We start from the raw sequence: 72,089 nt of genomic DNA, 5'->3' as shown, positions 1-72,089 counted from the left end.
TGTTCGTGGCATAGGGGGCAATATTGCCACCCAAGTCGTGGGTCAGGTATCGACCAATTTAAGACAAGCCCCTCCTTTTGCCCAACTCAAAATCCCTTTCCGCGTAGTTACCAAGACTGTCCCAGATGCACCATCATCCTATTTTCCTGTCAAGGATTGGTCGCATCTAATAGACAAACCCTTAGCCGACCCAACCTTTAATGAACCAAGGCCAGTGGATGTGGTCTTCTCAGCCTCAGTCTTTGATGCCATCGATCTCAGTAAGATAATTCGTTCCCAAAATGGTTCCCCTAATGCAAGATTGACCACTCTTGGTTGGATCATGTCTGGTCCCTTGAGAAGCTTACCCACGAGAAGGGTTCGGTTTGACCACTCCGTCAAGGACAGCAGGTCCAACTCTAAATTATATCGGACCTATTATAAAATCTTATTCAAACATAAGTATGGTCATTTAATCCCCCCTAAAGTACCTAATAATGAGTCTAATCCTGAAGACAAGACTCCAACTAGCACCCCTCCTGGTGAGTATGAGTCTGAGCCAGTTGCTCATTGTAACAACCCTGAACTTAGCATGGAACCAGAACAGCCAGTTACTCCTAGCCGGTCTTCGTCCTCTGCTCAAATTTTGTCAACCCTCGAAGAGGAAGTCACTCCTCAGCCTTTTGCTCGCCCAACCTTAGACATTCCGCTCCCTCCTCCAAAACCACAACGTTTAAATAGAACGCGGCGTCCGCTACAAATTCTTACCAGCCCGGATTCTGAGTCTTTTCCTCCTACAATAATTTCTGCGGAAGCCCCTTCTTCTGAAAATTCTACCTTGCCTGTTAAGTCCTCCTTATGCAATCCTGTGTCGGTTGTCTATCCAACCTACAGTACTCCGCCTTAGCTCAGAAAAATCCTCCCAACCAATTCAGCATCCCCCCGATCAGGTCCTGTCCCGCCTCATGGAAAAAATGTTCTCCCTAGAGGAAGTGTCTGAGGTTTCACCCCTTACTCCGGATGAATTGAAAGCCGAAGAATGCTTCGCCAAGTCACATTTCCGACTTCCTGATGGTCGTTTTTCAGTAGCATTGCCACTTAAGACTAGTCCTTGTTGCCTAGGCGAATCTAGAAAAATTGCCCTAAAACGCCTACTCCAAACTGAGTCTCGTCATGCAAAAACCCCACAGCTCCGCACTCCCTATGTCGAGTTCATGAAGGGTTACTTAGAGTCTAACCACATGGAGTTAGCTCCTCCACTTAAGTTGGGTCAAATTTCTTACTACATACCCCATCACGCTGTTCATCGCCAAGATGACCCCCCGGAGAAGATTAGAGTTGTATTCAATGCCTCCCAGAAGTCCTCATCAGGCGTTTCCCTCAATGAGCTTTTATTTCCTGGTCCAAAGTTACAACTCGACATTTGGAAGGTCATTACCCGATTCAGGACTGACAGGTGGGTGTTCACTGCTGACATTCGTCAGATGTTTCGGCAGATACAACATCCACCAGAAGATAGAGACCTATTGCGTATCCTAGCCTACCGATTCAGGAGTACCGATTGTGCACTGTTACTTATGGAACCACGTCAGCCCCCTACCTAGCATGTCGAGTACTTCAGGAATTAGCTCTCACCTCTCAGGCCTCCCATCCCTTGGCATCAGAAATACTACGCGACCGCACCTATGTCGACGACATCTCAGGGGGAGGCCCGACCCTAGGAATAGCATTGCAATCCAGAGATCAATTAATCAAGTTATTGAGTCAAGCTCAAATTGAACTTAGAAAGTGGGCATCAAATCACCCGCAATTATTAGATAACATACCTTCTGAATATCTGCTTCCGGCCATGTCCTCAGTCAGTTTAGAAAACGATGAGGAGTCACAATTGAAAATTCTCGGACTTTGTTGGAACCCTTCTCAAGATTACTTCCACTTTCTAATCCGTTCCGTTCCTAATGTTCAAACTAAAAGACAATTAGCCAGTCAGATTGCAAAAGTTTTTGACCCCTTGGGATGACTGATTCCCATAACAGTTTTTGCTCGTGCAATATTTAGAATAGTCTGTCAAGCCTCCTTTGATTGGGATGATCCCCTGCCCTCATCAATTGTCCAGGAATGGGCTCAGTTCGCTGTCTCCTTGCGTGACCTGTCCAAAATTCACATACCCAGATTTTTGTCTCTACCCACTTCTAAAATTTATTTGGTGGGATTCGCTGACGCGTCCGAGCGAGCCTATGCGGCTGTGGTATATCTCGTGACTCAGTCTGAGGACACTGTTATTAGCCTAGTCATGTCTAAGGCCAGAATGGTCCCCATGAAACCGGGTACGCTCCCCCGTCTGGAGCTTTGTGCTGCCCACCTACTTGCTCTTACTATTAATAAGGTCAGACCACTCTTCCCTCACATAACCACTCAAAACATCCTAGCCTTTTCTGATTCTACCATTGCCCTGGCTTGGATCACAGCAACACCACCTCCGCATTGGAAGGTGTTCGTGGGTAATAGAGTAGCTGCTATTTTAGAAAAGGTGCCCGCCTCGCAATGGTTCCACATCTCCTCCTCACAAAACCCCGCTGACTGTGCCTCACGTGGATTACGACCCCAAGAATTAATAAACCACCATTTATGGTGGGAAGGCCCTCCTTGGCTAAAACTAAATCCTGAGTCATGGCCCCTAGGACAAGTAAATGCAGATTTGTCAGACCCGATAATAGGAGCAGAAATTCGCTCCCAGGCTCTTAGTATGTCGATCGCAGCCTCCTGCCCCGAGGAATCGGAGTCCAAGTTTTCCAGTTTGTATACACTGATAAATGTAGTAGCCTGGTGCCTCAGATTCGCCCATAATGCCAGAAATTCAGACCATTACATGTCAGGTCTATTAAAGGTCAAAGAACGTAATGAAGCCTTGCGTGCCCTGATTATCCGAGCACAGCAACACTCGTTCCCAGAAGAAATCCAAGATACCCAGTCCCCTCGACCTAAATTACGACTAGTTAAAATTTTAGGCCTGTTTTTACATACTGATGGAGTGTTGCGAGTTGGAGGAAGACTAGCCAATCTTCCTGAAATTAGCAAACACCCTGCCTTGTTGCCTCCGCAACACCCCTTGACAGCCCTAATTATCCAGGATGCCCATATCTCCAACCTCCATGTAGGTCCCACTGCCACTCACGCATTTCTGCGAAGTCGATATTGGATTGTGAATGGTAAAAATGTTGTCCGCCGACAATTGGCAGCCTGCAACAAGTGTTTCAGCATCAAGCCAGCACCCTTCAATCCTCTCACGGGTCAACTACCAGAAGAAAGAGCCAGCGCTTCATCACCCTTCACCACCACTGGCATAGACAATGCAGGCCCCTTCAACGTGAAACTTGCTTCCCTGCGTTCAGCCAAAGTCCTCCAGTCTTACCTCGCCATTTTTGTCTGTTTCTCCACCAAGGCCATACACCTGGAGCTAGTCACAGACCTCACCACACAAGCATTTTTAGCCACCCTAAACCGCTTCGTTGCCAGGAGAGGTGTGCCAAATCACATTTGGTCGGATAATGGCACTAACTTTGTCGGAGCCAAAAGAAGACTCAAGGAGGTATCCACACTACTAAATGACGCCAAGTCTCAGGAGGCCATTCTGAGAGAGGCTAGCAGAAGAGGTATTGAGTGGCACTTCATTCCGCCTAGAGCGCCACATTTTTGAGGCTTATGGGAAGCTGCTGTTAAATCAGCCAAAAGACTACTGAAGGTCTCGTAAGGCACACAGGAGCCTACTATGGAGTGCTTCCTTACCATCCTGTGTCAAATTGAAGCCATCTTGAACTCTCGACCACTTACGGCTGTGTCATCCTCGCCAGATGATCTCCAGGTTCTGACGCCAGGTCATTTTATAATAATGCGGCCGCTGACAGCCCTACCCTCTAGTGAGTCCTTGACATCGCGCACCGCCCTCAGATCTAAATGGGCAATGGGACAGTTTACCGTCGGCCAGTTCTGGAAGCGATGGCATCGAGAGTACCTACTGGATCAGCAAGCCATGCTGAAATGGCATTCCCCCTCTCTCCCGGCGACAGAAGGCCAGATAGTCACCATCATAGATGACAACCTTCCCCCCTTGCAGTGGACCATTGGTCGGATTGACAAACTACACTACGGACGAGATGAAGAGGCAAGAGTGGCCGACGTGAGGACCCCGACAGGAATCATCAGTCGTCCCATCCGGAAGCTGTGCCCCCTGCCATCCCAGTGAGTGGAACTCTGGCGAGTCCACTGCGGGGGAGGTTGTTTGGTTCCCGCACTGGTCGCGGCCCCCCTGGGTCAGAATTTTCTATCACCATCGGCCCTTGGTTGGCAGTATTGGTGTGCAGAGATTGGAGGTTGGTGCAATACAGACGGTGTGCCCCCCTTTTTGTGACGACACATTGAGTGTGTGCGTATGTTAACAAGTCAAGCAACAAGTGTTCAGCCATCTTGTGGCGTCGTTTTCTCTCTAACAAGTTTTTAGTAAAAACCTTGTGCAAGTTTTCCCTAAATTGTCTGTGTCGGATAAGCTATCAGTACCGACTAGCATTGAGTGTTGTATTGTCAGGAAAATTACTGTAAGTTTTGTACAATTTTGTAAAGAACGAACTCAATTGACATCCCCTGTCTGGGGTGCTCAAAGTTATTTCTATTGTATTTGCCTCGATACCCTGCGTGGTATTTCCTATTCGCTTATAGAAACCCCTGTGCACAGCCCTGTACATATACTATTGTAAACCTGTCTTTTTCCCCAATACCGTGTCTGGTATTATTTTTCAAAGCTCCAATCAGCCTGTTAATTGCCTTTCAAGTAACTATTCCCCCAATACTGTGCCTTGGTATTGAAGATAAGATTTATTATAAAGTTTTTCTTACTAGTTAATTCTGTTAAGCATTGTTACTAAATTTATATTGTGAATAAACTATTTCCGTTATAAAGGTATTTCAAGTGTGGTGGTGTCCCCCACCCTTACTCCTCCCCTCAATAAATTTAAATTTGAATCTTAACTGCTTCATTTTTTATACTGCCCTCTCCTTGTCATTTATAGCAGAATTTCTGACAAGGGCAGTTTAAGAAAATGTGCTTTAATGTTTCTTTTTCCTTGTAACACAGGACACACACTTCTTCCTCTCCTATGACCTGTTTATTCTTATTTACGTAAAATGTTGGCAAAAAGGAGAAACTAACTCTCAGCTGGCTAATTAATCTGCGTTTATTGAAGGGCAGGCACATTTAATGAGAGATATGAGGGCGGAGAAGTATAGAAGTCGCCTATTAATTTTTTATATATTGTCGAGTAACTGGAATTTTGCATCCTTTCATAATCGACCGAAATAGCGACAATTTGTATTTTTCTATTATTTGACCCATGGTCTTCTTTAAAATAATAGGATCCTGTTCCAACCATGTAGAATAAAAGCCTAAATTATGTAAAATTGTTTTTAGTTGTGTCGCCTAGTTTAATTTGGCAATATTAGACTGCTGAGAGTCCAACTGCAAGAGTTTATTAAAACAAATCTTAGGATATCTGTTTTCTGGCATGTTCATCAGTTTTAGCCACCATTTTGCCGCCATTTTGAAAACGTGTAATTTTAGATTCCTTTGCCCAGTTTCCAGCCTAACCAAATAACCGGGTGTACATTATGGATTTAAAAAATTTTGTTTATACTATTTCTATATCATCCAAATATCTCAGTGTCCAGATTTCGCTGGCATATAGCAAGACCGAACGGACCATGCTCTCAAACAAGCGGATCTTAGCGGCCCACGAATCGGAATAACCTTTCGCTAAAATTCCTCGCACAGCGCTGGATGCAGTGATTGCTTTAGAAATCCTATCTTTAGTGGCGAGACTGTACAAACCAGAATTGGAGACAATTATTCCCAAGTATCTGATAGAGCTAACTGTTTCTAAAGGCTCATTCTTATAATACAAAACCTCCTTAGCGGACCAGCCGTGACTTTTCTTAAGTATAATTACTTTTTTTTTTTAATATTAACTATAAATTGATTCAAATAGCAGTAATCTTCTAAGACTCTTAATTTTTTTTTAGCTTCTCCGGAGTTATTTTTAAGCAGAACAGCATCATCGGCATATAATACTGAGGCGATACCCACTTTATGAACTATAGCTACAGTATTACAATTGTTATGTATAAAGTGATTCTCAAGATCATCAAGAAATATTGCAAAAAGGAGCGGCGAAATTGAGTCACCTGGAGAACTCCCCTAGATACGTGAAATTCCTCTGTATAGAGAACGGAAATACAGATTTTCGTAGTAGCTTTATTGTACATGTCTTCGATTACTTTAATAAATTTTCTGCTAATACCTATGAATACAATTTATGCCCAAGTAATGAATGAACTACTGAATCAAAGGCCTTTCGTAAGTCTACGAATGTTGCATAGATTTTCCTTTTGTCTTTTACAATGTGGCTACTAAAGATAGAAGAGAGAATAAACAAAATATCTATACATCCACGCGCCCCGCGAAATCAGCTTTGATTTTCATTTAGGGGGATTCCGTATTCTGTCCAGTTTGCTAGACGGGTACTAAGAAGTTGGGTAAACAGCTTCATTATACAGTTCATAAGTGATAATCCTCTGTAATTTTCTTTTTGACTGGGATCCCCTTTTTTAAATACCATGAACTTCTCTGATTTAACCCAAGAAGGGGGAATTGATTCATTAACAAGAATTTTATTGAATATATCGCGTAAAATGCTTAAGCCATTATCAGATAAATGTTTATAGAATTCGTTAGGTATCGAATCGGGGCCAGGTGCTTTAGCTAATTTTAACATATTAACTGCCGATCTAATTTCATTGTTAGAAAAAGAAACATCAAATTGAGTAAGAAAAGTATCAAATAGAGTGATAGAAGAGGGCATAGCAATAGGGTAGGATTTCCTGAGGTATTCGTTCCATACGTGAACACCAATTATGCCAGCATCAGTACGACTACACTTTTTATATTTCTTTACAACTTCCCAAAACTCCTTAGGATTACAAACATTGTTCAATTTAGTATTTAAATCGGTATAGTAATTCAGCTTTTCCCTCCTAACTCTAACCTTGAATTCCATTTTTAAATTCATAAAGTTTTGGAAGTAATCAAAGTTATCATTTTTATACATTTTGTAGGCTTGTTGCATTTCTTTTTTAGCACTTTGACAAATCTTATTGAACCATGGTTGGTTGACTTTTTTAAAATTGTTTTCATTTAAGGCAACAAAAGACAACATATTTAATTGCTTAGCTACGTTATTTAAATATCTATCTATCTATATCTATCTATCTATATCTAACTATCTATATCTATCTATCTATATCTATCTATTTATATCTATCTATCTATATCTATCTATCTATATCTATCTATCTATATATCTATATATCCATCTATCTATATATCTATATATCTATCTATCTATATATCTATCTATCTATCTATCTATCTATATATCTATCTATCTATCTATCTATCTATCTATCTATATATTTAATATATTACGAGAAAAAAGTTGCTGAAAATGAGGAAAAACGGCATTTTCAAAGATTGGTCTTGTTGTTGTTGTTGTTCTTGTTATTACCTTTTTGTAAACAACGTAGCGCCTAAACGCGTAGGCCGATTTTCATGAATGAGGTGTCATTCGATATAGATATATAGATATATAGATATCTATATATCTATATATCTATATATCTATCTATCTATCTATCTATCTATCTATCTATCTATCTATCTATCTATCTATCTATCTATCTATCTATCTATCTATCTATCTATCTATCTATCTATATATCTATATATCTATATATCTATATATCTATATATCTATATATCTATATATCTATATATCTATATATCTATATATCTATATATCTATATATCTATATATCTATATATCTATATATCTATATATCTATATATCTATATATCTATATATCTATATATCTATATATCTATATATCTATATATCTATATATCTATATATCTATATCGAATGACACCTCATTAATGAAAATCGGCCTACGCGTTTAGGCGCTACGTTGTTTACAAAAAGGTAATAACAAGAACAACAACAAGACCAATCTTTGAAAATGCCGTTTTTCCTCATTTTCAGCAACTTTTTTCTCGTAATATATTAAATCTGGGGTTTGCCAAAAAAAATACAGTTATAAAGGAGGACTTGCCCTATATATTAAAGAAAATTTGAGAATTTTATCTTTTATAGAAAAAGAGAAAAAAATTGTCAAAGTTGGGTGTTTTTCAACGTTATGCTTTTTCGTGCACTTTTTGATGATCAACCCTTATACAACTGTCCTACCGGACAGTTTTAATAATCGTGTTAATTTTAGTAAAAATCTATCAAGCAGAAAACGAGATATTTAGTTTTAAAGTTTGTTTCCGTTCTATAAAGTCATAAATTTAACTTCAAATATCTCGAAAACTACTCGATAGATTTCGTTTATATTCTACTTTTTTATGGAGACTACTATTGTCTATAATCGTGTTAAATTTAGTAAAAATCTATCTAGCAGAAAACGTGACATTTAGTGTTAAAGTTTGTTTCCGTTCTATAAAGTGAAAATTTTTAACATCAAATATCTCGAAAACTACTCGATAGATTTTGTTTATATTATACTTGTATATGGAGACTACTACTGTCTATAATCGTGTTAGTTTTAGTAAGAATCTATCGAGCAGAAAACGAGATATTTAGTTTTAAAATTTGTTGCCGTTCTATAAAGTGATAAATTTAACTTCAAATATCTCGAAAACTACTCGATAGATTTTGTTTATATTTTACCTGTATATGGAGACTACTATTGTCTATAATGGTGCAAATTGTAGTGAAAATCTATCGAGCAGAAAACGTGATATTTAGTGTTAAAATTTGGTTCCGTTCTATAAACTGAAAGTTTTATTATCAAATAACTCGAAAACTACTCGATAGATTTTGTTTATATTTTACATGTATATGGAGACTACTGTTGTCCCTAATCGTGTAAATTTTAGTAAAAATCTATCGAGCAGAAAACGAGATATTTAATGTTAAAGTTTGTTTCCGTTCTATAAACTGAAAACATAAACATCTAATATCTCAATAACTACTGGATAGATTTTCGTTATATATTACTTGTATATGGAGACTACTATTGTCTAGAATCGTGTAAATTGTAGTAAAAATCTATCGAGCCGAAAACGAGATATTTAGTGGTAAAGGTTGTTTCCGTTCAATAAACTGAATACTTTAACATCAAATAACTCGAAAACTACTCGATAGATTTTGTTTATATGCCATTATCTGTTTGAATATTTTCGAATGCGTCCACTACCGCTAAGAATGTGTATCAAAGCTTTTACAATATCTTTCCTTCCTTTTGACTTAACCGGCTCTACCCAGGCAAACTTGGTAAAACAATCAATCCCTGTAAATATATACTTGAAACCCTTATTTTCACGCGCGTAAGGCAGGAATTCGATGAGATCCATTTGCCATAGATCATTATATCCTTTTAAAATAGTTTGTCGTCTAGGATAATGCACCCGTGATGGTTTGTGAAGTTCATCAACTATTTCCTCTTTGATGCTTGCCATCACATTTCTAGAACTTTTTTCAACAGAAAGGCTGTAACAGGTGTATGCGGCGGCAATAGTCTTATTCTATTATTCATAACTTCAAATATACGATTTACAAAGGTGGTTGTCAACTGTAGTCGAGATTGATCGTAAACATTCAACAGGTATGATTTTGTGACCAGATCTTCTCTATCATTCACTAATTTTGTAACATATACTCTCATATATTCCTCTAAATCAGCCAGTTTTACATAATAGTTTTGAAGATGCCTTTTATTAACTGCGTCATAAATGTCCACCGGATCGTCTATTCCAGTGAGTCGTTTAAGTTTAAAGTCAACGTACTCCTCCTCCTACTTCCGATCAACGTGTAATGGACTCTGCGACCACCGTCTGCCAAATTTATCTATTGTAGACATGTGACCTGTGCAGGCAAAACTAATGACATTTCCATAGTTTTAGTAGATTATATTAGCTTCTCTCAACTCCTCTATAATAGATTCTATTTCATTTTCATGTCCGCTATGACCTGCCAGTTTAGAGGCAAACAGAATCTGTAATCTTGCGATTAAGTCTTTGGATCGTCCCAATATTAGTAGATACTTTGACCTTCCCACATTCCCATACCTGTCTTTTTCTTCACCGATCTAAATTGATATGGCTTGGATGGCGGCGGCGGTGAAGTCTATGGTAACAACCTATGCTAAGCTTCTCCTTCTCCTGGGTGGAAAAGAGGTCTAACTATATTTTTATCTCCTTAACAAAAACTTACAGATTAAAATGTTAAGTATAAGGGTTGATTAAACGCCAAAAGGTACACAAATCAGCAGTACCCAACATTTCATTAATACTTCATTGATATTATTTAAGCAATTCTACTGCATTAATTTTAATTAATTTTTTTTAGAATTTATTAGATGTCACAGACCCATATGCTGGCCATTTTCATCTACAAAATATTTGTTCAAGTAGCACTGAAGATTGACTGTAATATCTTTTTATCAATAATAATCAAATTATTAATTGCAGGTTAAAAAGAAAACGTTATAAAAAATAAAAAATGTTATGAGACTAAAAAATTCAAAAACTTTTTTTAAAAAATGCTTACACCAACATACTTCAATGATTTTGTTTATTTATTTATTTAAGTTTATTCTTCGATTAAAGTAAAAGTTACTTTATGTAGTAGTCAAACGTTTATAATAATAGATAATAAATTAATCTGGCTTTATCATAAATAATATAGTTTTCTTCAATTACATTCTCAATCTAAGTTTTCTTCCCACAATGTAGTATATGTGTAATATAAAGAAAATAAGATATGCTTTTTTTAGGACAGCTAATTATTCCAGTATTTTACTATAAGTAAAATTAGGGGGACTAAATTAAATTACAATTGAGAAATGAATAATTATTGTTAAATAATCTACTTGTTATTAACTGTGTGTTATTTGTGCTCACGTATATTTCGGTAAGACGAATTCAAGACTGAAAAATTGTTTTAAATCCAAAAATATTGATTCAAATTTAAACAGTAGCCGACTCTAACTATCTTTTTCTACTTTAACATGCATGTATATGTGACTACTCAAAATAAAGGGCATTTTAAAGATAAATCAGAAGAATAATTTGGAATAGAGTTAAAATAAAGTACCTATTTAATAACGAAGATATACATTTTATCAAAATTATAACAAAAAAATATAATGAATGAACTGGCCAGCATAAGGGTCTGTGACATCTAATAAATTTTAAAAAATATGAATGAAAATTAATGCAGTAAAATTACTTAAATAATATCAATGAAGTATGCTCTTACACTTTTTAGAAGGAAGTATAGCAATCGTTTCAATTTATCGACACGTGAACCGATTTTCATGAATGAAGTGTCATTCGAATCAAAATTTTCTCGATAGATTTTTACTACAATTTACACGATTCTAGACAATAGTAGTCTCCATATACAAGTAATATATAACGAAAATCTATCCAGTAGTTTTTGAGATATTAGATGTTAATGTTTTCAGTTTATAGAACGGAAACAAACTTTAACACTAAATATCTCGTTTTCTGCTCGATAGATTTTTACTAAAATTTACACGATTAGAGACAATAGTAGTCTCCATATTCAGGTAAAATATAAACAAAATCTATCGAGTAGTTTTCGAGTTATTTGATGTTAAAATTTTCAGTTTATAGAACAGAACCAAATTTTAACACTAAATATCACGTTTTCTGCTCGATAGATTTTCACTACAATTTACACCACTATAGACAATAGTAGTCTCCATATACAGGTAAAATATAAACAAAATCTAGAGTCTAGTTTGAGCTGTGATACAGTGTACATCGTGTCTTATAAAAAACTTGTTAAAAAGTGGTTTGTAACTCACCTTTCGTGTTGAAAATTTGCATAAATATTTCTCGAGCATTAATGACTGTGTATGTGAAGTTTAAGAAAAATCTATCGACTAGAATTAATACAATTAGTTAAGAAATAAAATTCAATTAAATGAGAGTAAGAGTTGATTAAACACTAGTGTAGTGCAGAACATTCTAAAGGTCGTGCTATAGTGCTTCTGTGTTTACTACATCATACTCGTAGAATATTTCTTACAATCATTTATTATAATAAAATTACTTTTAGTTAAAGATAAAAATATGGGTTCTGAAGTGATTGACCATTTAAACAAATTATATTGTGAAATAAAAAACGATATTGAAGATAGTCGCTCTAAAACTGTCAGTGAAATAAAAGAATATATCGACTGTATAGATAACAAAGTGAAAACAATTGAAACAAAAATCAGTCATCTGGACCGTGAGGTGAGAAAAAGAAATGTAGTAATTTTTGGGATCTCGGAAGAATTTTCAGACTACTGGGAGCTGGAAAAATTTGTCTGTAACTTCCTATTAGAAAAATTGACTGTAAATATTGATGTGAAAGATATAGATTTTGTTAGGCGTATAGGTAAAAACATAGAGAACAGAAGTCGCCCTATTCTCGTCGGATTCATTAGTTTTCGTTCGAAACTGATGGTAATACAGAATGCGAGCAAATTAAAGGGTAGTCAAATCTTCATCGCACAAGATTTCTCAAAAGATGTGATAGCAATTCGGAAGAATTTGCAACCACAACTCACTCGAGCCAGGCAAGAGGGTAAATTTGCTACTCTCAAATATGATAAACTTATTGTAAGAGATGACGTTCAACCTTACAATAAAAAACGCCAGTTATCAAACTCGCCACCGGTGCAATGTGATGCATCTCGGGTGGATGAGTCCATGATAAAGAAAAATAAAATTAGTGAAAATCTATCATTAAAACCAATAGTGGGGCAAGACACAATTCAGCCTCTTATTACATCCGCTGGTTCTCGAGACCTCGAGCGCGTGTCTACAAAAGGGGCAACAGCCCTTGGTAGCAATCAAGCCCAATTTATGATTCCCTGGACATCTTGGCATACAATATAGTTGGTCTTAAAGGAAAACAACTCGATTCGGAATTTATTAAATACTAAATCAATTCGATATTATCATTTTATTGGAGACGTTTATTGAGGAACATGAAATGGGTTTACCTTTAACTTTATTCAAGGACTTCAGCTTAGTGTGTATCCCGGCTACAAGGAAGAAAACGAAGGGGAGAGCATCAGGAGGAAGTATATTCGGTGTCAGACATGGTAAAAATGATTTAATTGAATTTTGTAACATTTTTCACAGGTATGTGTTTAAGATAAAATTTAAATTTGAAGATCCTATATATGTTGTACCGGTTTATATTAATTGTAACTTTTGGGATAAAGATTTTAACGATCTGTGCAATTTTGTAATGGAGCATCATAATCTTAAATTCATCATAGTTGGTGACTTTAACTGTAGAATCAGTAATTTGCAGAATATCTTAACAAAAAATTACCCAGTCTGTCAGTCAATTCAAAATTTTAACAGAAACTCTAAAGACATGTATTTAAATGTAGAAGGTAAACAATTTTTAGAATTTTTAAACGATTTTGATCTGATGGTTCTAAACGGTTGTACTAAAGGTGATATTATGGGGGAATTAACATATTTAAGAACTAACGCCAGCTCTATTATTGATTATAGTTGTGTCAGCCGGGATGCGGTTAACTTCATTAAAGACTTTAAAGTCGATCCAAAGAGTTTTTCTGATCATTTGCCAATCGTAACTAGTGTGTATATTAAAAAAATAAAAAATATAGATTTATTGCCTTTGTACCCAAAATTGAATTGGAGTATTATAAAAGATAAAAAATGTTATCAGGAAAAGTTAAATATTTTAATTAACAACATAAAATCTGAAAATCCTGATGTAGATTTAATTTGTGGGGTTATTAAAACTGCCGCTGGCTATAATCCTAATCCAAAAAATAATTCAAAGTACAAACAAAAGTGGTTTGATCGGGAATGCTATGAGGCGCGTGCAGAAAGGTTTTTATATTTTAATTGGTTCAAGAAATGGAATAAAGAAGAAGATAAATTAATATATTTAAAATGTAATAAGAACTTTAAAGATTTGTGTGAAAAGAAAAAAACAGAATATAATAACTACATAATAAATCAAATTAATAATACAAAAAATAGTAAAGAATTTTGGGATGCGGTAAATTCGTTTAAAAGAAAAAGTTTTCTGTGTTCATCAGAAATAGAACCTGATGAATGGAGAGAGTACTTTAAGAGCATTTTTAACTCCCCATTAACAGCTGGTAGGATGCACTATGCTGAACCATACATAGAAAACGACATTTTGGATAAACCCTTTCAGATGGATGAGCTATTATTAGTGTTGGCCAAAGCAAAAAATGGTAAGGCTCCTGGAAATGAAAGGATTACGTCCGAATTTTTCAAAAATGCGTCGCAATCTTTTTTTGATTTACTTCTAAATATTTTTAATAATGTTTTTAATACGGCACAAATACCTCAATCGTTTAAGGAATCCATAATCTTTCCCCTCCATAAAAAAGGCAATAAAAATATAATTAGCAATTACAGACCAATTTCGTTTAATAACTCTATAGGAAAAATATATTGTGGTTTGTTGTTGGAACGGTTGACTGAATGGTCGGAGAGTGTTCTAAAGGAATATCAAAGTGGTTTCAGAAAGCATTTCTCTACAATGGATAATATATTTAATTTAGTGAATATAGTTAAAATCAAACTGAGTTTTAAAAGAAGCAAGGTGTACGCCTTTTTTGTTGATTTCTCATCAGCGTTCGATACCATAGATAGGTATTCTTTAATTTATAAACTAACGCAGCTTGGAATCTCCACAAAAATGTTAAATTCAATAAAAGGCCTTTTTAGTGGAACTAGTGGGGCAGTTTGGTGCAAAGAAGGTTTAACGGGTTATTTCAGCACGGGAATGGGCATTAAGCAGGGCTGCTTACTGAGTCCGCTATTGTTCTCATTATTTATGAATGATATTGATGATTATATGGATGGTGGGGGTGTACATATTTGTAATAGGAGAGTGAAAATATTAACATATGCGGATGACATTGTGTTATTGGCCTCAGAACCGTATACTTTGCAACGTATGATTGATTCTTTGCGGAAATATGTTGATACCTGGAACCTGACAATTACCCTACAGAAATCAAAAATTGTTATATTCACTAATGGAGGAAAGAGATCAAAGAAAGAAAAATGGTTTTATAAAAATGAGCAAATAGAAATTGTTAATAAATATAAGTATTTGGGTATACTTTTAACTCCGAAACTATCCTTTGCAGAAAATCATAAAGAAAAACTTAAAAAATCAAAATGTGGTCTAAACTCAGTATGGTGTCGACTACTGGAAAGTAACACGGTGTCATTTGGTGCGAAGTTGAAAGTGTTCAATAGTGTAAGTCGTTCAATTTTGTGCTATGGAGCGCAGGTTTGGGGAGGCGGATGGTATGAGGATGTGGAAAAGTTGTTTAGATATTTTGTTAAAAGACTATTTAGGCTGCCCAATTATGCTCGAACTTCATTCATTCATATTGAGACCGGTATCGGGCCGACACAACTATATGCAATGAAACTGCACCATGAGTATATTATCAAAGTGTTAAATATGCCCGACTCAAGGTTGCCAAAAGTATTAGCATTAGAAATAATTAAAAGAAACATGTCCTGGTTTCGTGAAATTAATGATTACATTTTGAAATTTAGTTTGGAACCCCCAATAAATATTCATAATATTCACCTGTGGGACAAAACGTTATTGTCAATTAGAGAAAAACTTAGTGAACATTATAATAATACATTTATGGATGAAATTAAGAATTCAAATAATTATATGTTGGGTAGGGAATTATGTTATAATTTGGCACAAAATAATTATTTACATAATGCTCTGCCTCTCTCTAGTAAAAGATTAATATTTAAGCTTAGGAGTGAACTTTTACATTTAAGTTATAAACCTTTTATTTACAATGAATCTGAAGAAGTCATTTTTGTCTGTCCTGTTTGTAATTTGAAAGAAAGAGAAGATCTTTATCATTTCCTCCTTGTGTGCCCTAGATATTATGATATAAGGATCAAAATATCTGAAACGTCTAGAATAAGTAAAGAAAATATGTTGGCATTTTTAAATGGAAAAAACTGGTCTTTATTAGTAAACTATTGTAAAATAGCTTACGACCTTAGAAATAATTTATTAAATATATAACAGTAATATTACTTATCAATTATTTACTTATACTCTATCATTAATTTATCAAATATTACTTTTCAATTATATTACTTATTAATTATCTACATCAAAGAGGTATAAAATATTGTAGTTATGTTTTAAGATATGTTTTGGTTTGTTAAGGTAAATTGATAAGACTCCTCAGACGGCCTAGGCCATTGAGTCCGTCTTATGCATTTGTTTATGTAGTTTTATAATATTGTGGAAATTATTAATAAAGACTTATCTATCTATAAACAAAATCTATCGAGTAGTTTTCGAGATATTTGAAGTTAAATTTATCACTTTATAGAACGGAAACAAATTTTAAAACTGAATATCTCGTTTTCTGCTCGATAGATTCTTACTAAAATTAACACGATTATAGACAGTAGTAGTCTCCATATACAAGTATAATATAAACAAAATCTATCGAGTAGTTTTCGAGATATTTGATGTTAAAGTTTTCACTTTATAGAACGGAAACCAACTTTAACACTAAATATCACGTTTTCTGCTAGATAGATTTTTACTAAATTTAACACGATTATAGACAATAGTAGTCTCCATAAACATGTAAAATATAAACAAAGTCTATCGAGTAGTTTTCGAGATATTTGAAGTCAAAGTTTACACTTTGTTGAACGGAAACAAATTTTAACACTAAATATCTCGTTTTCTGCTCGATAGATTTTTACTATAATTTAAACGATTATAGACAATAGTAGTCTCCATAAAAAAGTAGAATATAAACAAAATCTATCGAGTAGTTTTCGAGATATTTGAAGTTAAAGTTATCACTTTATAGAACGGAAACAAACTTTAAAACTAAATATCTCGTTTTCTGCTTGATAGATTTTTACTAAAATTAACACGATTATTAAAACTGTCCGGTAGGACAGTTGTATAAGGGTTGATCATCAAAAAGTGCACGGAAAAGCGTAACGTTGAAAAACACCCAACTTTGACAATTTTTTTCTCTTTTTCTATAAAAGATAAAATTCTCAAATTTTCTTTAATATATAGGGCAAGTCCTCCTTTATTCATGAAAATCGTATATATTACGAGAAAAAAGTTGCTGAAAATGAGGAAAAACGGCATTTTCAAAAATTGGTCTTGTTGTTGTTGTTGTTATTACCTTTTTGTAAACAACGTAGCGCCTAAACGCGTAGGCCGATTTTCATGAATGAGGTGTCATTCGATTCGGAATTTTGTACAGATGTGCCTTTTGTGGGTCTCGACGCTGTACATCGAATAGGAGAGGAGGTAGCCCCATTAAAGTTAGGTCCCCTCCAAAATTATGGATAAAATTTGGCAGGATGAAAGGGTTAGGGCTCCCCTACATAACATTCTGCGTTCTCCTCTTACACCTATTAAGGGGAAGTTGGTAATCGTTTCAAATTATCGATGCGTGAACCGATTTTCATGAATGTAGTATCATTTAATTTGAAATTTTATGTAGACATATGTTGTCGGTCTCGACGCTGAACACAATTAAAAACGGAAAAGACAAGTATGTATGCCCCAAAAACTATTAATACTACTTGCTGAGTAAATCTTTGCCCGATTTTGATAAAGTTTTCCAGGAAGAAGTGGTTAGAGCTTTTCAACGTGACTTTAATGTTCCATACTGCTCTTACGTTCCTAAGGGAAGTACTTTATTTGTTCAAATTATCGACGCTCCAATCGATATTAATGTATGTGTTGTTATTATATTCGCCTTTTTCCCTTTTTTTAGATTTGCCTTTTAGTTTTACAATTTAACCTTTCAACAGACAAATCTGTTTGAGGTCTCCCGAGCCCGCAAAAGTTGTAACTGATATAAAGCTTTAATTAATTTCTCTCTTTGCAAGGATTCCTTCGAAAACTACTATTACGATTGTTTTTAGGTTATTGAACTAATTTTGCATAGCTTTTATTCGAATATTTTTCCAGGAAAATTGTTAAGGGTATTCTGAAAAAAAAAATGGGTATATTTTTTTTGTCATTGAATAAAAAGGAGGCTAAAATAGTGTAGGTTGAACAATTAAAAACACAAAATTAAGTTTAAAATTAAAACAAACCAACAACAATTTTATTATTAACGGTTATCTGAAAATCTTTTTAATTATTCTAAACATTAATTTTAAATGGACGTGTTTGAAAAGCACGCACATCCAACGTATTATAATTTTTTTGTAACGTAACCTTTTGTGTCACTAAACCGTACAGTACCTCCAACAACTAGCGCACCCAACGTAACGACGTACTTCCACAATTTTTTTTTTACCAATATTTACAACTAATCCCTAACTAAATTATTAATAACATATATTCTACTACTTTAATTTTTTACTTGAATATGAAAGCAATAAAAATGGTTTATAATAAAAAGAAAGATATTAGTAGTGTGATTTCCCTCTCTTTTATTGTGTGGACACACTGTATAGAATTGAAGTAAAGATATAACCTAACCTAGTTCAAACGTCTTTTAACAATTGTTGAAATAAATGCTAGCAATTTTTGTAATTTTATTACTTATTAGAAAACTTTGTTGAAGATATAGTTTACACAGATATTCACACATCCTTGCTAATTTTGTAAGTATATGTTTTGAAATTATTTAGTTAAATATTAATAATTTTAAAATTAGCCAACTTAAGAGGTTTTTATTAAGAATGATTATTCCTTATTTGTTGATGCCTCGTCAAAAAGTGAGCATAGTTCTGATTGATTGTTAAGATTGAAACAACTTCTTGTTTCCATAAGTTATTATATTGCTTAGATCAAGTAATACTTCTTAGATTGCTTTCGTAGCTAGATCAAAAGAAAGTAATTATCTGCTTGTTGATGATTTGTGATGCACTTCTTCTAATTAACTTTTTTTTTATTTATCTTTTCGGATTTTTTTTTTTTTTTGACCAACTTGCAACATTATGTTTGCCTGCCAGTGGTGAGGAAAGTTTCCGATCGTTTTAAATTTTTGACACAAAATCGTATTAGTTGATAAACAACTTGCATCCAACTTGCAATGAAGTTTATAACGTAAATTAGCATTGAAATCTTTTTTTGTTTGTATTTATTGTGAATATTATTTATTTATCTATTTATCTTCTCCAAAAGTACCAACTTAATTAAATGTTGTTAATTTTTAGGCACTTTCTAGAAAACGGCTTTATCGATTTTCTTCGTGCCCTGTTACGTACATTAAATATACAGCTTTTATTGGAAATAGTCTTTAAAAAAATTGAGCCTCCTGGCTAGGTAGGCTTGCCTCAATTTTACTTTTTTTACTTCACGAAAATCGCAAGAAGCATGTACATTACATTTCTATTAGGTAACCCCAACTGTTGCTTAGCAAATGAAATCTCTCAAATGGAAGGTTCCTGGTACACTACTTACCTGAAAGGATTTCCCTCTTTTTCTGTTTTGTTTTCTCGCTTCTTTAGAAAAATTCATGTACTCATGTAGATTAACAATGTTTATTTGAACATTTACCAACATGTACGCAATATCGAGAAAGATCTGACACGCGGCATACTTCAAAAGTATTATTTGGTTGCAGTGAACATACTTAACTCTGAATAAACTCTTTTTTTCCACAATTTCTCAACATTTGCGTTAAAAAAAGAAGTCGGGGTTCATATTATTTATTTTAAACAGCTAACATTCCTAACTTTTTAGCTAGCCTTTGAATTGCCGCTTATATCAATATTGGGTTACATTCTATGTAGATCTTATTTTGCTAATTGGAAATAGCTTCTTTTATTAACTTCATTACTGACAAGCTCAATAAACTTGGTCTTTTCTCAATTATCTGTCATTGTACCTCATTCTCGTTTTATGAATTGCAGATTTTTCATTCACATTGTAATTTTCCTCTAGGGTTTTTAATGATTTTTGTAAGTCACAAATCTGATTTACCCCATAACTCTTATTAAGTTTGTAATACTAAAAATTGCTATTCCCCAACACTGTTTTTGTGTAGACAATGTTCTAAAAGTTACTTTTTTGTTCATACATGAAATTATAATATTCCCAATATTATTTCTATATAGAGGTTTTATAATTTTTATTGTATTTTCTTTGCGAACCTAAAAATTAATTTTGTGTTCGTTTTTGTTTTCAGAGTATAAGAAAAAAAATACGTCAAGTATTTATATTTTATACTAATTATTAATCATTTATTATTATAATTATTTACAATAATGCCTTCTAAATACCGAAATAGAAAGCAAATAATTAAAAATTTAGTAACGGGTATTAGGCAGACAATTGACAGCACTGCTGAGCTCGAAAACACTACTCTGACGCTCGCTACAACTACGCAACAGCGGTACTACGTTAAAAATCGCGAGGGAATAGTTCGAAATCAGAGGCAATATAATTTAAGACAAAAAGTAGAAATAAAAGAAAAACAGAAACTGTATGATTTTGCTCATAAAGATGATAAAAAAAAGAAACAGAAAGAGTATAATTTAGCTCATAAGGAAGAAATACAGAAGAAACAGAATGAGTATAATTTAGCTCATAAAGAAGAAATAAAGAAACAACAAAGAGTATATAATGTTGCCCATAAAGTTGGTATAGCTAGGAAACAAAAAATAAAAGGCAGAACAAACAGCAAAAAAAAATTGAAATACAAAGAGAATACAGTGAAATGAAAAGAAAAAAAGTTAACAGACAAAAACGGTATGATAAAAAGAATCGGGCTGTTATTAATTTGAAAAAAAATATACGGTACTTTTTGACTCGTCAAAACGTAAATAAACCCTCAGCGTCATTCTCAACTTTATTAAAAAAACGGATGCAGACGCGAAAGCAAATAAATACATTTCAAGCCGAATGCGCGCTAATAAACAAATAGTTTGTATCATTAAAACGGAATCGTAAGTTTAATAAACACCGCAGTGAAAGAAATAAAACCAAACGCACAGAGTTTTATTACCTGATAAAACATTGTAATCATTTAGTCGGAATCGCTCGCTCTTTCTTCAGGTACCTAAATAAAAAATTAATAGCCGTTGTTGACGAGGCCGCTAATAAGTTCAATAAATAAAATTAAAACTCTAACCCCTAAAAATATCGTAAAATTTTTCGGCGGTAAACAAAAACACACTATACATTCTGAACAGTATTTCTACGAAACTTCTTACAGCATAATTCCTCCCGGACATTTATTACTCGCTGATAATCTGCACGTTTTCGAGAACGGACAATTTTAAAAAGTACATTACTAAAGGTGATAATATTGTAGAATGGCCTTGCGGTAACACATGTAAATTTTCAAAACAAATTATGAGCACTATTTTAAATAAATTAGTAGAATTTGTAAAAAGCAATATGAATGCAATGTCAATCAGAAAGCTTGCGAACACATGTAGGTACAGACATCTCAATAAAAAAGGACACACCATACACTGCGCTTCATACAACAGCGTATTCAAATGCAGTACACTTTTACAGCTTCTATCGGAATTATCGGTACATTACACCGCGTTTAGGAACATTAAAAGACAGATTTACACCATGCGTAATCTTTGTTTTAAAATTAATCGTGTAACAACGTGTATAAATAAAGCGAATAATGTCGAATCTATTTTACGGTCGGTTATTGATTTAAAAAAGTTCCTCGGGAATCTAAAAATCGACACCAACAAATTTAAAAAATTTGTACCTTCCACTAGTTGCGTTACTAACGAAATAAACATTTTGAATAAATATAAGAAAAACTTGTCTTCGTTAAAAAGTAAAGTAACTTCTTTTCCAGAAAAATTCTGCGCTTGCTGCGATATGTTAATTTACGATGAGGAGCTAAAAGATTTCATTAATTTTCAAAATAATAACAAATCATGGCGGGCTATAATTGATTGTGTTTGTTAAGCCGCGTACCATCCTTTCTCGGCGGTACCGTTTGACAGTTCTCCATCTCGCCTTTTTCTATTGCTCTCTCTCTCTCCTTATTCCAATTCTCGTCGTACGCGTTATTTTTTCGTTAATCTTTCCTTTGTTGTCGCCGCCAAATCTTATTTTTCTGCTATTTTGTGGTTTTGTTTATTTCTCAGTTCCTATGGTTTCAACCTTCCCCTTCTCTAATCTCTCTTAACCGTGGGGTTTTTCCGTCTGCTGTAGTTCAGTACGCCTTTGACACTGATCAAGATAGTTTGTATGTGCCTCTGTACCTGCTTTACAACGCATCTAGTGCGCTTCCGCCGTTCTGCATATTGCCCCGCTCAACAGCACTGTTCTGCCAGCCAGCTCCAGCTGTTCGCTTCAAGTACTGGTACCGCACTTCCGCTTCAACACATCATCACCGGCCGCTTCTCGCACTTCTGGGCTCTATACCGGCTCCGCCTTCCCTTGTACCGCTAGCCATCTTCGCTTCCTAGAAACCTTCTACGGATTACTTCTGGTCTGTTTCCGCCTATTTGACCCTTACTTCCCCCTCCGCATCTCTGTGCTGAAACCTCACGCACACACACTCAATACACATTCAAACAAGCACACCCCTTTCCTCCGTTTTCTTCCTTTGCCATCCCTTCAACTGCATCATCTTCATCATCAAGCTGAGACTGAATTACCTTCATCTACATTACCTCAAAGGTAAGTGCATCCTTACCCTTCTCTTTTCTATATTTCTTCTAAGTATTTCATCTATCTTATTTGCGTTACTTTGTCGCGGTGTCAACTCGGGCACTCATCGATTCTTAACCTGCGTTTACGCTCGCTTTCCTCTCTGCATCTGGGTGTAAGCCTCACGCGCTTACAGTGTTAATAAAAAGTATGATAATATTCACCGTGACGGTCTTAAAATTTGTACATACTGTGCACGAAAATTGAATCAAAATTGTATTCCCGGACGCGCCGCTTATAACTGTTTAGAAGTCGATCCCGTGCCTGAGGAAGTTGGTAAGCTGAATATTTTCGAAATGATGTTGACCAATTAGTTAAATCATTTCAATGTGTTATTCGTCTCCAGCCGAAAAAAGGGAAAATTGCGGTCAGCGAAAAACTTAAAGGGTTAAAGGGTCGCGTCACTTATTTACCCCTCACTTTGCAGAAAAACGTGGACTTACTTCCGAACGAACTGCCCCAAAATCATGAAGTGGTTGTACTGGTTAATGGCGTACCAACCGAGTCATATGGCAAGATTTAGTGAGCGCGAATAAAATTTACAAAGCGATTGCTGCTTTAAAAGAAATTAACCCGTTATACGCGAACGTAAATTTAAATGTAAAATTGTTACCGAATATTAACGGAAATATAGGTAATAAATGTACTTTTAAGGATGTATCCGGGGCTTCCATAAAGAAAGTAGATAGTACAACTTTTTACAAAACCGGATTTTATACTTTTCTCTCCCTTCATCCGATAAATATGAGTGCAATTGAATCTAGCGAAATCGAATCTTATCAAATGCAACAAATGAAGGGAGATTACGTGTTGGTTTTTGATAGTAATTTAGATTATTTGACCTTCCCGCATTTATTTCCTAAAGGCAGGTTCGGAAAATTTGACGTAAATAGAGAAATTCCTCTTTCGGACCTGAATATCGTAAAACACGAATATTGAATAAAGATGGGCGGTTTCGGCGGGATCCTTGTTATTTATTTCACTTGTTAAACGATAGTGAATTTAAATACCTAGGCGGAGCCATTGCGCATTTGTTAAACGTTCGCGCGTACAAACCGTACACGGTAAATGATATTTTAACCAAAGTTACCGTAAACGATGAACAGTTGGAACAGCAATTAATCAATCTATTTAGTTCGTTGCGGGGTACTAAAGAGTATTGGCAACGTCAACGCCAAGAACTCAATGCCATGACACGCGATTTTGGGGCGCCGACTTTTTTTGTAACTTTGTCCTGTGCAGAATATGATCATTCCGAGTTATTGCAATACATTATCAAAATTAATAAAGATGTTCCTAACGTGGAAAAAATGTCCGCCGGGGAGTTATGTGCGTTAGATCCGACTAGCGTATGCAGATATTATCACGGTCTCATCCGAAATATGTTCAAGTTTCTAATAAATGATAAAATAAACCCGGTATTAGGTTTCGTGGAACACTATTTTTGGCGCGTAGAATATGAAGAAAGGGGGCGCCGCATTACCACATGTTATTGTGGATTCGGGATAGTCCGGAAATTAATAACGTTTCCTTAAAAAAGGTTGCCGATTTTATTAACACATACATTTGTGCTCGGTTACCGGATCCTTTAGAATCACCTGTCTTACACTCGTATGTTCGGAAATATCAAATGCATAAGTGTAACTCATATTGCCAACGAAAATATCGCGTTAAACAAAACATTTATACTAAATGTCGCTTTGGATTTCCGCGTAAAGTTACCGACGAATTAATAATTAATGACATTATTTCCACAATCGCGTCTAGAGTTAAAGGTTTCGGTCCGAAACGTGTTTACGATTTGCCTAGGCAGCGTAATGAGGTATCTATTAACGATTACAACCCTGTCCTTCTATTAGCTTCCGGCGGTTTTAACGTTGACGTACAATTTGTTAAAGACGGAGATTTGAGATTAGTAATTTACGTAACTAGTTATATATCTAAAAATGAAAAAACGGAATTAGAAGATCTACAGGCTGATATATGTAAAGAATCTAATAAAAAAGCGTTGTGGAGTTTAGGCTTAAAAAAATTAACTCATCGGCAGATCGGGTTATACGAAACAGTGGATCGGTTACTCGGGCATCATTTGTACGGTAAATCGGAAGATATGAGATATATCAGCACTACGTTTCGCGAGAATAGAAAACGATGTTTAAAACCGTATTACCAATTACAAAATATGCCGGCTAATTCCACGGATATATATTTGAAGTCATGGCTAGACGATTACTATCCGAATCGACCCGACGATCTTGAAAATTTAAACTTGTACGATTTCTCTCGTTATTACGATCTTTCCCGCGATCAATTAGAAGCCGAAAACCGTATAAAATTAAAAAATAATGTTATTTTAAGAAAGCGTGGCAAACCGTACGTAATACAACATCCGATTTAAAAAACTTTAAATACCGAGCAAGATCGCAAAAAGTATTATCATTCCCTTTTGCTTCTTTTTAAACCGTTGCGAAATGACTCGGATATTCTAAAAGATTTTCGGACGTACCAGGAAGCGTTTGAGCATTATTCCGCGGACTTAAAAGAGGCCATGACTTACCACGATAAATTAATTATGATTGAAGAAGGAATCAATGAGCTTCAAAGTAAAATTACAGAATTTAAAGAAGAGAATTTCATTAATTTAGAAGAGGATAACATTATCCGAGAAGTGCAGGATGCAGACGTGGCGATGTTGGATGTATGCGCGGCTATGTACACCAGTATTGACGATCGCGATAATAAATTTAATCTAAACGAAGATCAAAGCCGGATTTTTGAGAAGATAACAAAATCACTTATCGACTAAAGTCAAAATAAATGCAACATTCAAATTAAATTATTCGTCTCTGTGTAGGCGGTACGGGTAAATCGTATCTCTTAAAAGCGTTAAAAGTTTGGATTAATACTAAATTTCCGCCTAAGAAAGACACCATTTCAGTGGCTATAACGGCTCCGACCGGCCTGGCTTCATATAATGTAAATGGCGTCACCATTTACCGGCTTTTGTCGCTCCCGGTAGAGCACCAACAAACCGCGGAATATAATAAATTAAACGTTAAAAGTTGTCGGGCGATTAGACACGTACTTAAAGATATAAAATTATTGGTAATAGATGAAATTAGTTTAGTTTCGAGTCTCGTTTTCGCTTATATTCATCTTAGGTTGACGGAAATTGCCAAAAATAACGAACCTTTCGGTAATTTTAATATTTTACTTTTCGGTGATTTGTTACAATTGCAGCCAGTTAAAGGTAATCAAGTTTTTAAAAAATTAACCCGCTTCGAATGCAAATCTAAACTCGGATCCATCGGTTCTGCTGATCTTTGGTCGATGTTCGAATACGATGAATTAAAAATTAACGTAAGACAGAAAAATGATCAAAGCGGTTTCATAAACACTTTGCTCAATATTCGGACGGGTAATGTCTGCGCAGAAGATATCGCACCATTAAACTCACGCGTTTTGCCAAATAACGATTTAAATAATGTAGCTGAAAATTATAAAGAATTACTCGATTCCGGTAAAAATCCGTTATGCCTCTTCGTATAACTTTTAACAAACTTTATTCAGATAACTTCGCGAAAGAATAACAATAGATAGCATCGATGAAATTGATTATAATTTTAAACTCTCGAATAAAAAAATAAAAGATTTGAACTTTTTAATTAATAAAATTTCGGAAGACGTCTCCCGTACGGCTAATTTATCTAAAACAATAAATTTATTTGTTGGTGCGAAAATAATGGTTAAAAGAAATATCGATATTGCTAACGGAATTGTAAACGGAACAATAGGTACAGTAGAACGGTTTGTTTATAAAGGAAACTTGGTAGATTCTATAATCATTATCGTGAATAACAAACTCTTTTCTTTAGAAAGGGTAAAAGCGCGATTTCTGTTGTTAAAAAATATTTACGTGCATAGGAAACAATTTCCGGTGACTCTTTCGTACGCGGTAACCATCCACAAATCTCAAGGCTTAACCTTGGATTGTTTATTCACGAGTTTAGGTAAAGAAGTGTTTGCACCGGGAATGCACTATGTAGCTCTCTCGCGGGTCACTAATTTAAACGGTTTGTATTTAATTAATTTCGATACCTCAAAAATAAAAGAAGATACGGACGCGATAAATGAATACCGTCGTTTAAATAAAATGGTCGAATCATCACGTTTGCAAACTGCGAATGATAATATTTGCGTTTCCCCCACCATCAATTGAACAAGAGAAGAATCCCTTCTTCAATCAAACGTTAATCGCGAACTTTGTTCTAAAACGGAAATATTTGGCTTACCAAATTCTGATGGCGTTTCATGTTACGCGAATGTTGTTGCACAGTGTGTGATTAATACAGATTCCGTTAAATTTAATCTAACAAATAACCTCGTCAATAATATAAACATAACTTTCCCGGATCCAAAAACTCGCGATAACTACCAAACAGTGAGTGTAACTTTCGAATTATTTAATATTTTAACATCTTTTAATATCTATATCTAAATCTCTCTATATATATCTATATATTTCTTACCTTACATATACTTATGCATAATTTTTGATATGTTTTTGTATGATCTTCTCACTTAATGTATTTTAGTGGTACTTTTCTAATCCCAATTGGTATGGATATGGAATGGACCACTCTTCGTCCTATTTTCCAGGATTTATTGTTTATCCATATTGATAGTTTGTTTCGTTTTCTTTTCGTTATTTCTGGTGATTTATTGTAAGTATCATTTTTTTTTCTCAATAGTTGCCAATGCGGAAAAGACTTTATTCCTAGATTGTAATACAGGAACATTTTTTCGGTCTATTAGAATATATTATTTTTTAATTTTTTTAAAAATTGAAATTTATTAGCATCTGCTACTTTTCAAATTTTTGAATGAATGATAGTGTAGTTTGAATAGACTACGCTAGAATAGTGGGCCACAGCGTATTTTAAAAGTTAAAGTATAATTAGGGGGCCACTGAATTTGCCGTAGGGGACCACAAAAATTTTCTATAACAGTATTTTGAATTAAACAAAATAAAATAAAAAGCAAACGTAGCAATTTAAATAGAATAAAAAGTGAATATTTTCACGTCAATTTGTATATTGGGATATATTAAGGTGCGCCATTAGTCACACACAAAACAAAATTATAGCTAATAGTGCTAGAGTGCAAGTGTGCGCACATTTGCGTTGATCTGCTCGCATTTTATATGTACATTTATTTTTACAGAAATTGTATCTGACATTGTTATGAAAACGCGTCAAGAATACATTCCTAAATTGTAATCTTAAAATTATGTGTTTGAATTTGAGTTAAAATTTTGTTTCGTGTAATTTTGGTTAAAAAAGGAAGATATTTTTTCTATGATGATGTTATATAATCTTAATGAATAAATTTTACTGAAATTTTTGTTAAATATGTGCATAGACATTGTTTCTAGGTTATGTAAAACGTAAACCTCAGATAAATTTATTAAACCATTAGCAATCTTTTTTGACTTTTTTGTACTAAATATAAAAACATTAATTTTACTTATAACAAAAAAAAAAAAAAAAATGAAAAAGCATTATAAAATTTTGATTTATCAAATTATGTGCTCCAAGATTAAGCTCTGAGATGATACTTATTAGAAAATTTTATTGTAATTACACATTATGTCTATTTTGTCTAGAAACATGTAAACATATACAATGCAAAGATTTTATTTTAAAGTTGATTTAGCAATATTTTATTAGATTACATTTATAATACTGTAAAATTTCACATAAAGCAAAATTTTTATTCAAGTGTTCGTTTATATGAGACTTCTTCTTCTTAACTGGCGCTACAACTCATGCAGAGTCTTGGCTTACCCAAGACGTGCCCGCAAGGCGTCTCTTTCCTGCGCAGCCGCCCTCCAGTTTCGGAAACCTAACATAGATGCAGCATCCTTTGCCACATATCCTCTCAGCGCACCTTTGGTCCGCCTACCCTCCTGGATCCTTGAATGTTTCCTTCCAGCACTTTCTTAGGAATCTCATCTTCACTTATCCTAGCTATGTGTCCTGTCCATCGCAGCATAGCAAGCTTTATTACTTTTACTATTTCAGGATCCGTGAAGAAAGTGTTTATATGAGACGAATATAATAAGTAGTTCTAAATTTTTTCCAATAATCTATTTGTTTTTATTAGAATACATATAACTTTTTTTTTTTAATAGGTAACATACGTACGCACCTAAAAAAAAAATGATCAAATTTTACTTCTACAAATAACAAACTTTACAATGATATTTATATTATATATAAATATTTCAAAATAAAAAATCTTTCAAATTGGTAAATCTTTCAAATTGGTAAATCTTTTAAATTTATAATTTATACAAAGTAATTAGTTTATAAAAAATTTAAATATTGTCCTGATCACACGGGTCTTGTTACGCTCTCTCTTTGTTGAGAACATATAGTAATAATGCTATCAGTGGAAAAGGGATTGGGTTAAGAAAGAAAAGACAAAATAATCCCCAAAAAAGGTTTTTACCCACAATTTAGAGTATACGACGAAACCCCACCCCCAAAAAAAATACAAATTGAAAAAACCTAAAGGAAATGAAAATAAATAAGAGCATAAGAAAATAGCTAACGGAAATTTTCAAAAAACAAAAAATAAAAAGTGGCCAGACCAACATGACATGCGAATATCTCAGCTAATGATACGGCACAAACGATGACAATTGATGAATCACCGGCACAACCGTGGCCAAAGAGAATGGCGAAAAGAAATTTTTAAAAATCTTAAAGACAAGCGAATTCGCATGTCCAACTTCCGTCAAGTTGGTTCAGCCACTTTAAATATTTAATAACTTCAAGTATTCAATTTTTGAGCTAAATGGCTGAAATTTGGTGAATGGACAGCACAAACGAATGGCAAAATGAAATTTTCAAAAAACAAAAAATAAAAAGTTATATAAATTTTTGACATATTAACTTGACACGCTAATATCTCGCATGGTATGGCGGCATAAACGAAAAAATTATTGATATTATTTTGATATTATTTGATATCATTAAAATAGTTATTTGTAAAGTTGTAGGTAAAAGAAAACTATTATTATTTGCTGTAATAGATAAGTATTGATGGGTAAATATAAATCATACAGCCGATGGTTTATGATGGCGGTTAGTTACTTCAGTAGACGTAGAGATGCGCTGCTGGCGTTAGTATTTCAGTAACAGTTTTTCTTTAATAACTTCTTTTTTTTGTGCGGCACAAACGAAGAAACTTGTTGAATCGCGGGCAAAAACGAGGCATAAGAAAATAGCAAACAGAAATTTTGAAAATCTCACAAAATTAAAAGTGGCCATACCAAATTTTCATGCAAATATCGCGCTTCATATTGCGGCACAAACGATAAAATTTGGCGAATCACCGGAACAAACGAGGCCAAAGAGATTGGCAAAAAGAAATTTTGAAAAAGTTCTAAAAAAAAAAGATAAATGATGTGAAAATGGTGAAATGGTGAATGACCGGCACAAACCCCGCACAAACAAATGGCAAAATAAATTTTCAAAAAACTCAAAAAATAAAAAGTGGCCAGACCAACTTTTCATGCAAATGTCGCGCTTCATATTGCGGCACAAACGATAAAATTTGGCGAATCACCGGAACAAACGAGGCCAAAGAGATTGGCAAAAAGAAATTTTAAAAAAGTTCTAAAAAAAAAATCCTTAATAACGTTTTCAATTTTTGAGGTAAAAGGCTGAAATTTAGTGAATGGCCGGCAAAAAGAAATTTTCAAAAAAATCAAAAAGTAAAAAGTAGCCAGACCAACTTGACATGCGAGTATCTTGGCTAATAATGCAGCACAAACGATGACAATTCACGAATCGCCGGCAAAAACGAGGCCAATGCGAATGGCGAAAAGAAAGTTAGAAAATCTTAAAGACAAGCGAAATCGCATGTCCAACTTCCATCTAGTTGGTTCAGCCACTTTAAATCCATAATAACTTTTTCAATTTTTGAGCTAAATAGCTAAAATGGTGAATGACCGGCACAAACCCCGCACAAACAAATGGCTAAATAAATTTTCAAAAAATAAAAAGTGGCCAGACCAACTTGACATGCGAATATCGCGCTTCATAATGCGGCACAAACGATGAAATTTCGCGAACCACAAGAACAAACGAGGTCAAAGAGATTGGTAAAACGAAATTTTGAAAAAACTCAAATATACAAAGTGGGCATACCAACATGGCATGCGAATATCTTGCGGATCACCGGCACAAACGTGGCCAAAAAGAATGGCAAAAAGAAATACGAATAATCTTAAAGACAAGCGAAATCGCATGTCCAAATTCAGTAAAGTTGGTGTAGCCACATTAAATCCTTAATATCTATCACAATTTTTGAACTAAATGGCTGAAATTTTGTAAATGGCCGGCACGGACGCGACACAAACGAATGCAACAAGAAATTTTCAAAAAACTAAAAAAAAAAGTGGCCAGACCAAATTTACATGCGAATATCTCACTTAATAAGGCGGCACAAACGATGGAACTCGGTGAATCGCCGGCAAACCGAAGGCCAAAGAGAATAGCAAATAGAAATTTTGAAAAATATTAAAGACAAGCGAAATCGCGTGTCCAACTACCGTCAAGTTGGTACAGCCACTTTAAATCCATAATAACTTCTTCAATTTTTCAAATTTTGAGCTAAATGGCTAAAATTTGGTGATTGGCCGGCACAAACCCGGTACAAACGATTGGCAAGAAGAAATATTCAAAAAACTCAAAAAATAAAAAGTGGCCTGACCAACTTGACATGCAAATATTTCGGCTAATAACGCGGCACAAACGATGAAACTTGGTGAATCGCCGGCACAAACGAGGCCAAAGATTATAGAAAAAAGAAATTTAGAAAAATCCTAAAGACAAGCGAAATCGCATGTCCAATTTCGGTCAAGTTGGTACGGCCACATTAAATCCTTAATAACTTTTTCAATATTTGAGCTAAGTGGCTTAAGGTTGGTGAATCGCGGGCACAAACAAAGCCCAAACGAATGGCAAAATGAAATTTTGAAAAAGCTTGGCGAATCACCGCACAAGCAAGGCCAAAAGATTGGCAAAAAAAATTTTGAAAAAATTCAAAAAATGAATTGTTCTAACAATTTTTGTCATATTAAGTTGACACGCTAATTTGGTGAATGTCCGGCACAAACAAACGGCCAAAAAAATTTTCAAAAAACTCAAAAAATAAAATGGGGCCAGACCAATTTGACAAGCGTATATCTCGGCTAATAATGCAGCATAAACGATGAAACATGGTGAACACAAACGAGGGCAAAGAGTATAGAAAAAAGAAATTTTGAAAAATCGTAAAGACAAGCGAAATTGCATGTCCAACTTCCGTCAAGTTGGTACGGCCATATTAAAACCTTAATAACTTTTTAAATATTTGAGCTAAATGGCTGAAACTTGGTGAATAGCCAGCACAAACGAATGGTAAAAAGAAATTTTCAAAAACCTCAAAAAAAAAAAAAAAATGGCCAGACCAACTTGACATGCGAAAATCGCACGTAATAATGCGGCACAAACGATGAAGCTTGGCGAATCACCGGCACAAGCGAGGCCAAAAAGATAGGCAAAAAAAATTTGTAACAAATTGAAAAAATGAAAGTTAAATCAATTTTTGTCATATTAGGTTGACACGCTAATTTGGTGAATGTCTGGCACAAACGAACAACAAAAACAAATTTTCAAAAAAGTCAAAAAATAAATAGTGGCCAGACTAACTTAACATGCGAATATCGCGCTTCATAATGCGGCACAAACGATGAAATTTCGCGAATCACCGGAACAAACGAGGCCAAACAGAATGGCAAAAAGAAATTTTGAAAAAGTTCTAAAAAAAAAGTTATATCAATTTTTCTCATATAAATTGACACGCGATTATCTCGTTTAATAATGCGGCAAAAACGATGAAATTTGGTGAATCGCCGGCACAAACGAAGCCCAAACGAACGGTAAAAAGAAATTTTCAAAAAGTCAAAAAATAAAAAGTAGCCTGACCAAATTGACATGCGAATATCGCGCTTCATAATACTGCACAAACGAGGCTAAAGATTGGAAAAAGAAACTTCGATAAAATGAAATGTATCAATTTTTGACATATTAACTTGACACGCTAATATCTCGCTTGGTATGGCGGCACAAACGAAAAAACTTTCGATATTATTCAAATAGTGATTTGTAAAGTTGTAGGTAAAAGAAAACTATTATTATTTGCTGAATTAGATAAGTATTGATGGGTAAATATAAACCATACAGCCGCTGGTTTATGATGGCGGTTAGATACTTTAGTTACGTAGAGATGCGCTGCTGCCGTCAGTATGTCAATAACAGTTATTCTATAATAACTTCTTTTTTATTACGGTACCAACGACGAAACATCGTGAATCGCCTGCACAAACGAAGAAAAAGAAAATGGCAAAAAGGAATTTTGAAAAAACTCAAAAAATAAAAAGTGGCCAGACGAAATTGACCTGCGAATATCTCGGCTAATAATGCGGCACAAACGATGAAACAAGCTGAAGCGCCGGCAAAAACACGTCACAAACGAATGACAAAAAGGAATTTTCAAAAAACTCAAAAAATAAAAAGTGGTCATACCAACTTTACATGCAAATATTTCGGATAATAATGCTAAAGAGAATGAAAATGGAAATTTCGAAAAATCTTAAAGAGAAGCGTAATTGCATGTCCAACTTCCGTCTAGTTGATATGGCCTCATTAACTACTTAATAACTTTTTTATTTTTGAGCTAAATGGCTGACATTTGGTGAATGGCCGGCACAAACGCGGCACCAACGAATGGTAAAAATTTTTTTCAAACAACTCAAAAAATAAAAAGTTGGCAGACCTACCTGACATGCGATAGTCCCAGTTAACAAGGCGGCACAAACGATGGAACTCGGTGAATCGCCGGCAAACCGAAGGCCAAAGAGAATAGCAAATAGAAATTTTGAAAAATATTAAAGACAAGCGAAATCGCGTGTCCAACTACCGTCAAGTTGGTACAGCCACTTTAAATCCATAATAACTTCTTCAATTTTTCAAATTTTGAGCTAAATGGCTAAAATTTGGTGATTGGCCGGCACAAACAAAAAAAAAAGTTCTAATAAAAAAAGTTATATCAGTAGATATGATTTGGCGGTTCTGGCACACCTAAAATACAAAATGGCGGCCATCCCCTTCCCTCCCACCCCTTTCCCCTAACCCTACCCCCACCCCTCCTTATTGACTAATCATCGATTTCGTCGAGGGTTTAAGCCACGCCCCCCACCCCACCTTATTGACCAATCATCGAACTCGACAAGGGCTTTAGGCCACGCCCCTTCCCCCACTCCACCCTTTTAATCGACCAATCAGCGAATTCGATGACACCACCTTTACCCCCACTCCTACCCCCACCCTTCTTAATTGACCAATCCTCGTATTCGACGACATCCCTTTACCCCCACCCTAGTCCTACTCCTATCACATGACACCTACCTTTACCCCCTCCACTCCCACCACCCCTAGGTCATCGTATACGTTGGCCTCCTAAGCTCCTCCTACAAGATGGCGTCTCTTCGAACAGCTGTAGTACACAAGATGGCGGACCTCGTACCAGCTGTTGACCACAAGATGGCAGACCTCATACCAGCTGTAGATCACAAGATGGCGGACCTCGTACCAGCCAATGTAACATACCTCCTCCCCCTCGCCAATTGATAGACAGGAGGGTGAATTTTTTTTATTTTAATTATTTTTACTTACCTGGGATTCGATCCTACAACCTTCGTGCTGGTAGACACGTCATCTGCACCAGTCGGCCACTGTGGTAGTCTCGCTTACTCTAGTTTTGAATGTTCTCTTATGTTTTAACTTGGAATTATTTTTTAAAAATCTAACCCCCCTTACCAAGAATTTTTTTTAAATTTAAATTACCCCCACTATCACAAAAATATTGAACTTAAATAAAAATGGATAACCTCACTTTAGGTAATAGAAAAAAACTATTTACTTACCTCCTCCACCTGGACTGCTTCCGCTGCTGATGACGCGACCTACACTCACTGAAAACTAAACCCGAACTGGCATTTGGACTGCGATACTAGCATTAACCCCCCACCACAATTACGTCACACTCTAACTAGCCAATAGAATTGCATCTTTTTTTCCAACTGATTGCCTCTCTGGACAGGTCTCTGTAGCAAGCCCCCCCCTTCCCTTCCTATAGTCTCAATAGGATGACACGTATGATTACCTGAACATGCTCCAACAAGTCTGGACATGTAGCCAGCTGCCTCTTTCGCTTTAACCGTTTTTTTGTTATTATGAAGTTAAAAGTAAATTGAACTTTGAACTTTCATATATCTTATTATTTCAGTTTACCAATTATACAAACCTGTATGAACATATCGGTGTAGTCTCAATATGTGTGATTACCTGAACATGCTCCAACAAGTCTGGACATGTAGCCAGCTGCCTCTTTCGCTTTAACCGTTTTTTGTTATTATGAAGTTAAAAGTAAATTGAACTTTGAACTTTTTAATAAAATATAAATAAGTTTTAATTTCCTTTTTTTATTTATCACATAATTTGTATATGGCTTAATATTGCTCAACTTGCACCTTAACCCCATAAAACTTTCCTGTAATTTTAAGTGTAAAAAGGAAAAATAAGAATGAGCAAACATTAATTAAAACATTTTATTTTTATTTAACGGAAGTATACAAGTAAAATAATAACATTTATTTCACAGTATAAATTTTATTTAAATTCTATGTCATATCTTCCATTATTAAAGCCTTTGTACATTATTAACAGTTTTTTCTTTGATTGTTGGTAATCTTCCACCATTTCATCAGTTATCACTGCCGCAAATCTGCGTGGAAGGAAGATCCTCGTTGGGTAGTCCATTGTCGGGCCAATATAATGTAAATGGGCAACGATGGCATCTCCAAATTTAGTGTTGATTCTTTCGAATTGCTTCACTTCGTATGAGTATCCGGTTCTTAGATCTGATAATTTGCCAATGCCCGCAGACCTTGTATTCACATCATTCAAAAAGCTTGCCAACTTAGACATCTGAAAGAAGAATATTATCACATCATTATCAAAATATTGTTTCAATAAAAAAAAAGTATTATTACTTACCTTTGAAGTATGAAGTTAACCTCTCGAGCTGTGGGCAACGAATGACGAATTACCTTACAAGCTTCACTACTCTACCGTTACGGATGTAGCCCCCTCTATGACATCACTTATAGTTATCCAATAGAATTGCGCGCTTGTCTTCCCTCTCTCTCTCTTGCAAGTATCTCTCTCTCTTAGGTGAATCATACCTCCCACCTTTGATGCAGGACTCAACCTGTCCGTTAACTTCATATATGTTTCTTAGAAAAAACAATATTTTTGAAACTGAACTTTGCCTTTATTAGCTTTTATTGCTTTATAAATAATAAAACTTTGAATGTTTGTAGACTTAAAAACTTACTTTTTAAAAAATGTTAACACGCTTGCACAACATGTTTGAACAGGCAAGGAAAAATAATGATGACTCATACCATTGTCATATCCTCAACGTGCACAAGCTGCAGCTTAGTTTTTTCTTTTTTTTTTTTAACTAAATAAATTTTGTATATGCGCCCCTTCTTAGTTCGGCTTCCGCCTTAAGCTTCCTCACCACGTCAAGGTGGAGGTCATCGAGGAAGTTTTTATTTTTTTTTACTTTTTTATTTTTTTTAAATAATTTTATAATAATAAAAGGAATAATTGAAAAATAAAGCAATAATTTAACTTAATACATTTAATGAAATAAAACTTAAAAAGATACATACCTAAAGAAAAATATAAAAACTTAAAAATCAACTTCAAATACAAATAAAATATTTAATTTCTAATTAGTACATTATAGTGAAATAAATAAGAAATGTTTTGCTATCGAATCAGTTTATTTTAATGGTTGTTGGAATTTTAGCTGCCTTGCATCAATCGCATTCATACATTGTACAGAATCTGCACAAATCCATTCATGGTTTACGGGGATTTTACACCCCGCCAGTGACCAACATTCAGGTTTGTGTGCAACTCAATGCATTCGCCAGTGACCACATTCGTTCTTCAAGGCAAAAATATTTCCGTCTCATTCCAACCAAACTTACCGTTGAGCCAGCAATTGATGGCTTTAATTTGATATTGCGTACATTTCTCTTTACAAGTATTGTGTATAATACACTGATTTCCTGCTGTTTCTAATGAATCAAGTTTTGAACAGTCATAATCTTCTAAATTAATTACACAACAACTGTACAGATTTTGCAAAAGAAATCTTTTTTTCATAACCCTTAACAAACACAAATTTATAATTACAATCAATAAACTTGAAAAGTAGTATAAATTTGGGCATACGAGGACGTTTTTCTGCGTCGGGATCGACGACCGCGCAACGCGTCATCATGACGTCACAAGCCACACCCCTCATCCTAATTTTGTGGTCCAGATGGACGAGGGGTTAGGGGTGTGACGTCATAATGACGTCATAATGACGTCACAATACGTCAAAATGACGCAAATTAATAGAGGTATTTTCCTCCTACGTCACAAGGTATACCCCCCTCCCCCTTTATTAGTGCTAGAGTGTGTGTGTGTGTGTGTGTTCGTGTGTGTGTGTGTGTGTGTGTGTGTGTGTGTGTGTGTGTGTGTGTGTGTGTGTGTGTGTGTGTGTGTGTGTGTGTGTGTGTGTGGATGCACGAGGAGCGCGCATGCATCCTTATCCCAATTTTATTTAACAAGGATCATACCACACAAAACCGATCTTTTTGTGTCTACATTATTATTGATACACCTTGACCGTCTACCTGTTAAATCAAGGACATATCCTGTGTACATCCACCTCTCTCTCTCTCTCTCTCTCTCTCTCTCTCTCTCTCTCTCTCTCTCTCTCTCTCTCTCTCTCTCATTAAAGGGTGAGCACATCCTATGTACTGTTGTAAGATAATATGTAATAAAAAAAAAAAATGCATGCACGAGGGGCGCGCATCTGTCCTTATCCCAATTATTAATTTTTTTTTTTTTTTTTGTAAATTATTAATAATACACCTTGACCTTGTGTCTGCTAAATCAAGGACATATCCTTTGTACATCTATCAGCACATATTTAAGAATAATAGTATAACGGGGTTATGATTAAATAATAAAAAACTCCTGTGTACATCCTATGTACTGTTGTAAAAAAAAAAAAACTATAGTAAAATGATGAAATAATAATAATAATGTGTTATCTGTAGTAAGGTTGGAGAATAACGTCTTCATATAGGTAAGATTTTAGATTGCTATGCTATCCATGAAGCAGATTCAACGACCCGCTCTCCTCCATTGAATTGAAGTCCTAAGAGTGTCGTGTTTTATCTGAAGTCCTTAAAATCTTTCCTATACGAAGTGAAAAATTCTATAAATCCTTTATTCCTTTCGAATATGGCAATAAATGAAATTTGTTTTAGATAAATTAGAGGTGATGAGCTGAGTGACACACAAACCGCGCGTGTATGTTGGGCGATTGTCAATCATACAAAAAAAAAAAAATAAAAATAAAAAAAAAAGAGTGCAGAATAATTATTGTGTTTAATTTGATGATAACTATTAACATGGTCAGTTAGAAGGTGCAATGAGTCATCCTGCGACATACTGAAGGCTATCTCTATTGCATTAAGATCTATGACGCCGTATAACAATAATTATTTAAATAACTACATAATGACAAATATACTTAGAAATAGATAATGTACTGTTGTAAAAAATTTGTAAAATGATGAAATAATAATAATAGTGTGTTATCTGGAGTAAGGTTGGGGAATAACGTTTTTTAGATAAATAACACCGATCTTTTTGTGTACATAATTAATAATACACCCTGACCTTGTGCCTGCTAAATCAAAGGACATGTCCCGTGTATATCTATTTAAGAATGTTAGTAAAATGGGTTATGATTAAATAATAAAAAACAAAATTTGTTCTTTTTTTTTTTTTTTGTTTTTATAACTACACCACAAGTGTGTTCAGATGTATTACGATCACGACTTAGACAGGCAACAAAATGGAAGAATGGAAGCTTGTCATGTCACACCCTTTCTATCGCCAATTTTAACAGGATTTCTCCAGCTTAACAAATAGTAAGAAGAATGCCCTTGATTTTATGCTATTATACGTTAAACTACAGGAATTGGAAACATTATCGCAGACATTTGCATGTCACACCCTTTCTATCACCAATTTCAACAGGATTTCTTCAAATTAACAAATAGTAAGGAGAATGCAGTTGACTTTATGCTATTATACGTTAAACTACAGGAATTGGAAACATTATCGTAGATATTTGTGCAAAAAAGCGATTATAAAGACTTTCGCTATTTAAATTGTGTTTTAATATTATTAGCAAATTAGATAAACTTTACCATTGTAATTACATCGGTGTTTTTGTCTAAAAAGGTAAATAATTTTAGTTTTACATAAATAGCGTTGTATATATTTGGCTTGTAAATTTATTAAATATATAACAGTAATATTACTTATCAAATATTACTTTTCAATTTATATTACTTATTAATTATCTACATCAAAGAGGTACAAAATATTTTTAGTTTTTATTTGTTTTCTTTTTGTTTTTATTTGTTTTCTTTTTGTTTTCTTTTTTTTTTTTAATCTTATTTCTATTATTATTATTATATTGCATTTATGTTTTAGGATATGTTTTGGTTTGTTAAGGTAAATTGATAAGACTCCTCAGACGGGTTAGGCCATTGAGTCTGTCTTATGCACTTGTTTAAGTAGTTTTGTAATATTGTGGAAATTAATAAAGACTTATCTATCTATCTATTTGGCTTGTAAACTAGATGAAATAAAAACTAGACATATGACAGCAATTGCACATATCAGGAAAAGTGTCTTCACTGACAGGGTATTAGTGGGACATGTTGTTGTCTACATTGATAAGGTGTATATAAAAGCAAGCAAGCAAGGATGATAGTAAATATAAAAGATGGATGGGACTAGAATGGCAACTGTAAGTACCTCTGATATTATTATTATAAACTTCCAACAAATAGTTACTAATATTAGCAAACATATGATTGCACAGTATATGTGCTCCAGGTGCGGAGCACTCATTTTCATTCCAGCCAGCTGGACACCACCAAGGAGGTGTTCAGCATGTTTGGGCTTGTTGGTGCCGTTTATGTGAGTGTTTCTAACAATGGTTAAAGCTGAAATATGTGTTTGTTTCTAGTTTTCCTAATTATGTTTGTTATTTATACACAGCGTGGACCCCCGCCGCCAAAATCACCGCTCTCATTAGTACACCCATATGGTGAGAGAGGATAATCTAGTAAAATAAAACTAAAGTATGTTTGTCTCTATTATATTAATTGGGAAATTATTTTGTTTCCACAGGTGATACAATAAAAAAGTACGTTCTAAATGACATAATGTTTTATTTATCATACAAAATCCTCATCATATAATTTTATCAAAAGTAATATCTAATTTAGGTAAAATAGGCTTTCTAGTTTTGTGTGATGAATCAACAATCTATTAACGGATGTAAACAAGATTACAATATACACGTTTGATAAAAAGTTTGTCAATGAAATCATTACAGAGTAATCAATTGGGAGCTATAATTGAAAAAATCAAATATATAAATTTGTTAGTTAAATTTCAGCACAATTTAATACCTAGTTGGCAAAAGGTTTAACCAGGGATATAAGTTATTCGATTGCAGAAGCTAATAACACCTGCTGTTTTCACCATATTGAGCAAAACTCTATTCTTCTTCTTCTTCCTCTTCTTCTTCCGCTTCCTCCTCCAACTGCAGATTCATGGTCAACTTGTTCAATAGTTTTTGAAGTTGCTGTAATATGGTGTTTTGATTACAGACGATATTAAATAAAACCGAGGGATCTTCTATTGTCTCACTGACGCTGTCAATAAAATCATTATAACTATAAAATAAATCATTAGATTTAAAATATAAACGACCATTCGTGTGTTGGAAGGCTGTTTTAACATTACGGGGTATGCCTGGAAATAGATGTGAAACATCGCCGATAAAGGTGCTAGTAACCAAACTACCCCCGCATTCGTTCATTTTATTCACAAATGATCTGTTATAGATTATGTAAGTACTACCTCTATTTGAATGTAGAATAGCGTTTATGACATCACCGCTGCCCTCACTTCTTGACAACACTGAATGGATGTTAGATTGAGCGATAAGATGAAGGTGAGGGTAGTTAAATATATACATTTGATTGTTAGCAATCATAATAATATCATTGTTTGGTCGTTGATATATGGCCGACACGCGTATAAAATTTGTTGGCAGAAATTTTAACCACCTGTTTATGTACATGGGATGTGTGTAATCTCTTTGTAAACGAAGTGTCTGTTGTAGTGGAATTACCCACACATAATGTCTATAAAACAAAAGCAAACGTTTATTAACCACCAAAAATGCATCAATTCTTTTCATATAATGACATACGTCCAGGTATGGCTGTATTGGTGGTGGTGATGGTGGAGACGATGGTCTTTTTGTTGTTGATGGAGGCGGCGGTGGTGAAGGCGGCAAAGGTTTTCCATATAAGAATTGTATAGCATGGATTTCCTCCTGATATAGATCTAGTTCAGCAAATGTAGAAACATTCGGAAACCCATAATAGGGGTATAAAACACTTTTTCTGTTATTAGAATGACGTAACCCGAGGGCGTGACCAATCTCGTGAACTAATACCCAGAATAAGGACGAAGCATCGTTTCCTGTTGCGGGAATCGTTAAATCGAGGTGCCATTTGCTAGCCTGATTAAAATGTATCTCTGCTGTGTCCTTATCTGTACTAGGATATTCAGCATGAGCTAACACCCCACCTTTGTCGTCAAAAGCTGCATAACAATAGGTGGTTTTACTTGTAATACATAGATGTTTTCCGCGAACAAAAGCAATAGAGATATTTGGTGAATTAACCGATCGTATAAAATATAGGTTGGCATGTTTTGACCAAACGGAAAACGCCCGTTCTGCTACTTGAGAATACTGTGGAGGATATATGTACCAAGTTAGAGTATTATTGCTCCATTTAGTTGTACTAGAATCCACCATAAAGGGCATAAAATTATCCACAACACCACATCTTCGTGCATTAATCACATCTAACGTTTGTGAATTTTCCATTCCGTCTATTGGTAAATGATATTTTTCCTGTAATATGATTACAGCATTTTTCACTTCATTATCACTAATAGTAGTATTTTCACCTTTTAAATAACCAAACTTTCGTAAATATTCAATCGTAGAAGGATTATATGCGCTAATTAAATCATTTAAAAAGAGAAAGATGGTAAATAATAAAGCACCCATTTTCATCATTACTCTCTCTGTTAACCGCACAAGATCACGTTATGTACTGACCTTGAGGTGATGAGCTGAGTGACACACAAACGACGCGTGTATGTTGGGTGATTCACACAAACTTGACACACTAATTGAGGGTGTTATCAAGTGTATTAGACATTAAAAAAATTATTTTCGCATAAGGAAAAAAAAAAAACATCACATACGTTATTTATATTTATAATGTCAAAAAATAGTTAGAAATAGATACCTTACAACTGTCAATCATATGTAGAAAACTGACATACTAATTGTGGGTGTTATCACATCTATTGGACATTAACAAATATTATTGTCGCACAAGGAAAAACAACACACTCGTTAATTATATAAACACTTACATAATGCCAAAAAATATTAAGAAATAGGTATCTTACAACTGTCAATCATTCGTAGAAATAGATATCTTACAACTGTCAATCATTCATAGAAATAAATATCTTACAAGTGTCAATCATTCATAGAAATAGATATCTTACCATTGTCAATCATACATAAAAAAAAAAAAGTGCAGAATAATTATTATACGTTTAATTTGATGATAATTATTAACATGGTCAGTTAGAAGGTGCAATGAGTTATCCTGCGACATACTGAAGGCTATCTCTATTGCAATAAGATCTATGACGCCGTAGGAAATGATATCTTTCTCGCGCGCTTTTTTTTTTAAAAAAATTTTCCTTAAGTTTGTAATTGGTTGTGTTACCTTCAGGCCTCCCATATCTCTCCCCCTCTCTCTCGAGCGCAGTATATAAAATCGGTGAATAGTTGTGAGGGTTCATCCAGTAGCTCTTATGTATTACTACATGCAGTACATCATTTGATTTTTTCATCATTTAAGAACCAGGTAATTAAGTTTAACATTTTTTTGATTGTTGCTTTTTAACTTCTTTTTTTTTTTTTTTCAAAAACAAAAAACATTTTTTCTAGAATGAGCGATGAATTGTTAAAAAAATTGCAACATCCTTCAACAAGCCACAACAGAACTTACAAAAAATTATCAGAATTGGAGGTTGATAGACCTTATTTGATCTCCTCTTTTGTTAGAGTGGAGAAAACCAAATTTGGTCCTGCAATATCTGTCTTGCTATACGATAATGATGATACACCGACAGCAGTTTTTTTGCCAAAACGATATTTAACCTCTTTCACTGAGGAAGATATACAAAATTATAGAGGTATTTAAAATGTTTTTTTTATATATTTTTACTTTTTTCTTACCTATGTAGTTAAAATAATTTTTCTTTTAAGATGGTGATTTGTCCCTTATTTATAAGGGGATAAGCAAGACAAGCAAGTGTTACATGATATCATTCGAAGCATCTAAACAACATCAACAACAACAGGAGGAGGAACCGGCGAAGAAGAAGCAGAAGAAGAAGAAGGTGACCAAAGATTAGTTTTATTTTGTAAGTTCATTATGTCTAATCCGTCCTGTGTTAAATGTGGGAAAAGTTTCTCCAGACCGTACGATTTAAAGAGACATGTTGCGACATGTTCGCCAAAGAAATGCCCCAAATGTGGTAGTATATTCCGCACTTTGCTCACCTTAAAGACACATGTTTTGACATGTTCACCCAGGAAATGTCCAATCTGTGCTAGTATATTACCCAATTTGGTGTCATTATTAAATCATGTCTCTTCAGATTGTACTGCATGTGATGATGATACAACAACAACACCCCCAGTTAGGACTAGAGGCGGGAATGTACAAAATCAAAAGAAATATCGCCTATTATCCGTTCCTTTACAGGATGGTGTGGTGATTACCGCTTTAAATAGATCGGCTCAGAATATATGCATTAAAAATACTAATAATATAAAAGACCCTGTGCTATTTTTACAAGATAAACAAGGGGTACTATTAAAGTATTTACTTAAAGCCAGAGAAGATCTATTGACCTTTAAATCATCCATCTTCCTAGAATGTGTTTATAGTCGATATAGGAATTCTGATCTTGAACAATATACGGATGGAAATTTTAAAACCTCGATAGAGATTATCGACGCTAGCACCAACCTAATTCACTACCTTCAAAGAAGTTTTGCAAAACTTTTGCGCGAACTACAGGAATTTGAAACTAGTGGATCAGGTTGGAAATTACATTCCGTAGATTCCCTTGTCCTCCGATTGACTAAATATCGCCCTTTAGGTGGAAGAGCGTACATTCCTTTACCAAAGAAAATAGCCAATAAAGAAGCAATTGTCAATATACGCAATACTGATGATTACTGCTTTAAATACGCCATTCTATCTCGTCAACTGGAGAAACCCCACCGTATAACCATGTATAGAAAACTTAATCACTATTATAATTTCGATAATATTTCCTTTCCCACACCTTTAAAAGATATACTTAGGTTTGAGAAAGATAATAATGTACCGGTTAATGTTTATTCTCTAACCGAGAAGGAGAAGCAGGTTTTTCCTCTGATGATTAGTTCGAATTTAGCGGCTGTAGAACACTTTGACCTTTTATTTCTTCGTGATTTAAATACCTCTCATTATTGCCTAATAAAAAATCTCTCACGGCTTACATCTTCCCAACTTAGTGACCATCATGGTGGTGTTGTTATGTGTAAACGATGCTTTAAATCATTCACTCGTGATTATAGAACAGTGGATGGGAAAGCAGCCGAGGAACGATTAGCCGCCCATCAACTTTTCTGTAATCAACACAAACCATGTCACATTCGCATGCCCACGGAAAATACACAATTACACTTTACAAACTATCACCATAAACAACACATACCCATAGTTATCTATGCAGACTTTGAGTGTCTACTTTTACCCGTACACAGCGCACCCGGATGTTCATCCACATCATGGTCCAGACAAACACATAAACACCAGGTTTGCAGTGTGGGGGCTAAGGTGGTCTCTACGCTAGCCAGCTATCAAAAGGACATTTTCCTATATACGGGCGATGATGCGGTCCAGCAATTTATGGAATATTTACATTCCGTTGTTAAAGATGTGGAAGCCCTGTATAAGGTGATCATTCCAATGAACGCACTATCCCACCAACAACAGGAGGATATTGCTAATGCCACACATTGTGGCATTTGTGAACAGGCGTTCAACGGGTTAGAGAAGAGAGTTCACCATCATGATCACCTTACGGGTGACTTCATCTGCGTGGCCCATAATTGCTGCAACCTCAGAGTACAATTGCCGAATTTCATTCCAATCTACATGCATAACCTTAGCGGATATGATGCTCATCCGATTATATTGACTTTAGGTGTTGATCCGGGAGATGTGTGGGTAATACCAAATTCCGAAGAGAAGTATATAAGTTTTTCGAAAAAGTTTTCCGATTGCCCATCCATATGGCTTCGCTTTTTGGATACATACCGGTTTCTACCGGATACTTTGGAACATCTTATAAATAACTTGACGGAATACCCACAAATGGAGAAACAATTTCCCAACAATGACCAGAGACAGTTACTACTTAGAAAGGGCGTTTTTCCATACGCCTATATGACGGGTATGGAGAGAATGGATGAACGAGCCTTACCAGCTAAACGCTATTTCTTTAACGATTTAACCGATGAGCCCATATCCGATAGTGATTACCAGCACGCACAAAAGGTTTGGTCCTCATTCCACATGAATACACTTCGGGAGTACACAGAATTGTATCTGACAACTGACATAATTCTCTTAAGCGACATATTTGAACAATTTCGACAGGTTTGTGAGTCTATCTACTACATTGATCCTAGTTGGTATTTTACAACACCTGGCCTGGCATTTGATGCATGTTTAAAGTGTACAAAAGTTAAATTGGATCTTCTAACGGATTATGACAAACTGCTCATGATCGAATCAGAGATTAGAGGAGGCATCACTTCTTGTGTAACAAGACATGCTAAAGCCAATAACCCCTACTTACCCGACTACGACGCTACCCAACCAACCAACTATATTCTTTACATAGATGTTAACAATCTCTACGGGTTTTCAATGTCACAGTACCTCCCGATTGGTGGGTTTGACTGGGTCGAAGGAGAACAGACCATCGACATAACCACCATTCCTGATGACAGCGATATTGGGTTTATTCTAGAGGTTGATCTACACATACCTACACACTTACATGACTATTTCGCTCAGTTTCCACCACTACCACATCATCACAATAAAAAACTCTATACCACGCTGGACGACAAACACCATTATATGATACACTATAGAAATTTAAAACAGGCTCTATCCATGGGGGTTGTACTTAAACGAGTGCATAGAATATTAAAATTTAATCAATCCCCCTGGCTTAAACCCTACATTGAACTCAACACCAGCCTTAGAAAGGCGGCTAGAAATGATTTTGAAAAGGATTTCTATAAGTTAATGAACAATTCTGTTTTTGGTAAATGTATTGAAAACAAGAGGAAGCGTTTATCTATTAAGATTGTCACGTCTGAACAAGCGTTGCTCAAGCTGTCAAGAAGAGCAAACTTTAAGGATCGAACAATCTTTAATGAAAACGTTATTGCTGTTCATCTGCATAAAGAGTCCATTTACTTTGATCGGCCCATTTACGTTGGATTTTCCATTTTAGAACTTTCCAAACATTACATGTATCATTTCCATTACCAGGTCATGTTAAAATACTATACTCCTAAAGCATTAACCCTCCTCTATTCCGACACAGACTCATATCTTTATAAAATTGAAACCGACGATGTCTATGAGGATCTAATAGTATTAAAAGCACACTTTGACACTTCCAACTACCCGCCTACACACAAATGTTTTTCAAATCATAATAAGAAGGTGTTGGGTAAATTTTCCGATGAGACTGGTGGTGATCCCATTGAAGAGGTGGTTGCATTAAGGCCGAAAATGTATAGCCTTAGAATATTTAAACGAGGAATTATAAAGAAGGTGAAAGGTATCAAACGGAGTGCCGTTAATAAGATCACATTTTCTGACTATTTAAATATCTTACATAATAGAGATTGTGTTCTATATTCCTCGTTTAAAACTATACTATCTAAAAAACATCAACTATTCACCTTTGATTGCAATAAAATGAGTTTATCCTCGCTTGATGATAAACGTTTTATTTTAGGCGATGGCATAAACACGCTTCCGTTTGGTCACTATCGGCTAGACACATAACAACAACAACAACATGCACACTTTAGCCAATCTATGTTTACGCTTTACATGTGATGATGAGAGGTATTTCCAACCAATTTCACTGTTAGATATAAGTATGATTGAAATATGTAAGTCTGTAAATAGTAGAAGTGATATTTCCCTATTGGAAATACCCAAAACTATTAAATGTAAATTAATCGATGAATACTCCTATTATTGTATAGATACTTATAAACAATGTATTATCGATTTGTATTGTTTTGAAAATATCGAATTCAATGCTGGTAAACGCATGTCTGTGTCAGATTATATTGCTATATCGTATTGTTTTCCAGATAATACTTCTTTATTTTTACAACATTTTAAATCGATTAGAATAACTATTAAAATGTGTTATTATAAAAAACTTAACATTCTTTCCCATAATATTACTAATAATGACATATTATTGACCGATAGCAATTCCAATTATAATTTTTGTGTTCAATGTTGTAACTTGCTCACACCGCCTCCTAGCGGCATTTTCTGGCATTCTTACTGCACCACCATGTGCACAAACAATGGTAATCTTCTTCTATCCAGTATTATTTGTAACAAACTATTTTGGTGCTTTAATTGCATTACAACCTCACTATTTAGCGTGGAACATCTCCCCCACCCATAGTTAGCCCACCTACACCACAAGTGTGTTCAGTTGTATTACGATCGTTATTTAAAAAGGTAACAAAATGGAAGAATGGAAGCTTGTCATGTCACACCCTTTCTATCACCAGTTTCAACAGGATTTCTCCAGCTTAACAGATAGTAAGGAGAATGCCCTTGATTTTATGCTATTATACGTTAAACTACAGGAATTAGAAACATTATCGCGGACATTTGTGCAAAAAAGCGATTATAAAACTTCCACTATTTGAATTGTGTTTGGTCCACTCCGAAGTGTTTGGAGGGCCCTGATACGTGCAAATGCTGTCATATCTCTAGTTTATGTTTTAATATTATTAGCAAATTAGATAAACTTTACCATTGTAATTACATCGAAGTGTTTTTGTCTAAAAAGGTAAATAATTTTAGTTTTACATAAATAGCGTTGTATATACTTTGCTTGTAAACTAGATGAAATAAAACATGTATATATAAAAAAATGCGTTCGCCTTTTATTGAGGTGTTACAATGATGATGATGATGATGTACAAATAATAGTTCTATAAGATTAAAAACAAAAAGGTACAAATTTTGTTTTTTATTATTTAATCATAACCCCGTTATACTATTATTCTTAAATATGTGCTGATAGATGTACACAGGATATGTCCTTGATTTAGCAGACACAAGGTCAAGGTGTATTATTAATAATTTACAAAAAAAAAAAAAAAAAAATTAATAATTGGGATAAGGACAGATGCGCGCCCCTCGTGCATGCATTTTTTTTTTTTATTACATATTATCTTACAACAGTTTTGTATTGGGCTTCGAGTTTGTCTTTAGATGACCCACTGGCTCTATACACGTACAGTCATACCTATCATCACCTACGGTTCAGTGGTGTGGTGGAGGAAGACTGAACAACAGACGGCAATTAAGGCTCTAGCAAGGGTGCAGAGACTGGCCTGTCTGATGATCACGGGGGCCTTTAGTAGCACCCCTACTGCGGCGCTGGAGGTACTTCTGGGGTTGGCTCCGCTTCAATATGTTATTCAGGCGGAGGCAAGGGCCAGTGCGTACAGAATGGCGAGCAATGGGCAATGGAGGCGTATAAGTTCCTGCATTGGCCATATGATTATTTCAGATAAGGTCGACCCTGGGCCGGTTATTGACATGGCAGGGGACAGTATCTGCCCTAAATACAGTTTCGAGACTCCTTTTCAGGTGTGTATTAAACCGAGGACTGAATGGAGGGTAAACTGGACGGATCAGTACCGGAAGGGAGGCATTTGGTTTACCGATGGCTCCAAGATGGACTGTGGGACTGGGTCTGGAGTGTATGGGGTTAAACCCGAGGTACTCATTGAGAGATCTCTTGGGAGATACGCCACAGTCTTCCAGGCCGAGGTTTTTGCTATTAAAATATGTGCTGAGGAAAACCTGCGGATGGAACCTAGAAATAGGGAGATTCGCATCTTTTCGAACAGCAAGGCTGCACTGAAGGCTCTCGTATCCTTCAGAATCACCTCTTCCCTGGTCTGGGAATGCAGGAAGGCCCTAGAACTACTGGCGCGGCACAACAAAGTTCGGTTGGAATGGGTGCCGGGTCATGTGGGTATTGAAGGGAATGAAAAAGCTGATTATCTGGCCAGGAATGGGGCTAACACTCCTTTCATCGGTCCAGAGCCTGTCCTGGGGATCACCAGGGGTTCGGTTCGCGCGGCTCTCAGAGATTGGATCTGGAGGGAGCACGAAAAGAACTGGGTGATGTGTCCTGGGGTTAAACACAGCAAGACTTTGATGCCTTGGCTGTGTAAGCAAAGATCCAAAGAGACCCTGTGTTTGGGCAGAAATCAGATTACTCTGATTACAGGCCTATTCACGGGGCACGGTAGGTTCAAGAAGCATCTGCGCAAGGTGGGGCTTATCAGCTCGGAGCCGTTGTGCAGATTATGTCAGGAAGAGGAGGAAACGGCCTCTCACCTGTTGTTCGATTGCGTTGCAATCGAAAGTTTGCGCTATGAAACCTTTGGAACGTTGAGGCCGAAGGAGATAGTAGCGCAAAAACAACTAGTAGGGAAAGTCCTTGACCTCTTTAGGAGGGGAGGGTTCGCCTACTAGAACTAAGAAGGGACTGGCACAATAAGTCTTCTGTGGCTGCGGTGCCTTGGGGTATAGGTCCCGTCCCATCTACCATCTAATCTTACAACAGTACATAGGATGTGCTCACCCTTTAATGAGAGAGAGAGAGAGAGAGAGAGAGAGAGAGAGAGAGAGAGAGAGATTGAGAGAGAGAGAGAGAGGTGGATGTACACAGGATATGTCCTTGATTTAACAGGTAGACGGTCAAGGTGTATCAATAATAATGTAGACACAAAAAGATCGGTTTTGTGTGGTATGATCCTTGTTAAATAAAATTGGGATAAGAATGCATGCGCGCTCCTCGTGCATCCACACACACACACACACACACACACACACACTCTAGCACTAATAAAGGGTGAGGGGGGTATACCTTGTGACGTAGGACTTGCGTTCCTTGTGACGTAGGAGGAAAATACCTCTATTAATTTGCGTCATTTTGACGTATTGTGACGTCATTATGACGTCACACTCCTAACCCCTCGTCCATCTGGACCACAAAATTAGGATGAGGGGTGTGGCTTGTGATGTCATGATGACGCGTTGCGCGTTCGTCGATCCCGACGCAGAAAAACGTCCTCGTATGCCCAAATTTATACTACTTTGAAAATATCTCGAATCATTTCATATTCAATATCCCCGTCATTCCATTTAATTTTATGATAATAATTTTCTAACCAATAATTGGTTCTTCTACTTTTTTCACATTGTTTATGTTGGACAGGTGGCTTGAATATCCAGTGTCTGACTGATTGAAAATTATAGTCTAATAGAGAAAGCTCTTTAACAATATAACCTCCTACACTGTCTACAAAGCACTGGAAGTCAGCTATCAGCATGCCTGTTTGAGCCATACTGAACACTGAACTAGCTCTTCAAGCCTTCTTATACCATACGACGTACAATACCTGTCAAAGGATTATATTCTACCACTCTGTCGTGAATAATAAGGCAATAAGCAGTGGTGTTGGGCGGGAACATTTCTTTTGATTCAAATTCCAATCTAACATCTACCGGGCCACATTTAATAGATTCACACTGTTTAGAACAATCTATTACAATTAAGGGTGTTTTCTCTTTAAAATTTTGTAAAGAACTTAGAGGATAGAGTTGTTCTCCATAATATGACATTTGAAAGGAAGCATACATATGATATAGAATGGCAAAACGGTTAGAGGAAAAATCTACATTCAAATCGCCGTAGGGGAAAGCTTTACAATTAAGATAAAGTTTTACATTTGAAATAGAACAGTGGTCAAAGTGAGTAGCATTGCTTTCCACATTATTAGCACGTCCGGTCTGAAAAGCTAGAATGATATATCGGGGCTTTTCCATTTGACTAGATGTCTTTACTGACCAGATTTGCCTCTGAGTGGGCGGCAACAAAGGGTAATCATAGAGTTCCCAACTTCTAAAACTTAGAGCAAATACCTTAGTAGATTTAAGATGACGCATAAGAGCCAATCTCTGATGTTCGTTGACTGTTACATAGGGCAGCATCCAGCAAAGCTTCACCATTTCAATTTTACACCTCTCCACCGCTTGTTCTTCATTCAATCTGTTGAATTTATAGGCATTTCCATCTTGTCTGCTTCTAACAAGTATCAATTCTTGTTTAACATTAATCACAATTTTCTGGTAATCTTCACAAAATCCCAGCAGCGATGATAGCGGAATGCATAAATTAAAACATCCTTCCGCTGAAGTGATGTTGAGAGCATCGCTTTGAGGATAGCACCAGCCCCAGTTTGTAATATACTGGCAGCCTGCCTTAAGCGAAACCAACCCTTTAAGTGTACAAGCTATTCCTGGGTTTTTTACTCGATCTATTTCAACTCCACTTAGTTCGTATCTTATTTCATCAAATAGAAATGCAAAAGCATTATTGGTCAATTTGGATGAAACAGGAACTGCAGAGCCGTCTTCCTTTAAAAACTTGCCTTCCAAGTAGAGCAAACTTTGACTGGGTAGCGTATATAGATCTTGATGTTGTACACTAATGCGTGTTTCATCGCCTGGCAGTAGTTTTGAAGAAGCATATGGGTGATGGGAATGCAATTCTATGCACTCGATTGAATTGTCAAACTGATATCTCTCTTCCAAATCTAACACTTCCATGATGATGATAGAACGTAGTAACCTGCAGCCTGAAGAAATCGAATACTGCTGTTGGTCAGCGATGTTCGCTCGGCAACTGTTCTCACTGGAATGATGCTCTTTTTCTCCGCAAGTGTCCTTTTATCGCCTCTTCTAATAACTAACCCCATCTCCGTCTAGTGATCAAATGGCCAACTTCAGTTGTGAGCCTCTCTTTTATAAGACATCCAGCAGGAAGAGTAGACAAAGCTGGCCGCAGTTGTTAGTGCCAACTTTCTGATACTGCTTCCTGTTCCATGAAATTCGACTTCCCTTAACATATCGGACAAATTCAGCAGGGGGATTGGCACCACTGCTATCGAAGAATTGAACATATTCTCCTCTCTTCTTGTAAGAAACCCAGTGAGTACCACTGCCAACACTGCTATCCAAATTAAAAATGGCTCGTTCATTTTTCCAAGGTTTCTTTGGAAATTCATCAATCATGAATACTCCTCTGAAATGAGGAATTTTATTTGATTTCGCCAACTTAATTAGATCAAAATTACTTAGCCGCAGGCGAGGTAGCGTATCCAGCATTCGTTTAGCTTTTCCACTCAATTTTGAAGATTTGCCACCCATTCGTCTAGGAGTGGGGATGATTCTCTTCTTTTTCTTCTTATCTTTAGCACGTCTCATGATAAGCTAAAACGTTGTTAGTTGTTTCTGGCTTTATATATGAACATTTTTAACATTCTCCCAACTGTTGTATGAATTATCTAAGCCCAACCATTTCACCAAAATTCTATCACCTTTCCGTTTAATAACCTTCTCCACTAGGTAACTGTCGGGATGTTTGGCCAGCTGCGGTTCCTCTTGATAGAAACCTCCAGCAATCATTTGCCCCTTATAATCTTTCAGATGATAGGTGATCGGTATGGTATTTTTCACTTCAGCAACTTTAAATATTTCTGTAGACCATGAAGGGCAGTAGCCTTTAGCAAATTGAGCTTTATATTTGGATATGCGTACATGATCACCAGCTTTGAACTTGGGAATGCTGGCGTTTTTCAAAGTTTTCTTCGCATATACTTCACGTAACAGCTGCTCTTCTATTTCTTTTCCCCGCACTGAAGCCGGTGTCATTTTGATAGTTCTGTGTTTAGTGTTATTATATTTGTTCACTAGCGATTTAATACTGGTTAACCAGTCGTACGATCCTTGGAGACTAAATTTTTTCCACATTGCCGCTTTCAGAGTACGATTGAATCTCTCCACTATTGAAGCTTTTAAGTTACTATAGTAGAATAGTGATTTATACCGTTCACGTTCATCAGCTTGCCAAATATCTTGTTGTAAAACTCTTTTCCATTATCCGTTTGCAAATTGTTTGGCTTCCGTTCGGCTAATACTTTCACGAATGCTTGATTAACTTCCTGGGCTGTCTTATTCTTCAGAGGGATCGCCCATGCATATTTGGAGAAACAATCAATCACGGTCAACAGATATTTGTGGCCTTTATTGAATCTAGCGTAGGGTATTAGTTCCACCAAGTCGGCTTGCCATAGGTCATCCAAGCCCTTCAGAAGGACTGCTCTTCTCTTGAACACTCTTCTTGCTGGTCTGTGCAACTCGTTTACAATCTGTTCCTTAACAGAGGCCATGATGAAATGAAGCTTGTTCATGTCCACACTACGCTATTATACCTCCATCTCTCAGCTGGGCTTCAATACTTTTTATTTCCGCGCTGGCATTGTTGGTGCCAAGTAAGCTTCTTAATCGATCTACAAGCATGTTAGGATCTACATATCCGGCACCTCTTTTTGTTGAAAATAATTTTGAAATCACATTCTTGTATTTCATGTTTGTGTTCAGAACTTTAATTGGTCCGGAAGGGCTGTGCCCTTCTCTATGAGCGTTCGTCTGTTGCAGTATGCTCTTATAATTGATATAATCCGTCTTTTTCACCATAGACAAGTTTGGATTTGTCAAGAATAATAACTCGAAAAGACCTGGTGTGCCGAAATAGGTATTGTCACCAACAGATAGAATATCTTTGCTGATGGAGACCACTGAGTCACCAATACTAAATCTCCGGCCGTCATAAACTACACCATATATCATATCCAAGTCCTTGGTCTCATTTTTAATAAATTTTTTGATATATTTTGAGGACATTTCTCCAACTTCCTTCAAATATTTTGCTGAAATTTCCTTCCCTTCGGGCGTTTGTGCTTGTTCTCGTACCTCTTGAAGCGGGCTGGTTGCTTCAGCAGAAGCAGAAGAAGATAACTTTAGAACTTCCGGTCGCTTTGGGGTTGAAAGTTCTTCATGCCATGTTTTTGTAAATCTTGACGGCGGTGTTGTAGCCGATTCCAGCTTTAGAAATTTTAGTCTCTTTGGAGGTGGAAGGGGTGTTTCACAAGTAGCTACTTCTGGTTTAGGAGATTGTTTTAATTCAAGTGGTGGCTTTTCCTGCTTTTCCACCAATGCTTTCAATGGACTCAATAAAGGTTGATATTTCATTTTCAAATATTCATCGGTCTCCTCTCTGTTTCTCTTCAATAAATTACACTTTTCTTGAATCGCCTTTCTGGTTTCGATTATTTCACGCATAACAAAGTCACTAGTTGACCCCTCCATGGCTCAATGAACAATGATCTTCAAGTACGTAGTTAAGGTATTTTATAGGCTTCGAAACCTTTTCGATACCTTCCCTCAGTAATCTGTCTATCTTTGTCCAACTCTAGAAAACCATATCTATTTTCTTTCCAACACCAGTGGCAAATTTTTCTAAAAGTTTTGAATTCCATATCGGAATTGATATGGTCATCGTAAATTCTTCTCAAATTTAATTCATCTTGCCGAAAGAGTATTAGGAAATTTGCATTTTCTCTTACTAAGTGCTTAGGAACTCTAGTATAACTTTGACTTAGATAAAATATATCAACTCCACTGTGGCGCCCCATACAAAAATAGGCTCTTACATTATCTTGCTTGTCACATGCTATATCATCGAAAATAATTATTGAATTTGGCAGGGCCTCTTTAGGTGGGGGAACTTGAGAATTGTCTTCAAATTCGCAGTACCCAATATCTTTTAAAGGTTCTAAAATTTGAGCTAGCTTCCGGTACTTGGGCTGTTGTAATGACTTTGCAAACAAATATATATTTTCATATCTCAACCCCTTTGGATCGTATATTAAGCTCAACATCAGGTTAGTTTTCCCACAATTGGACGGCCCACTTATTAAACATCTAATGGAATCTGGGAAAAGCTGACCGTGTTTGGAGCATTTCTTGGAAGAGGGCCTGTCGTCAAGATTTTGCACGGAGAGGGTGTGATGTTGCTTTATCAAGCGCATGATGAGAACTAATAAGGAACGCTCTCTCGCTTCTGTATATATATAACTAAGCTATATACATGGCACAGGAAATCTATCTACACTGCATTCACACACCCGACACCAACATTCACACATCCTATTTACATAAAATAAAATAACTTAAACTAAAATACCCACCACCTTTTTTTTTATTTATTAATTTTTTTAATTTTTTTTTTATTTTAATAAACTATTAATTAGAAAAAACTTAATACTAAATACTAATAATAAATAGAAAAAAATATTTACAAAAAATAATAATATATGGAAAAAAATATTTACAAAAATACGTTTAAAAAAAATTAATAAATAAAGATTGACTAGAACAAAAAAAAAAGACCTACTCTAAAAAAGGTAACCATGTACATAGTATATGAAATATATATATTTACAAAAAAAATCCACAACTTTACACAGGCAAGTCCGCTATGGTAAAGTGGCCATGGGCGAGAGTATGTACACGATCGACTAGATGGCGTTTGTCGTCGTGGGGCGAAAGGGATACTTTTCTCTGTTCGACGGAAAAGAGTTTATGTTCTTTAGAAATTATTGTTCTAAACGTGGTTGTAAACTCTTTTCCCTCGAACAGGGCAGCCATATAATCATCAAAGGTGATTTTTTTTATCTACGGCTGCCTTCTTTATCCCTTTCGCCCGCTTCTTCTCTAGGCCGCGGATGCGTACTGCGTACATCTTTGCGCGGAGGCCCACGAATTCAGAGACAGGCTCTCCACTGTCTTCATCCTTGAACTTCCCCAACACCTTCTTGTTTCTATTGTTTTTACATGGATGTCCGTCTGGGTAGTCGCTGGTGTCAAATTCGTCCATCATTGTAGTTATGTCCTCGTAAAAGTCTTTCGTCTTTACTAAGTACATGAGGCTGTCAGTGTCTGTATATAACAATTTTAGTTTGTCAGGTCCGTATTTTGTCAGCATTGTAGCGTAGTGAAAGTCATACATCCGGACTTTGGACAGATCAAGAATGGCCATCCCAACATAGATTGGTTTGTTCATCGTGATCTGTTCAAAGTCCAGATGTACAGCAGTCAGCGTCTCAGAGTAGATCGTCCTGTCTTTAAAAGTAGGTTTCGCTATTAGTTTCCGTATTCTACGTTCGTCAGTTACTAGTTCTATTTTTGTTCGTTTTCGTACGTCCTCCATGAATTTGCCAAATACTGCGTTGTTCATTAGTTTGTAGAAGTCTTTGTCAAAGTCGTTGGTCGCCTGTTGTCTCATTTGGGTGTTGAGGTCGATGTAGGGACGAAGCCAACGGGACTGCCTGAATCGCAGCGCTCTATGTACGCGTACCAACCGCAGACCTAAACCCATAGCCTGCCTCAAGTTGACGAAGTGAACAACGTATTTCTCCCTGTTGGTCAATGGAGCCAACAATTTCTTATTAACCTGACCCGGAGGCACCCTATTCTCCGGGAGAAGGGGGAAATCGTTGTGCAGTTCGTGCAACTCGGCCGGATACTCAATATCGGCTTCGACAATATACCCGAAGGGACCATCTTCCTGCATATTGCCCCAGTCTAGAGTATCCGGATCAGATACCCATTCGAAATCCCCGTAAGGAAGCGGATTTGACATTGCCCACCCGTACAAATTATTTGCATCTAGGTTGGCAACGTAGCTAGATTCCTTATGGGGACCTCGATCTGGGTACAGATAAGCATTATCAGCTTTACCATAGCGAAGACTGCATTGGCAAATGCCACCCCTAATGCCCCGCTCAACCATCAGGAGCTGGTCATAATCAGTGAGTAGATCTAACTGTACCCCTGTACACTTCAGCATGGCATCCCAAGCCAGTCCTGGGGCCGTGAAATACCAGGCAGGGTCCAGCGAATATGCTCTTATGCAAACATCTCTGAAATTTTCAAAGATGTCACATAAGAGCATTACGTCTACTTTAAGGTAGAGTTCGCTGTACCCCCCTAGGGTTCTAATTTCAAAGGCCTCCCAAACTGACTGGGCATGCTGATAGTCTTCGTCCGAGATGTGACATTCATTAAGGGTGCTATAGAATGCCTCCTTAGGGGGTAGAACCGTCTCCCTAAGTTTCTCGAACGAATCTGTGTAGTCATAGGGGTACACTCCTTTTCTTACGACCAGATCCATCTTGTCGGCCGGGAAGAATTTGCCCGTGTCTATAAATTTATTGTTGGGCAAATTCTTGGACAACCTATCTAAGCTAGAAGACATGAAACGGAAGGTGTCCACAAATCTGACGGTTAGAGCGCCCACTTGCTTGCTAAATGAGATGTATTTCTCTTCGCTGTTGGGGATGACGTCAATGCGACTTGAGTCATACCCCAACTGGCGAACAATAAAGTGGGCGTCATAGCCGCTCAGATTGTGGAGGAAGACGGGAAGGAAACGAGGAGTGCGGTAAAGGATATTGCAGGAATTGTGAGCAGGACCACGATACACACCAGTGATGTGATCGTGATCCGCCACTTTAGGATCGGATCTATTGAAGGGAAGATTACAGAGGTGACATTTTGGGGACCGTTTAAAGTCTTCCAGCTGAGATGGTGTCAGGGGTAGCATTGGCCGCTTAATGGAGTATACCAGAGCCACCTTCTCGGCCACCGCCTTTATGTAAGCCATAAATTTCTCTGCGGAATCTTCACCCGTATAGATGTAAGGTTCCGCAGGAAAATCGGAAGGAAGACAGTGGCGTATGTCTTCTGCAACTTTTACATAAGTGCAGAAACTCATAGGAAGGTGGCTCTGGTAGGGAGTTGTGTGACCGACCCACATTATTTCCGTTTGTATCAATTTTTTTTAAAATTGCCTCAAAATCAGCATAAACGACGAAGGGAACCCTAATTTGATTTTGTATTTTTGTGAAAGATATTTTTGGAGGGGTCCCATCGTCGTTACAGGTTGGCAATACAATCCGGGTCGGTCTATTTACTCCACAATACTCCATATGTTCCCTCACCCGCTCGGCGATGCTTTCACCATCCATGTTGAAATGGGTAAAGCACCGCTTGCAAACGTGTACCCTTTGTTCATGAGCAGTAATTTGACGGACCACTAATTTATTAAAATCTTTGATGTAAGTGTAGTGGCTCCGTCCATTCTCTAAAGTCAGGAGAAGGAGATCGCGATGGTCTTCCTTCTCCTGTTTTACCATCTTTAAAGGGTACACGTTTCCTTTCTCTCCAAGGGTGAAAACATTTATCGTGATGTTGTTGTACTTTTCAAATTTTTTCACCTCTTGGAGAGGAGTGGGGAAGGAAATGCAGTCAAAATTGTACCTGTGCTCTATATTAGCATACTTACTAACGCGTTGTGGATTCTTTGTGATGAAGCAAGAGAGTAACGCGTACTGAAAACACCGGTCATCTGTATTTTGGACATTGATGACGGCTTTTTTATTGGCAATGTGAGGAGGAAGGGGAATGAAGCTGGAGCCACCGAGAGGGGTAAATTTATTTACTTTTAAGAGGACTCCGTCGAACTCTTTTAGGCACCAGCCGCTCCCCTTTAGTCCTCCATCTCTACTATAATCTTCTTGAAGCTCTCATTAAGAGAGTCGTCGATGGAGGAGTCTTCATAAATTACTTTGTTCTTACTCTTGAAGGCGCGATCACAAGTTTCACCTTTGATGTTTTCAAAGGTCGCCTCCAAGACCAAGTTATATTTCAGGGGAGAATCGCTGTCTGCCATTACTTCCTGAAGCAGACGACGCAATGTTTCTATCTGACCTGTTAGAAATTCCATTGCGTCGACTGCCCCGGAACTTGGAAGGAAAAAAGTTCGAAGAGTCCTCCCAAAGGCTGACTCCACTTCGTATAAATGGCCTTGAGCTGCCTCAATACGAGCTCGTTTTGCCATGACTGGTGTTTCAGTACCGCAGCGTCGCGAATGAGCAAGCATCGTTTTTCGAGAAGAATACCTTTCTCTACAATTTGGACATTGACGAGATTGCTCATTTGCGGCGCAAGCACGTTCATGACGTTCCTTAAAGTCCATTAACATTTTTGCACAATACTGACACTCCATTATTATTAAAATAGTGAGAGACACAAAATAATAAATACAAATATATATATATTTATAAAGCGCGAATATTTAAAAATTATTAATAAAAATGAATAAACAATATAAACTATACTAAGATTAAATTACTAAAGAAATATATTGTAAAGTTTTTCTAAAAAAAAAAAACTTTACTTACACAACTAATGCCTGCCACTAGTTATTAAATAATATGGGTTTGATTAACTAATAAAACTCGCTAAAGTTTGTAAGTAATAACCTGATTTATTCACACATTAACATTAACTAACATTAACATTTACAAGCAACTAACGCTATTCATTACAGTCACCATTTACAACAGTCACAACAGTTTACTGTTACTTACTCACTTCGTAACGCCACAAAACTGTTCCCCGACTGACCACTGGTCCGCACTGCACCGAATTGCACTAGTCTCAGCTGCACTAACACAGCTCTACTCATCAACTGACTAATTGCCCAACTAGCTACCACTGAAGCACTCCGCAACACTGACTCTCCAAGACTAACTCATAAACTTGACTAATAACTATAAACTCTAATAACTCCTTAAAACTTGCTTGAAACTTGATTAACACTTGATTAGAAACTGACTTCTCCAGCTGTGTCGGCCTCCTTTTAACTGCGTGCCTCCCTCCAACTGGGACTGCCCTCCTCCAACTCTCTGAGCATAAGTTTCCACGCCCTCCTGACGTTCATTGGCTGGAGAAAACATACTGCCACCACCTCAGCTGTGAGCCGCCTCCTCCCATTCTCCGTCTCTCTCCAACTCCGTCTGTCTCACTCTCACCTGTCAATCACAGGATGGGAAACACATATGCCACCACCCCAACTGAGGCCTTTCTCTTAGCTGGCTTTTACACAGGTCACTAACTCCTTGAACAATCTAGCCCTTTTCTTTCTAGTTCAAGTAAAGACCGGCCCTTTTGTCTACACAGTGGTGGCCTGTTACCGGCTTTAGTCGCTTAACCCCTAGAACAATCTAGGCCTTTCTTTTCTGCCACAAGTAGATACCGCCCCTTTTGTTTATGCAGTGGCGGCCTGTTACTGACTTTGGTCGTTCAACCTCTAGAACAATCTAGGCCTTTCTTCTCCGCCCAGGTCAACTTCGTTACAATATACAAAAAGTAAAATTAACTGTATAAAATGAAATTAAAAATTGAAAACTTAGAAAAAATGAAATACAAAAAAGTGAACTAATAAAAAATATGAATATATATATATTTGTAAAAAATTAATAAAAAATAGTACTTACAATACAAAGAAAGCAGGATGTTGGAAAAGTTGTTGACACTAAGAACACTAAACACTGTATGACCGCAGCAGAATTCGGAGCGACTTTTATAACATCAGAAGAATCGATTATGATAATCGATTATTAGTAAAAACACGAAATGCTATTGGCTAACAATAAGTGACGTCACGCCCAAGGGTGGGAGACATCAGTTAGTTACTGACCAATTCAAACAGGGCAAGCTCAGACATGCAAGTTGAGCAATATTAAGCTATATACAAATTATGTGATAAATAAAGAAAAGTAAATTAAAACATTTATATTTTATTAAAAAGTTCAAAGTTCAATTTACTTTTAACTTCATAATAACAAAAAAACGGTTAAAGCGAAAGAGGCAGCTGGCTACATGTCCAGACTTGTTGGAGCATGTTCAGGTAATCATACGTGTCATCCTATTGAGACTATAGGAAGGGAAGGGGGGCTTGCTACAGAGACCTGTCCAGAGAGGCAATCAGTTGGAAAAAAAGATGCAATTCTATTGGCTAGTAAGAGTGTGACGTAATTGTGGTGGGGGGTTAATGCTAGTATCGCAGTCCAAATGCCAGTTCGGGTTTAGTTTTCAGTGAGTGTAGGTCGCGTCATCAGCAGCGGAAGCAGTCCAGGTGGAGGGGGTAAGGAAATAGTTTTTTTCTATTACCTAAAGTGAGGTTATCCATTTTTATTTAAGTTCAATATTTTTGTGATAGTGGGGGTAATTTAAATTTAAAAAAAATTCTTGGTAAGGGGGGTTAGATTTTTTAAAAAATAATTCCAAGTTAAAACATAAGAGAACATTCAAAACTAGAGTAAGCGAGACTACCACTGTGGCCGACTGGTGCAGATGACGTGTCTACCAGCACGAAGGTTGTAGGATCGAATCCCAGGTAAGTAAAAATAATTAAAATAAAAAAAATTCACCCTCCTGTCTATCAATTGGCGAGGGGAGTGGAGGTATGTTTTATTAGCTGGTACGAGGTCCTCCATCTTGTGGTCTACAGCTGGTATGAGGTCTGCCAACTTGTGGTCATCAGCTGGAACGAGGTCCGCCATCTTGTGTATTACAGCTGTTGGAAGAGACGCCGTCTTGTAGGAGGAGCTTAGGAGGCCAACGTATACGACGACCTAGGGGTGGTGGGAGTGGAGGGGGTAAAGGCAGGTGTCATGTGATAGGAGTAGGACTAGGGTGGGGGTAAAGGGATGTCGTCGAATACGCTGATTGGTCGATTAAGAAGGGTGGGGGTATGAGTGGGGTAAAGGGGGTGTCATCGAATTCGCTGATTGGTCGATTAAAAGGGTGGAGTGGGGGAAGGGGCGTGGCCTAAAGCCCTCGTCGAGTTCGATGATTGGTCAATAAGGTGGGGTGGGGGTCGTGGCTTAAACCCTCGTCGAAATCGATGATTGGTCAATAAGGAGGGGTGGGGGTAGGGTTAGGGGAAAGGGGTGGGAGGGAAGGAGATGGCCGCCATTTTGTAATTTAGGTGTGCCAGAACGCCAAATCCTATCTACTTATATCAATTTTTCTCATATAAATTGACACGCGATTATCTCGTTTAATAAAGGGCAAAAACGATGAAATTTGGTGAATCGCCGGCACAAACGAAGCCCAAACGAACGGTAAAAAAAAATTTTCAAAAAGTCAAAAAATAAAAAGTAGCCTGACCAAATTGACATGCGAATATCGCGCTTCATAATACTGCACAAACGAGGCTAAAGATTGGAAAAAGAAACTTCGATAAAATGAAATGTTGTATCAATTTTTGACATATTAACTTGACACGCTAATATCTCGCTTGGTATGGCGGCACAAACGAAAAAACTTTCGATATTATTCAAATAGTGATTTGTAAAGTTGTAGGTAAAAGAAAACTATTATTATTTGCTGAATTAGATAAGTATTGATGGGTAAATATAAACCATACAGCCGCTGGTTTATGATGGCGGTTAGATACTTTAGTTACGTAGAGATGCGCTGCTGCCGTCAGTATGTCAATAACAGTTATTTTATAATAACTTCTTTTTTATTACGGTACCAACGACGAAACATCGTGAATCGCCTGCACAAACGAAGAAAAAGAAAATGGCAAAAAGGAATTTTGAAAAACTCAAAAAATAAAAAGTGGCCAGCCGAAATTGACCTGCGAATATCTCGGCTAATAATGCGGCACAAACGAAGAAACAAGCTGAAGCGCCGGCAAAAACACGTCACAAACGAATGACAAAAAGGAATTTTCAAAAAACTCAAAAAATAAAAAGTGGTCATACCAACTTTACATGCAAATATTTCGGCTAATAATGCTAAAGAGAATGAAAATGGAAATTTCGAAAAATCTTAAAGAGAAGCGAAATTGCATGTCCAACTTCCGTCTAGTTGATATGGTCTCATTAACTACTTAATAACTTTTTTATTTTTGAGCTAAATGGCTGACATTTGGTGAATGGCCGGCACAAACGCGGCACCAACGAATGGTAAAAATTTTTTTCAAACAACTCAAAAAATAAAAAGTTGGCAGACCTACCTGACATGCGATAGTCCCAGTTAATAATGCGGCACAAGGACAGAAAATTGGTAAACCTCCGGCAAAGACGAGGCCAAAGAGAATAGTAAAAAGAAATTTGGAAAAATCTTAAAGACAACCGAAATCGCATGTCCAACTTCCATCAATTTGGTATGGCCACTTTAAATCTTTAATAACTTTATCAATTTATGAGCTAAATAGCTGAAATTAGTTGAATGGCTGGCACAAACGAATGGTAAAAAGAAATTTTCAAAAAGCTGATAAACTAAAAAGTGGTCTGACCAAAACGGCGTGCAAATATCTCGGCTGATAATACGGTACAAACGATAAAACTTTGTGAATCGCCGGCACAAACGAGGCTAAAGAGAATGGCAAAAGGAAATTTTTAAAAATCTTAAAGACAAGCGAAATCGCATGTCAAACTTCCGTCAAGTTGGTATGGCCACATTAAATACTTAAAATTTTTTTCAATTTTTGAGCTAAATGGCTGAAATTTGGGGAATGGCCAACACAAACACTGAACCAATGAATGGTAAAAAAAAAATTCAAAAAACTAAAAAAATAAAAAGTTGCCAGACCAAACTTCCATGCAAATGACCCAGTTAATAATGCGGCACAAAGGATGAAAATTGGTAAACCTCCGGCACCAACGAGGCCGAAGAGAATAGTAAAATGAAATTTGGAAAAACCTAAAAGACTAGCGAAATCGCATGTCCAACTTCCGACAAGTTGGTATAGCCACTTTTAAACCTTAATAACTTTTTCAACTTTTGAGCTAAATGGCTGAAATTTGGTGAATGGCCGGCACAAACGCGGCACCAACGTATGGTAAAAAAAAAATTCAAAAAACTCAAAAAATAAAAAGTTGCTAGACCAACTTGACATGCGAATATTTCGGATAATAATACGGCACAAACGATGAAACATGGTGTTGTATGCTAAAGCGGCCAAGGGACAATTAAAGAATCGCGACTAGCAGAATCACAAATAAAACTTTTATTGATATGTTACACACAAACTGAGAACATTTATATACAGGCTAACTTCTAGTAACGTACAATACTAATAATCATCGACTAATCTTGACTGCTCTCTGACTAAACTTTTACTAATCTCTATATTCATAATTGCATGTCCTTATATATTAATTACAGTTTACATTGAGTATCGCAAAGATACCAATAATCTTAAATAGTTCATATTCCCATAGATCTAACTTATTGTTACATATTTACATTGATAGCTTTGCAATAGATATCGTATCTTCAAGAGAAAGGTACATTCTCTTTTATTTCCGGCGAAAGGCAGGGTGACGTCATAACTTCTCCCTTCTGAAGCTCTGAAGTCCTCTGAAGATTCTTATGATGGTGAAGGTGCCCATTTGATATCCAATACAGGTGCACTTGGAGGTACTAGGTGTCGCAGTTGTATCGCTTCGGCATGTTGCCTTTCGGAGATTTGCATTTTACTTTTGATATATGGCATACAAATTGACATATCATTAAATAGTAATAAATAGCTTATGATGGCGATTAATATTTTTATAGTAATGTTTACATCAAATAGTACAAAATCGTCTAGTTTCTCTAAGTTAATTTCTGTTAGATTCACATTTTCCAATTCTTGAAAAGTTACATTATAAGGTATAATTTCTTTTATTTCTGCAGAGAAATTTATAGGATCAGCATCGATCGAAGATTTTATTACATTAGGATATTCTATTATTTCTTCATCATTATTTAATTTTACTATAGCCACTCTAGGTAGGAAAGCGAAATGTACATCTGTATTATTCTTTATGCTTATTCTAGAATGATTGAATGATAGGTAAGCATTAATGTCAGGAATCTATTTTTTGAAAGTTTAAATTTACGCTTATGGTTTTACAAAAATTTAAGCTGCCCTTTGATAATATTTGGAGCTTACTCATATCTGTAACTTTAACAGGTTTAGTACAATAATAATTCTCGTTGACATGAATGCATGCAGCTTTATAGTAAGTATTATTAACAATGTGTATCAGTTGATTTAAATTATGCACACTTACATATTTTTGATTTATTAGGTTTGGTGTGGATAATAAGTACATAGTTTGGTTAGATTTCGCTTTCTTTGGAATGTAAACAAAATAATAGGCTGCATTTTGTTTAAAGAACAAACAACTTTGCTGGTTTCCCTTAACTAGTGTCTATGTTAATATCGACCGTATTTTGGTCAGTATCTGAAACGGAACTGTATTTTTTCCTTTTTCTTTGAACATCGTCTTTATGTACTTTGATTAGTTTATTTTTGCTGGTAACGTCTTTAAATTGTACAACTGGTTTGTATTTATTTACGTCCTTTGTTTTAGCGCGTTTTCTACAGTAAGTAACGTCCGGTATTTCGGGATCTTCCCATTCTTCATTGAGGGTTTTCGTTCGCGTTACTTTTTCTGTCATGATTTCGTTCGGTGTCATTTTTAAGTTTTGGTTTATAGTGTTGTTAAATGCGTGTGTAGCTAAGTGTAGTTGTTTCTCTAACGATTCGCCTTTGTGCGTGTTTTGCAAAGTCCTAAGCAATTCGATGAGTGTACAGTGTGCTCTGTTGAGAAGTCCTAGTGAGTTTGAGTGATTAGGTGTAGTGTAGTGTTCTTGTATGTTATATAACTTTAGAAGTTCTTTTACTATATTGTTGTTGTATTCTTTGCCATTGTCCATTATGATTTCTACTGGGGTGGGAAATATTGATAGGTATTCAATAATTACATTGGCAATGTTTATAGCATTAATTTGTTTTGTTAGTTTGCTTGTTAGTCGTTTAGAGAACGTGTCCATAATGGTAATTATGTATTTTTGTTTAAAATGTAGGGTATCAATCATGATTGTCTCAAATGGTTTGTTAGGTGTTGGTGTTATCTGAAATTTTGTTTTAATTGGTTTTCTATCATACTTCACTTTTCTACAAATGTCACAGCGATTTATGAAGTCTGTAATCAAGTCCTTCATTCTGGGCCAGTAATATATATTTTTCAATTTGTAATATGTTTCAAGACTACCGCGATGAATATTTTTTCCCATATGATAATTATTTAATATTTCTTTTTGTTCATCTTCATCTTCAACGTCCAAACATTTTGTAGTATATTTCTTTATTTTTATTAGATTAGTAAGATCTTCGATTTCCTTGCAGAACATGTTAAATATATTTTCGTATTCTTCTTTTAAACTCAAAATTTTTGTTTCGCAGTAAACACCGTAAACTTTATTCGGTTCTAAGTATTCAGTTAACTCTTGTCTTAATTTATCTCGGTTTTCATTGATGTGTATTTTGATTATTATTTTATTTTTGAATCTTTTTATAACTTTTGGTTTTTCGTTTCCCAACTCTAGGTGGATTTGTCTTTTTTCGACGTTAATAGGTTTTTCCTTTTCCATTATCTGAATAATTTCATTCGAGGATTCCTGCGAATGGATTGTGGGCATGTCAGTTTCGTTTTCTTCCAGTTCTTCGTTAATGATTTCCTGTTCTTCGGGATTAATAGAACGATCGGATAAATTATCTAAAATTTCATCAAGTTCATCATTTTCTAACATGTTCAGTTCATTTTCGACTGGGTTGCGTGATAACGCGTCTGCAACATAGTTGGTTTTTCCTTCTATGTGCTTAATTTCGAATTCGAAATCGCTCAATTGAAAGATCCATTTCATTAATCTTGCGTTTGTATTCTTCATTGTAAAAAGCCATTTTAGTGGTTTGTGGTCGGTATGTATTTCAAATCTTTTTCCGTATAGGTACGGTTTGAAGTGATTGCACGCCCATACTATTGCTAAGCACTCCTGTTCAATTGCTGAATATTTCTGTTCCGTCGTAGAGAGAGTTCTAGAAGCGAAGGATATCGGGTGATCTCTCCCTTCTGAAGATTGGGAAAGCACTGCTCCCAATGCATAATTACTTGCGTCCGTCGTAAGGGTAAAGGGCAAATTGAAATTTGGATATTGCAGAATCGGGGCATTAATAATGAGTTCTTTTAAATTTTCAAAACCTTTCTTGACTTCAAGGTCTTTGTAGTTAATATTCTCTTCCTTCTTAAGTGTGGAAGTCATAGGTTTGGCTATGTTAGCATATCCTTGTATAAACTTCCTGTAGTAACCCGTCAAACCTAGGAACTGTTTCACTTGTTTCTGTGTTTTTGGTATTGGGAATTCCTTGATGGCTGCTATCTTTAAAGGGTTTGGTCTAATACCCTGTGGGCTTAAAATATGGCCTAGAAATAATAGTTCTGTTTTTAAAAATTCGATCTTGTCTAGTTGAATTGATAATTGGTGTTTTGAAAGTTTCTGGAAAAGTGTTTCCAAGTGTTTATAGTGCTCTTCTTTAGTTTTAGAATAAACAATAATATCATCCATGTAAACTAGAGTATTTGGAGTGTTTGAGAGCATTGCGTTCATAGCTCTTTGGAAAGTTGGTGGTGCATTGCACAGTCCGAAAGGCATTCTAAGAAATTCGTAGTGTCCTGTGTTTGTGCTGAATGCGGTTTTACAAATATCTTCTGGTTCCATTTCGATTTGATGAAACCCAGATGCTAAATCTATTATGGAAAAAATGTTTGATCCTTCTAATTTGTTTAAAAGATCCTCGATGTTTGGAAGTGGAAATTTATCTAGTATGGTTTCTTGATTTAGTTTTCGATAGTCGATGACCATTCTTATTTTCTTTTTACCGCTCGCGTCTGGTTTCTTTGCTACTACCCAAACCGGGGAGTTGTACGGAGAGTTGCTTTCGCGAATAATGCCGTCTTTTAATAATTTCTTTATTTCCTCGTCTACTTGATCCTTAAATTGTTGAGGGTATCGATAATTTTGACTATAAATTGGTCTATCTGTTTTTAATTTAATTCTATGTTTAATGAGATTGGTAATTTTTAAACTATCTTTTTCCTCTTTGATTATATTGGGATACTTGCTTATAATTTCTGATAACTTGTCCTGCTCGTTATGAGACATATGTTCCGCTCGTATTAATTCTTTTATCTTTTCTTTGTCATGCAAGTCTATTTGATAAAACCCATTTTCTTTAATATCGTCGCATTTAGCTTCTCTTTTCTTTTGTATATTATTTTCCTTTATTGTTATATTATCTTTTAAATTAATTTCATTCTTTTTAACATTTATTTTCAAATCTATATTCTGCATTGTTTCGTAGCCTAATAACATGTCGAAGTCTTTGCTGAATGGATAAATGTAAAATTTAACTTTTGTTTCATTATTGAACCCAAATAATGGAGCTAGGTCTAGTTCGACTGAACTCTTGCCATTCTCGCGTCCTGTTGGAGTTACAATTGTGAAATCTTCGGATTTAGTTTTAATTCCTACCGGGACGGAATTTGGGGTGATGTAATTTTTCGTAGAGCCTGTGTCGATTAGCCAAGTTTTGCCAGTCAGATCTTTAAAATGTGGTAGTTTGCTGTCAGTTAGGTACAATCTAAGTTCGGCGGTCTGCTGCTGTGCGAGCCTAAGTCTAAAAAATGGTCCAGCTTTTGTTCTAGTTGGTCAATTTTATTTTTTAATTCCGTTTTGTCTTCGTCTACATGTTGTGTGTGAAAGTTTCGTTGATTGCTTCGTACTGTTCTCATTGAAACTGTGTTTTGTGATGTGTTTATCTGTGGCGTTTCGAATTTTGGGGTATTTTGCCAGTTTGGCCAAGTCGTGTTTTGTTGGAAGTCGTTTCGATTAAAGTTAGGTCTTTGATATTTAAATTGAGGTCTTGGTTGTTCATAGCGGTTATAAGAGTAATTTGGTCGGAATGTCTCCCTTGAAGGTTTAAAATTTGTCTGTGGCTTGAAGTCCTGTTGGTAATTGTAGTGTTTAATGTTAGTTTCTTGTCGTGTCCGTGGGTAAATTTGTTCTACTAAGTCCGAGTTGTCGTTGTTTAATGTATTTATTATGGTGTTTAAGTCATTTACTATCATGTGTCTAAAACTGTCTTGAATTCTGGGATGTAAGTGGGATAGAGTGTATCTTGCTACTTCTCTTTCTGCTATTCGCATTTCTACTTCTTTATCCGGTCCGTCATCTATCCGAATTCTCGCTAGTATTAGTGTTTTTGTTGCTGTACTCGTTTTAAAAAGTCGAATGGATGTTCGCGTGGATTGGGTTTTGTGTTAAATAAGTTAAGTTTAAGTTGTTCTGTTGTTCTCGAGTCTTTAAACTGTGATTTTAGTCTGTCTAAGAGTTGCGCTACCGTTGTAAATTCTTGCTCGTATAGGCATTGTCGAGCTGCCCCAACAAGTCTTAATTGTGCTTCTTCTAATAATGTTAAATGATTCTGAATTCTGTGAGGATTGTTCTCTCTACAAAACGTTCCGAATAAATTTTCTACTTTACTTGTGAATATGACTAATTCAGAGGGATTACCGTCAAAAGTTGGTATTCTTTTATAAAATTCTTTAGTTAAACTCGTGGCCATTGTTTCTACTTGATTATTATTGCAATTACTACTGTTACTATTATTATTATTACTATTAGTATTTAAATTATTAAATAAATTACTTAGTTCGTCAATTTGTATAACCATATAGTTTTAGTATACCTTGAGTCTTGATGTGTCAGGCTTTCTGTGGTTTTCCAATTCCTGTTGATATTTCGTCGGAATCTCTTGAAAACTGCAGTACTACCTGGGATGACTTCTAAGGATGATTCTTCTAGTGCTTCAGGTTACGAAGTTAACTTTGCAGAAACTTGTCGCCTTGTATCTTGAGTGATTCTTAAATGATGTTTGGCAAATTAGTAGTAAAACTTGTAGCTTACTTTTTGCCTAAAAAGTTCGACTTGGAATTAACTATTAAAATAGCACTTCACGTTTCCAAGTCCCTGTGTTCGGGCGCCAATTAAAGAATCGCGACTAGCAGAATCACAAATAAAACTTTTATTGATATGTTACACACAAACTGAGAACATTTATATACAGGCTAACTTCTAGTAACGTACAATACTAATAATCATCGACTAATCTTGACTGCTCTCTGACTAAACTTTTACTAATCTCTATATTCATAATTGCATGTCCTTATATATTAATTACAGTTTACATTGAGTATCGCAAAGATACCAATAATCTTAAATAGTTCATATTCCCATAGATCTAACTTATTGTTACATATTTACATTGATAGCTTTGCAATAGATATCGTATCTTCAAGAGAAAGGTACATTCTCTTTTATTTCCGGCGAAAGGCAGGGTGACGTCATAACTGACCCTGAAAAGGACCGTTCACAAAAAATATGTTGGCGCTTGACTCGCCTATGGCGCTCCCAAGCGAGGAAGCCGTACAGTTGGGTGGCCCAAAAAGGGCCGTTCACACTGTTGGTTGTGATGACTGCGCCGCTCCGAAAATGGCTTGATCCCAGCGCGAGGCCACAGCAAAAGTGAAGTGAGAGGCCCTGAAAAGGGCCGTTCGCTAATACCAGTCAACCGGCTTTGGGAGCCCCGGCAGTGTGGCTGGCACCCCGATAAACCCCGGTACCAATTGGCCTGGTCCTCGCTCGTGTCTCACACTGTGGCAGCGCTGGTGATTCGGCTTGCCTCCGTAGCTGGCGAACTGAAGCGGCTCGTGTGCTGGGCTTGGTTCTCGCTCTTGTCCCACACTGTGGCAGCGCTGGTGCTTCGGCTGGCCTTCGTAGTTGGTGAACTAAGGCGGCTCGGATGCTGCACTTTCTTCTTTCTTCTTTTTTCAAAATACAGGGGTTAAGTGATCGATTTTTTTCTGGTCCGGACAGTGAGGTCCTTTGGCGGTACAGAGATCAAGGTTTTAAGAGTAAGGCCCAGCCAGCAATCTTCCAGCTAAGGTAGCTATGGTGGATGTTTTCCCGTTGAAAAATTTTCTTGGTCTGATGCAGACACGGCCGATTCTGCCCCTTTTATAGCGAAGTCGACCGTGCCGCGCTCTGGCGTCGCGACGGCGTCGCTATCTCTGTACCGTCCAAAGAACCACACTGCCATTCCAGAGTCTTGAGAAAGACTTTTTAAAATGGGCTATTTGCTTCTTTTCCTTCTTTATTTTTCTTTAATAAACAATCATATATACATATAAAAATTATATTTTTCCTATTTACAAAAATTCTGTAGCTGTTCAATAGTAAAGTAAAGTTGGGGTTCCAACATGTGTTACGCTAAACTTCCGCTACCCCGGCGTAGCTTCAGTGGAGACGGGGTGGGCCGAGGTGTAGGCATCAGAGATAAATAAATAAAAGAAAAGAAAATAAAGTGTATAAAAATTGGAAATATATATATACGTATACCTGCGTTATATTTGGGCGCCACGCCGTTTTAACATGAACTTCCGTAGTAAACGGCGAAACCTACGGGGGAAGGGGGAACAGGAAGAAAATCAAAGAAAAGGCAAGTAGGAGTATATAATGCGTATATTAAAAACTATTAAGCACAAAGAAACAGAAATAATGGCAAATGCAGCCTAGTTTACTTGTTCAAGTTTGAACGTTACGCTAATTACCTTAATTACGGAAGCTTCCTTACACAGAAAAAAAAAACTAGAACTTATATAAAAGCTGAATGTTAACACAAAAATACT

At 36.1% G+C, this 72,089-nt stretch overlaps 4 protein-coding genes across 4 annotated transcripts; 3 read left to right on the top strand and 1 right to left on the bottom strand.

The window, feature by feature from the left end:
* The first annotated feature begins 2,272 nt into the window (after positions 1 to 2,272).
* On the top strand, positions 2,273 to 3,676 carry LOC141459917 (uncharacterized). Its single transcript, XM_074139481.1, has one exon. It carries the CDS (start codon positions 2,273 to 2,275, stop codon positions 3,674 to 3,676), a length of 1,404 nt encoding a protein of 467 aa, XP_073995582.1.
* Positions 3,677 to 3,748: 72 nt separating this feature from the next.
* On the top strand, positions 3,749 to 4,222 carry LOC141459916 (uncharacterized). Its single transcript, XM_074139480.1, has one exon. It carries the CDS (start codon positions 3,749 to 3,751, stop codon positions 4,220 to 4,222), a length of 474 nt encoding a protein of 157 aa, XP_073995581.1.
* A 35,346-nt stretch (positions 4,223 to 39,568) lies between these two features.
* Positions 39,569 to 42,109, bottom strand: LOC141459941 (matrix metalloproteinase-25-like). The gene has a single exon (XM_074139500.1). It carries the CDS (start codon positions 42,048 to 42,050, stop codon positions 40,707 to 40,709), a length of 1,344 nt encoding a protein of 447 aa, XP_073995601.1. The 5' UTR covers positions 42,051 to 42,109; the 3' UTR covers positions 39,569 to 40,706.
* A 1,519-nt stretch (positions 42,110 to 43,628) lies between these two features.
* LOC141459915 (uncharacterized) lies at positions 43,629 to 47,469 on the top strand. Its single transcript, XM_074139479.1, has one exon. It carries the CDS (start codon positions 43,753 to 43,755, stop codon positions 47,467 to 47,469), a length of 3,717 nt encoding a protein of 1,238 aa, XP_073995580.1. The 5' UTR covers positions 43,629 to 43,752.
* The last annotated feature ends 24,620 nt before the right edge of the window (positions 47,470 to 72,089 follow it).

The sequence above is a fragment of the Rhodnius prolixus genome, unplaced genomic scaffold (genome assembly GCF_049639745.1).
Source record: "Rhodnius prolixus isolate KJV_2025 unplaced genomic scaffold, Rpr scaffold_29, whole genome shotgun sequence".
Lineage (NCBI taxonomy): Eukaryota > Metazoa > Arthropoda > Insecta > Hemiptera > Reduviidae > Rhodnius > Rhodnius prolixus.
This window is presented reverse-complemented; position numbering and strand designations above follow the sequence as displayed.

Bases quoted from the DNA above. Each gene is read 5' to 3' on its own strand.
- LOC141459917 (XM_074139481.1), top strand. From the start codon at position 2,273: ATGTCTAAGGCCAGAATGGTCCCCATGAAACCGGGTACGCTCCCCCGT.
- LOC141459916 (XM_074139480.1), top strand. From the start codon at position 3,749: ATGGAGTGCTTCCTTACCATCCTGTGTCAAATTGAAGCCATCTTGAAC.
- LOC141459941 (XM_074139500.1), bottom strand. From the start codon at position 42,050: ATGCCCTTTATGGTGGATTCTAGTACAACTAAATGGAGCAATAATACT.
- LOC141459915 (XM_074139479.1), top strand. From the start codon at position 43,753: ATGTCTAATCCGTCCTGTGTTAAATGTGGGAAAAGTTTCTCCAGACCG.